Source organism: Arachis ipaensis, chromosome B8 (genome assembly GCF_059453495.1).
Source record: "Arachis ipaensis isolate K30076 ecotype BB chromosome B8, ASM5945349v1, whole genome shotgun sequence".
Classification (NCBI taxonomy): domain Eukaryota; kingdom Viridiplantae; phylum Streptophyta; class Magnoliopsida; order Fabales; family Fabaceae; genus Arachis; species Arachis ipaensis.
Window position 1 is genome coordinate 100,693,817 of NC_142443.1, and position 72,089 is coordinate 100,765,905.

A 72,089-nucleotide genomic window follows, 5' to 3' on the forward strand; every position below is an offset into this window, starting at 1 on the left:
AATTATGGTGATCCTGTTTCTTAGATACGGTATACTTCATATTACAAACTACTAGTTAAATGATTTGTTTTCATTTTGATAAACAAATTCCAATTTTTAACTGAGGTGCTGTTTTCTCCTAATGTTATTGTAGTTAATAAGGTGATAATAAAGGGGGTATGAGATGGGGAAAAATAGACAAATATTGAATTCTCATAGATCTCATGCTAGATGACATTTATTTTTTCTGCATTAATGCATTGTTTTGATAAAAGTTCTTTGGCATTTTTGAAAATTTCAGAAACTTGGAAATTTGGGACAGTATATAATAATAATAATAATTTGACGCTTTGTGTCTTTTTCTTATGGTAGAACTGTAAGGAGAGGATAGTTAAAAGTAACTAGTCATGGATAAATCTGAGCAGACTCAGCAGCAGCAGCAGCAACAACAACAACAACAACAGCATGTGATAGGTGTTGCAGCAAGTGCTAGCCAAATGGCTTATTCTTCTCACTACCCGACTGCTCCTATGATGGCATCTGGTACACCTGCTGTAGTTGTGCCTTCACCAACGCAGTCTCCAACCGCTTTTTCCAATTCCCCTCACCAACTTGCATACCAGCAAGCGCAACACTTCCATCACCAGCAACAGCAGCAACAGCAGCAGCAGCTTCAACTATTCTGGGCAAACCAAATGCAAGAAATTGAGCAAACAATTGACTTTAAGAACCACAGCCTCCCCCTTGCTCGCATTAAAAAGATCATGAAAGCCGATGAAGATGTCCGGATGATTTCAGCAGAAGCCCCAGTAATATTTGCAAAAGCATGTGAAATGTTCATTCTGGAGTTGACTTTGCGATCTTGGATCCACACCGAAGAGAACAAGAGGAGAACTCTGCAAAAGAATGATATAGCAGCTGCTATTTCGAGAAATGATGTTTTTGATTTCTTGGTTGATATCATTCCAAGAGATGAGTTGAAAGAGGAGGGACTCGGAATAGCAAAGGCTACTATTCCAATAGTGGGTTCTCCGGCTGATATGCCATATTATTATGTCTCTCCGCAGCACCCTGTAGGGCCTCCAGGGATGATAATGGGAAAGCCAGTTGATCAAGCAGCACTGTATTCTACACAGCAGCCTCGAGCTCCAATGGCGTTCATGCCATGGCCGCAGGCGCCCTCGCAACAGCAGCCACCCCAACAGGAACAAACAGACTCTTGAACATCGATATGACTATGGGCAATTCAATTAGGTTGGAAAGTAGGATGCATGTTTTGTTATTAGCAAATTAACTGAATGCCCCTTGGTAAGCCGTAGTTTAGTTTTCAATGCATTGAAAAATTGCCAAAGATTGATTGTTGGTTCTTGCACTTATCTGTGGTTGTATGAGCTCATACTTTGAGTTATCTCTATTGCTGTGTTTACTTTCATGTATTGTTTTCTGGTAGTTATATTAGTTTGCAGTTTCGCATAAAGCTTAGCTACTTATGAAGCTTGAAATTGTTAAACAGGTTCTTATTCTTATGTTGCGAATGGCAAGGTTGAATTCGGTACTCTATTAATAATTTTTTGGTTCACCTGTGTATTTGATATTGCTGAGACTTGAGAGCTAAAATAAACTCAAATCCTCTCTTGAAAACTTTAATAAGATTTCTTTGGTGATTTTACTGCTTTTTATGGGGTTAGTTTTTAAGAAAGTTAAAATGGGGACCCATTAAAATGATAAGAAGACAGTTTGTTATATTCACAGTTTGTTTTATTTTCACCCAGTTCAATTAAGAACTATGTTTAAGACAGAAAATATACTTCGCTCCTAGGGGAACAATGAAAATTTTGAACAACATAACAACCACCAATCAAATGAAAATACACTACACTCTCATTTAATGCTACTAATTAAATTTATTCTTTTAACCCTATTAATTCATATTGTTTACACATTGTTCAAAAATCTTATTGGTTACCTATACTTTTTCATAAATCTAAATCATCAAATCTAAATCATAGTTCTTAATTGAACAATAACAATAAGATACATGTTGTAGCAGACAAATCCCATTCATGAATAATTGAACAAACTACAAATTTATTTATTGCATCATTCTTCTTGCATGCACAACGGCTACTGACTATATCCGATATTATCACATCAGATTTAACCTTCTAATAACAACGAAAAATGAACAAGTACCTAAAATTGAAGAATCTAAAGGCATTTAAAGCCATGAATAATGAATAAATCCTGTTATCCAATTCCACAAAACACATGTTCAATCGATCAACGAATTGACCGAATCAGACAATGATCGAAAATCTCAATCTTGCTCAACACCGTTGAAGGCCCACTCGTTTTCGTTGCGTAACTTCTCTTCTTCCTCGGGAGTGTAATCATTCTCGATCCCGAAGAAATTCCTCACGAACTCAACGCTCTTGTTCTGGATGACATCCGCAACGGTTTGGTTGAGAAATTCGAGGAGATCCTTCACGTTGAGGTAGTTAGCGGCGAGGATCAGAGCCTTGAGTTCCTCGTTGCTCATCGATTTCGCGAACTCCGCGTCGTAGCGCGCCATTTCCTCGTCGGCTTTTTCGATACTGGAGCGGAAGCGGTGGTGGTTGTTGAGGTAGTCGAGGATTCTTGAGAGCTCGCGGGTGAAGACGTTGGGGAGTGGGATGGGGCTGGTGACGTCGTCGTCGGAATCGTCAATGAAGGCTTGGACCGTCTTGAGATCCTTCGCTATCGAGGATTTTACGTCGAAGAGGGTGCCTTCGACGGTCTTTAGGGTTATCATCCTCTCGGTGTCTGATATTCCAGACATTTTTGCAGAGAGCTAAAGAAAACAGAAGGAAGGAAAGAAAGAAAGATAGCAACCAAGAAAGAAAGAGAAAGCGAACGAACGAATGAATGGGACTCGGCCCCTCGGGAGATGGTTTGCTTTTATAGGGAAAGAATGGACGGGCCACAGCGGAAAGAATAAGAAAGCACGAGTAAGGGATAACGAATGAATAAATGGGACTGGGCGTTGACTTCTTTTTATTAATAACTGAAATAAATAACCACGGACTATACGTCAATTAAAATTTAAAAGTACTAACGAAATTGTCACAAAAAAAAAAAGTACTAACGAAATTAAAATATTATTTAAATTAAATTTTAATTTAATTTTTAATATTTTAAATATTTTATTTTTGTCCTCAAAAATGGTAAACAAATTTAATATAGTCCTGTCATTAAATTTGATATTAATAATAAATAAAATTGGAGACAATTCTAAATATAATGTTGTTAGGAGAGTAGGTATCTTATTATTATTTGAAATTTTTTTAAATGGTACATAATAATAATATTTATTGTCCTCGTTAAATGATTAAATTTGATTTTACAATAATTTTTTATTCAAATTTTAATACTTAACATTCAATTTAGGAATTTCATGTTAAATATTTATTAGAGTAATCAATTTTTAAATTTAAATAAGATTGGTGTTTTTCTTTTTAAATTGACTCTAAAAATATTATTTGTCTTTTTTTAGAATTAGCTTTAGTTTTTTTTATAACAATTACATTAATTAAAAGAACATTTCTGGTTATGAATATCAATAAGAGGCAACTTCTAATTATATTGGGAAGTGAATTTTTAAATAATTATTTAGTTTTATATGTAAAGAGAGAAATTTCAATTGAACTATCAAAGAAAATGTTACTTAATTTTTTTAAAATATAAAACCTAAAGAAATAGAATTTTAAATGATATGTTATTATTTAAATTATTATTTTATTGTTTTAATTTGTAAATTAGATATTTTAAAGATTAATCGCATTTTATCATAACAAAATATAATTATAACAATAATTATGCTACATGTTTATAAAAAATAATTACTTGTATAAAATACATATTTAAATATAAAATATATATTAAAAAAAGTGAAATATTGTATGTATTTATACATAAATACATAATAAATAATAAATAATTTAATAGTTGATTTTTTATATACATAATATTTTTATTATAAATATTATTGTTATGATATATAAGTTTTGCTCCACCAAAAAAAATATAAAATTTGTTCCTACTGTTAAAGTTTTTTGAATCCAAAATCACTAAATAAATAAGTGACATGAATATTAATAACATTATTAATTAAGTCATATTTTCTTTCATATGTTAGAAAAATATAATAAAAATCTTCTTGTAATTTTTTTTCTCAATTTTTTTGTACGAAACTTTAAATCCTAACAACCAATCATCAATGCTTTAAAATCAAAAGAAAAACTTTTATATTAGTAATCGTTGGTGGATTATTTTTACTCATATACTAAAATCGAATGATACTGACTCTTTGATATGTAAATTGTTTGAGTCAAATTTAATGGTGGAACAATATTAAACCCACTTAAAACTTTTTTGATAGTGAAATAAGACGTTTAAAACGTTACGGAATAAATTAGGATTCGACCCAAATGTTAAAAACAAAAATAATACTTTATCCTAATAAAAAAATTATTATTTTTTTTTAAATTTAGAAATAAAAAAATCGATGTACCTTTTTAATGAATATATTATCATGCAAACCTTTTTAATGAACTTGTTTTTATCAGAACCTAAATTGATTAAGACCTCTATTAACTACACCAAGTATCACAAAATCAGTTGGAAATATGAATTCTCCAACCTTTATTAACAAGTTTTCTACCACTCCATTGGAAATCTTGAGGGATCGAACAACCAGTTGTAATGACATCCTTATTGGTTTAACATTCTCAATGAGCATTTTTTTTAACATAAAAAGAGGCATCAAATTGATGCTTACACTTAGATCACAAAGTGCTCTTTCTATAAGCATATCACCAATGGTACATGGGATGAGAAAGCTTTCAGAGTCTTTAAGTTTTGGGAGTAGACCTCTTTGGATGATAGGACTACGTTCTTGTGTGAGAATCACTGTCTCTTTTTTCTTTCAACTTCTCTTCTTTGTAATAAGTTCCTTGAGGAATTTGGCATACAATGGCATTTGTTCCAAGGTTTCAACAAGTGGAATGTTGATTTAGAGTTTTCGAAAAATTTTCAAAAACTTAGAAAATTGCTTGTCTCTCATTTCCTTGTGCAACCTTTGTGGATAGGAAAGTTTAGGGACATAAGGTTTTGCCACTTCTTTCTCCTAGTGTGGCTGTGGTCCAGGGGCTATTTTTCTCTTCCTTAGAGACTTATGATTTATGCCTCCCCTCCTTGTCTTCTTCTTGCTCTTAGTTACCACCATTTCTTGTGTCTTTACCCACTATTTTCTCACTTCTGAGATGTGTGGCTTTACATTCTTCCTTAGAATTAGGAAGTGTGTCACCGGAAAAAGAATTTGTTGGCCTCTCAACAAGTTGTTTAGCCATCTGTTGTTGTATGAGCTTATTCTAAGCCATGATAGCACTAAGTGCGTCAAGCTCCATTACTCCCTTCTTCATGTTCACGTCTCTTTCAGATGAGTAGAAGTATTGGTTGTTGGCAACAATGTCTATGAGGTCCATTGCTTCCTCTAGAGTCTTCATATGAAGTGAGCCCCCTGCTGAATTATCTACTGAATTCCTTGAGGATATGTTGATGCCTTCATAGAAGATTTGCAGTTAAACCCAATTTGAGAATATGTTGGGTAGGCATTTTCTCAATAATGTCTTGAATCTTTCCCATACCTCGTAGAGTGATTCTCCCTCCTGTTGCTTAAATGTTTGAACCTCAGTTTTAAACTTCATGATCCTTTGAAGAGGAAAGAACTTAGTCAAGAATTTGTTGACTAAATCCTCCCACATAGCAATACTCTCCTTGGGGAAGTTTCCAGCCATTGGGATGCTCTATCTCCGTAGAGAAGGGAAACAAGAGTAGTCTATAGGCATCTTGTGGGACTCCATTTGTCTTGACTCTGTCACAGATTCTGAGAAAGGTGGATAAATATTGATTTGGATCTTCTTGAGCACCACCTCCGAATTGACAATTTTGTTGCACTAGGGTGACAAGTTGGGACTTGAGCTCAAAATTGTTGGCATATATATTAGGGTCAGGATACCACCACAATTACTAGGATTAGGATTGGTGTATAAACCCAACGTCCTTCTGATAGGTGAGTTATTAGCATTATGATTGCCAATTTCAACATTATGGTCATGATTAAACTCCTCAGCCATGCTGTGTTTTGAATTTTCTTCTTCAAACTCCTCAAGGACTGCTTTATCTCTTGCTTCTCTTTTTAACCTTCAAAGAGTCTTGTCTATGTCTGGATCGTTGATAAACCACTATTTTATGGTTTATCTTATGCTCAATTGAGTGGTTTATATCAATTCTTTACTCACTTATACATATAAATTGCATGGTTTTACATTTTCCTTCCTAATTTTGTTCTATAATTGGAAACTTGCTTCTCAAGCCTTTAAATTACCAAATATTAATTCTCTCTTATTACCATTCGATGCCATGATATGTGTGTTAAGTGTTTTCAGAGATTACAGGGCAGGAATGGCTTAGAAGATGGAAAGGAAGCACGGAAAAGTGGAAGGAATACAAGAAACTGAAGGAACTGCTAAAGCTGTCCAGCCTGACCTCTTGGTACTAAATCAACCATAACTTGAGTTACAGAGGTCCAAATGACGTGGTTCCAGTTGCGTTGAAAAGCTAACGTCCGGGGCTTCGCAATAATATATAATCTGTGATAGCTGCTCCGAAGCCAGGCAACGAGCACGCGTGGATCACGAGGACACGTGACCTGGTAAAAACCCAATCCATGCTAACGCGTAGACGACGCGTACGCGTGACTTTGTCGTGACCTGCACGTATCAAAAATCGCTGGGAGCAATTTCTGGGCTGTTTTTGACCCAGTTTTTGGCCCAGAAAATATAGATTAGAGGCTATAAAGTGGAGGAATGCATTCATTCATTGAGACAACTTTCAACATTCACAATTTTAGGTTTTAGATGTAGTTTTAAAGAGAGCTCTCTCTCTCTCTCTCAGGTTTTTAGGATTAGGATTCCTTTTAGCTTATGGTTATTTCTTCAATTCCAGGTTCAATGTTCCTTTAATTTATATTCTCTTCTACTTTTATTCATTCTATTACTTTAGTTTATTTATTTTTCCAAATTGGTTTATGGATTCCTATGTTTAATTTGATTCAATACAATTCGAGGTATTTCAGATTTAAGATTTCTTTCTTTTATTTATGTTACTACTGCTTCCAATTTAATGCATTTTTATTCGAGTAGATTTTCTCTACTTTTTGGCTTTGGTTAAGTAATTGGTGACACTTGAGTTATCAAACTCAGCAGTTGATTGAAAATTGGAATTCTTGCTGGTTGATTTGGATCCCTCTAAAGCTAGTCTTTCCATAGGAGTTGACTAGGACTTGAGGAATCAAATTGATTAGTCCACTTGACTTTCCTTTATTTAGTAAGGGTTAACTAAGTGGGAGCAATAAACAATTCTCATCACACCTGATAAGGATAACTAGGATGGGATTTCCAGTTCTCATACCTTACCAAGAGTTTTTCTAATTAATAATTTATTTTCTTCCAATTAATCATTCTTCCATTCAAGGCTTTTTGTTTTAATTACATAAAACCTCTTGTTAATTTTTATAACTTTAATTTATAATTATTTTTGTGCCCATTGCCCAAACTCCAAATTTTCCAGAAAACTCATAACCAATAATAAATACACCTCCCTGCAATTCCTTGAGAAGACGACCCGAGGTTTAAATACTTCGGTTATAAATTTTATTGGGTTTTGTTACTTGTGACAACCAAATTTTTGTACGAAAGGATTTTTTTTGGTTTAGAAGCTATACTTGCAACACAATTATTTTTATGAAATTCTTTACTAGCAAAACTCCTCTCGTCAAAATGGCGCCGTTGCCGGGGAATTGCAAATGTGTGCCTTATTATTGGTTACTGTAAATATTTTATTTTGCTTGTTTATTCGTTTTTATTTTTATTTTTAATTTTTATTAGTTACTATGAGTTCTCACCCCCGTCGCTTTGAGTTTGGTTCTAATGTTGTTGAAAGGAATGGAAACTATAACAGAAACATGCATCAAGGTCGAAACAATCACAGATGGAAGGAGCCACGAGGATCTGATCAACCCTTTCGGCAACAACACCTTCCAAGATACCATGAACAATGACCATCTTACAATGCATGCCAAGACAATAGTTATGGTGGACCCCTTCGTGACAAACCACCTCCACCAAATTACTATGGTCAAGAGCCATTCCGAGGTGCGTACCAAGATGATAGATATGGTGGACCCCCTTGTAGTTACCAGCAAGCTCCATCATATGCCAATGAACCACCTCCTCAATATAGCTTTGAACCACCATACTCACAAGCCACCTACAACCATTCACCACCATATGACCCTAACCCTAACCCACCCCAATTCCAATCCAATTATCCCCAAGAACCACCACTTCCATATGTACCATGTCCATATCCATCGACCTGAGAATCACAGGCTCACCTCAAGGAAACAGTAGATCAATTTCATGCAACCCTTCATCAACTGGAGCAAGCAATAAATCAATTACCTTCCAGATGTTCGGACACTCAAGGAACCCCATGGCTTTATGTGGAGAATCTAATGAAGAACGTAGCATGAAGGAGACACTAGAAACTCCGGTGGACAGTAAGGAGCATGACTTTGTACTGGAACAAGTAGAGGAAGCCGGAATTATTGAAGAGGAAGAAGTAGTCGAAGACTTAGGAAATGCGGAACGTCCATGGGAAAGCCCAGTCATAGAACCCTCTTCTAAGGAGTTTGAATTTGATGTTGAGGAGGGTGTACAACCTCCAAGGCATATCATGGTTGAAGACTTTGAAGGGGATGATCAAGATTGATGAATTCTTATCTACATTTGAATCCTCTTCCATTGGACTTGACATGGAAATTAAAGAAGAAGAAGCACAACCTCCCATGCCCTTGGTGAACAATGAAGAAGAGATCGAATTGAAAGAAAGCTACCAAGAGGAAGAGGTTGAAATTGAAGAAGTTTGCAAGGAGGTGGAAGTTGTCAAGGAAGAGCTCAAGGGAATGGAGCTGGAAATCACCTTGCCAAAGTTGTTGGAGACCTCTCTCTCAAAGCCATCACCATCCATCCCTTCATTCAAGTGGGTAAATCTCTCATCTCTAAGCTTAATTAGCTCACTTGAATATTCTTTGCTTGAGATGGATGGGCAACTTAGAGCTCTTTGTGGCTATAAGAGTAAGAGGGAGATGGTCAGTGGTTGGCAACACAATCCTAGGTTCATTGTGGTAGCAAGCTCACAGCTAAAGTATCATGATTGGAAGAATACTAAATTGTATGGGTCTAGGAAGCTGTTTGGATGTCTCAGTGAGAATTCCGACTGTTCACCACCCAAGTAGAAAAATGATGATCAACAAGAAGACGGGTGCAAAAGCAAGGTTTGGGACCCCGGAATCCAGTCTAGCAATCAACACTCTTGGGGCCTTGTCACTTGCTTTAACTTGCTTGAAGGCTTTATGCAACTAGTGTGGGATCCCTGAGGCCATTGGAATTACAAACATTGGTGGAGATTCCTAGATGAGTTCAAGCACAAGCCACCATAACAGGGAGCTCATCGAATGTCCAACTTAAGGACTTTAACTAAAAGTGCTAGGTGGGAGACAACCCACCATGGTATAATCGTTCTTTTTCAGTCTTAGTTTTATTTTATTTCGTTTTATTTTTAATTTTATTTTATTCTATTTTTCTTAGTGTTCATTTATAATATCCACATCAGCATCTGCATTTTGCATTCTACATACCGCATATATAAAAAAAAAGGCGCGTCCCACGTGTGCGCGTGCGACGCTAAACCTTACAGAGAGTTGCGCAGGAGCATGGCTGGAGGCGTGCCTTAGGCACAAACACGCCCATGCAAACGCGTTCCTGACGCGTCCGCGTCAATCGCAAAACCAGCCCTCTACGCGTACGCGTCATCCACGCGTACGCGTGACCCTACAAATCGGCGTAAAGAGGTGTCAGGCCGAAAGTTGTGCTAGCCTGGTGTGGGCACTGTGCCCAAGGCACAAAATCACCCACGCGTACGCGTCCCTGACGCGTGCGTGCCATTTTTAAATTCTGACCACTGATGCCAGGGCATCTTAGCCAGTTTCACTGACCTTTTCTTTACTGTTTTTAGGTTAGTTTCATGCATTTCTTTAGGAAATAAGCTAGTTTTGGGTAAATATTCACTTATGCCTTGACTCAAGCATACATTGTGCATTTTACATGATTTCATGAGGATTTTGCATAAGTTTAGTGACAATTATTATGTTGCATTACTCATGACTTGGACTAGAGCTTTGATGCACTTTGTTGCTTGATTTCAGGACCAAAAAGAAGCAAGAAAAGGGGAGGTAACTTGCAAGATTAATGAGAAAAGTGATTGCCAATAACACTCTCAAAAAAAAAGCCATCAATGCCCACGTTAGAGAGTCACGTTAACCAAGTTAACGTGAACTCTAACGTGGAGAAGAGAAGTTGAGCCAACGTTAGTGACACTCAACATTGTCACTAACGTTGGTAATTACTCATAAGTGGCCACGTTAGAAGCCACGTTAACCTAGTTAACGTGGCCTCTAATGTTAAAGGGGGGAAGAGAAGCCAACGTTAGTGACACTCAACATTGTCACTAACGTTGGCCTATGGTGCAAAGTACCACGTTAACTCCCACGTTAACTTGGTTAACGTGGGAACTAACGTAGAAGATGAAGAGTTGTCGACAACGTTAGTGACACTCAACATTGTCACTAACGTTGAAGCAACCACACAACCCCCAAGAGTCACGTTAACTTCCACGTTAACTTGGTTAACGTGGAATCTAACGATGAGAAATGAAGGATGAGCCAACGTTAGTGACACTCAACATTGTCACTAACGTTGGGATGGCTAAAAGATGGCCACGTTAGAAGCCACGTTAACCTAGTTAACGTGGACTCCAACGTGAGACCTAGGGGCACATTGGAACGTTAGTGACAATGTTAAATGTCACTAACGTTCTCGAAGGATGGCAAAGGCCACGTTAGAAGCCACGTTAACCTAGTTAACGTGAGCTTTAACGTGAAGCAAGAAGGGGGCACACTGAAACGTTAGTGACAATGTTGAGTGTCACTAACGTTCTCGAAGGTTGACAAGGCAACGTTAAAAGCCACGTTAACCTAGTTAACGTGGGTTTTAACGTGAGGCAAAAGGGGTGCATTGGAACGTTAGTGACAATGTTAAGTGTCACTAACGTTCCCGAACTTGGACTTTCACTAAATGATTAACACTCCTTACGCCCTGAGCTTAAGTCTCTGCCCACTCTGCACTTTCTCTCTGCAAGTAAAGCCAAGCCCAAATAAAGAAAGGAACTGCTTCAAACTCAAGATCCAAAGGCCCAAGACTTGAAGAGTGAACTAGAAGCTGAGAAGAGTAGTATATATAGGAGTAGCTTTGAATTGTAAAGGAGTTCTGGAGGCTGAAAAACCACTCTCTGTATTTTACTTTCTTTGCAGTTTCTAGTTTTAAGATGTATTCTCCATCTTTGTTTTCATTTTCAAGAGCTATGAACAACTAACCCCTTTCATTGGGTTAGGATCTCTGTTGTAATTTGATGGATCAATACTAATTTTCATTGTTCTTCTTCTATCTTTCCTCTTGATTTTACTTGAAAGCTTTCGATCTTCATCCAATTGAGTAGTTATCTTGGAAGAGAAGCTATTCAAACTTGGATCTCTTTTGAACCTTGGAAGAGGAATGAAGAGATCAAGCTAGAAATGCTTTCTCATGCTGGACCAAATTGGGTTTGGATAGGTATGTGACTGTAACCCTCTCAATACTTGGTTTGGGAAATGCATGTGGTATAATCAGTGACCATACTTCATCTCTTCTCATGAGCAATTGACCAAGGAATTGGCTATTGATGAAGATTTGAGAGATTGAATTGTAAGGAATTGCAATTCAATCACTTAAGATTGCCAAGGAGATCAATGAGTGCATTGATTGAGGAAGAGATGAATGTGAACTTGATCTGGAGAATTGCAACATCTCCTAAGCCCAATGAACTCTCCATCTCTAATCTTACCCATTCTCTTTAATTTCTGCGATTTACTTTTATGAGCAAATCCCCCTTTCCCATTTATAATTCTGCAATTTATTTTCAGTCATTTACTTCCAGTCCTTTAATTCTAGCATTTACTTTTCTGTTATTTACATTTCCGCCATTTTATTTTCTGCAACTCTCAACCCAATTTCTGGATTCGCTCAACTAGAACATTCTTCTAATTAAAGTTGCTTGATCAATCAATCCCTGTGGGATTCGACCTCACTCTATTGTGAGTTTTTACTTGACGACAACTTCGGTACACTTGTCGAAGGAAGATTTGTTGAGAGACAAGTTTTCCCCGCATTAAGTCTATGGCGCCGTTGCCGGGGATTGATTGTGCATCAACAATGATTAGATTGGAAGATCACTAGATTGAGCATTTTATTTTGTGAATTTTATTTTTCTGTTTGAGTGATTTACTTTTTGTTTTAGTTAAACTTCTTCCCTTCTCCCTCTACCCGTTTGTTTTTCTTTGTTATTTTCAATTCTGTTTGCTAACCCACTAACTGTTTGATATATTGCATCACCCACAACTAACAATAACTCTGACACAAATACTGTCTGCACCTGTTTTCTTTGCTTGTACTTGTTGGTTGTATGACAGGGAGAAGAAGCGGGGCTTCAACTTCCTTTGATTCTGAACCAGAGAGAACCTTCCTTAGACTAAGGAGGGAGGCAAAAGAAAAACGAGTAGTTGGTGCTGAAGAAGAGGAGGAACAGTTTGAGGAATACTTTGAACCAAACATGGAAGAAAACATGGAAAATCATCATGAAGAAGAGACTCACAACCATGGCAGAAGAGGTGGAGCAACTCATGCTGGGGAGGATAGAAGAGTTTTGGGCTCTTACATTAATCCAAACCCAGGCAATTGTGGAAGTAGCATCCAAAAGCCAACAATCCATGCCAACAACTTTGAACTTAAACCACAGCTCATCACCCTTGTTCAGAACAACTGTTCGTTTGGAGGAGGTGTTCAAGAAGATCCCAACCAACATTTGACCACCTTCCTGAGAATATGTGACACAGTGAAATCTAATGGTGTTCATCCTGACGCCTATAGATTGCTCTTATTTCCCTTCTCACTCAGAGACAAGGCAGCCAAGTGGCTGGAATCCTTCCCAAGGGAGAGCTTGACAACTTGGGAGGATGTGGTGAACAAATTTTTAGCAAGATTCTACCCTCCTCAACGAATCAATAGGCTGAAAGCTGAGGTTCAAACCTTCAGGCAATAGGATGGTGAGACTCTGTATGAAGCATGGGAGAGGTTCAAAGACTTAACAAGGAGGTGTCCACCTGACATGTTCAACGAATGGGTCCAGCTGCACATTTTCTATGAAGGGCTCTGAACCACTCATCAATTGATGACAGGCTCTCTAAGATTGAAGCCTTACTTGAAGGAATATGCCAAGAGATTCAAGAAAATAAGGTGTTCAAAGAGGAGGTGCGAGCCAATATTAAGAACCAGGGAGAAACCATTAGGAAGATGGAATTCCAGGTGGGATATTTAGCTGAGAAGATTCCCAAACCTACTGATAGCTTCCCAAGTGACACTGAGAAAAACCCCAAGGGAGAAGCAAACAAAGTAAGATGGGAAGATTGTAAAATGGTCACTACAAGTGATCAAGAGATTGAAGACAAGCAAGGCAAAGTGTGCAAACAACCTGAAGACAACTCAACAAAGGAGGAGGATAGAGATCATAAAGAACCAGAAATCTCACAATAAGAGCTGCTGAAGCTCTATGCACCATTCCCTCAACTGCTCAATGGTGCTGTGGGAAAAAGAATATACTCAAGGTTCCTAGACTTGTTTGCATCTCTGCATGTGAACATACCATTCATCAAGGCAATTCAACAAATGCCTACATTCATCAAGTATATGAAGGAACTTCTTCCCAGGAAAAGCTCACTCAAGGGAGGGCAGACTATAGTGATGAACAAGGAATGTAGTGCCCTTATTCAAGCTGAGTTGCCTACAAAAAGAAGAGACCCAGGAAGTTTTCATATCCCTTGTGCCATAGGTGAAAATATGTTCGACAGAGCACTATGCGATTTAGGGGCCAGCATCAACTTACTGCCCTTATCCCTGGTGAAGAGGCTGCAGATCAATGAGATAATGCCTACAGATGTCATTATCAGACTGGCTGACTGGTGCACGAAATTGTGATCTCCAGGATCAAACAAATCCTGGTAATGGCTCCAAAGCTTGGTGCTCTGATCTTAATTCATAATTGTCACAACTTCGATACAACTAACCAGCAAGTGCACTGGGTCGTCCAAGTAATACCTTACGTGAGTAAGGGTCGAATCCCACGGAGATTGTTGGTATGAAGCAAGCTATGGTCACCTTGTAAATCTCAGTCAGGCAGATATAAAGTGATAATGGTATTTTCGAATATTATATAATAAAATAGGGATAGAAATACTTATGTAAATCATTGGTAGGAATTTCAGATAAGCGAATGGAGATGCTTTTCGTTCCTCTGAACCTCTGCTTTCCTGCTATCTTCATCCAATCAGTCTTACTCCTTTCCATGGCTGGCTTTATGCAAGGGCATCACCGTTGTCAGTGGCTACATCCCCTCCTCTCAGTGAATAATATGCTCACGCACCCTGTCACGGCACGGCTATTCATCTGTCGGTTCCCGATCATGCTGGAATAGGATTCACCCTCCTTTTGCGTCTGTCACTAACGCCCAGCACTCGCGAGTTTGAAGCTCGTCACAGTCATTCAATCATTGAATCCTACTCAGAATACCACAGACAAGGTTTAGACCTTCCGGATTCTCTTGAATGCTGCCATCATTCTAGCTTACGCCACGAAGATTCTGGTTAGGAGATCTAAGAGATATTCATTCTAGCTTTATTTCATGTAGAACGGAGGTGTTTGTCAGGCACGTGTTCGTAGGGGAGATGGTGATGAGCGTCACACATAATCATCACCTTCATCACGTTCTTGGGTGCGAATGGATATCTTAGAAGAGAAATAAGAAGAATTGAATAGAAAACAGTAGTACTTTGCATTAATCTTTGAGGAACAGCAGAGCTCCACACCTTAATCTATGGAGTGTAGAAACTCTACCGTTGAAAATACATAAGTGAAGGTCCAGGCATGGCCGAGATGGCCAGCCCCCTAAAACGTGATCAATAGTCTCCTAAGATGAACAATAGATTAAAACTGAGACCAAAGATGCCTAATACAATAGTAAAAGGTCCTATTTATAATAAACTAGCTACTAGGGTTTACATGAGTAAGTAATTGATGCATAAATCCACTTTCGGGGCCCACTTGGTGTGTGTTTGGGCTGAGCTTAAGTGTAGCACGTGCAGAGGCCATTTTTGGAGTTGAACGCCACTTTCTGTGCCAGTTTGGGCGTTCAACTTTGGTTTTGGATCCTTTTCTGGCGCTGGACGCCAGATTTGGGCAGAAGGCTGGCGTTGAAGGCCAGTTTATGTCGTCAATTATTGGCCAAAGTATGGATTATTATATATTGCTGGAAAGCCCTGGATGTCTACTTTCCAACGCAATTGGAAGCGCGCCATTTCGAGTTCTGTAGCTCCAGAAAATTCACTTTGAGTGCAGGGAGGTCAGAATCCAACAGCATCAGCAGTCCTTCTTCAACCTTTGAATCTGATTTTTGCTCAAGTCCCTCAATTTCAGCTAGAAAATACCTGAAATCACAGAAAAATACACAAACTCATAGTAAAGTCCAGAAATGTGAATTTAACATAAAAACTAATGAAAACATCCCTAAAAGTAACTAGATCCTACTAAAAACATACTAAAAACAATGTCAAAAAGCGTATAAATTATCCGCTCATCACAACACCAAACTTAAATTGTTGCTTGTCCCCAAGCAACTGAAAATCAAATAGGATAAAAAGAAGAGAATATACTATAAATTCCAAACTATCAATGAAACATAGCTTCAATCATATGAGCGGGACTTATAGCTTTTTGCCTCTAGAATAGTTTTGGCATCTCACTTCATCCATTGAGGTTCAGAATGATTGGCATCTATAGGAACTTCAGATTTCGAATAGTGTTATTGACTCTCCTAGTTCAGTATGATGATTCTTGAACACAGCTTCTTTATGAGTCTTGGCCGTGGCCCTAAGCACTTTGTTTTCCAGTATTACCACCGGATACATAAATGCCACAGACACATAATTGGGTGAACCTTTTCAGATTGTGACTCAGCTTTGCTAAAGTCCCCAATTAGAGGTGTCCAGGGTTCTTAAGCACACTCTTCTTTTGCTTTGGACCTGGACTTTAACCGCTCAGTCTCAAGTTTTCACTTGACACCTACACGCCACAAGCACATGGTTAGGGACAGCTTGGTTTAGCCGCTTAGACCAGGATTTTATTCCTTTAGGCCCTCCTATCCACTGATGCTCAAAGCCTTGGGATCCTTTTTATTTGCTCTTGCCTTTTGGTTTTAAGGGTTATTGGCTTTTTCTGCTTGCTTTTTCTTTTTCTCTTTTTTTTTTCACCCATTTTTTTTTCTGCAAGCTTTGTTCTTTGCTGCTTTTTCTTGCTTCAAGAATCATTTTTATGATTTTTCAGATTATCAAATAACATGTCTCCTAGTCATCATTCTTTCAAGAGCCAACATATTTAACATTCTTAAACAACAACTTCAAAAGACATATGCACTGTTCAAGCATACATTCAGAAAACAAGAAGCATTGTCACCACATCAATATAATTAAACTAAGTTCAAGGATAAATTCGAAACTCATGTACTTCTTGTTCTTTTGAATTAAAACATTTTTCATTTAAGAGAGGTGATGGATTCATAGGACATTCATATCTTTAAGACAAAGTTACTAACTACTAATGATCATGTAATGAAGGCACAAACATAGATAAGCACATAATACAGATAACGAAAAACAGAGAAAGCAAGAACAAGGAATGAATCCACCTTAGTGATGGTGGCGTTTCCTTCTTGAGGAACCAATGATGTCCTTGAGCTCTTCTATGTCTCTTCCTTGTCCTTGTTGCTCCTCCCTCATTGCTTTTTGATCTTCTCTTATTTCATGAAGCATGATGGAGTGCTCTTGATGTTCCACCCTTAGTTGTCCCATATTGGAACTCAATTCTCCTAGGGAGGTGTTGATTTGCTCCCAATAATTTTGTGGAGGAAAGTGCATTTGAGGCATCTCCGGGATCTCATGGAAATGAGCTTCTTGCGCCTCTTGAGCTCCATGATTGGGCTCTCTTGCTTGCTCCATCTTTTTCTTAGTGATGGGCTTGTCCTCTTTAATGAGGATATCTCCCTCTATGTAAATTCCAGTTGAATTGCATAGGTGGCAAATGAGGTGAGGAAAGGCCAACCTTGCCATGGTGGAGGACTTGTCAGCCACCTTGTAGAGTTCTTGAGGTATAATCTCATGAACTTCCACCTCTTCTCCAATCATGATGCTATGGATCATGATGGCCCGGTCTATAGTAACTTCAGACCGGTTGCTAGTGGGAATGATTGAGCATTGAATAAACTCCAACCATCCTCTAGCTATAGGCTTGAGGTCCAATCTTCTTAGTTGAACCGGCTTGCCTTTGGAGTCAATCTTCCATTGAGCTCCTTCTACACATATGTCCATAAGGACTTGGTCTAACCTTTGATCAAAGTTGACTCTCCTTGTGTAGGGGCGTGCGTTCTCTTCCATGTATGGCAAGTTGAACGCCAACCTCACATTCTCCGGACTAAAATCTAAGTATTTCCCCCGAACCATTGTAACATAGTTCTTTGGATCCGGGTTCTTACTTTGATCATGGTTCTTGGTGATCCATGCATTGGCATAGAACTCTTGAACCATTAGGATGCCGACTTGTTGGATGGGATTTGTTAGAACTTCCCAACCTCTTCTTTGAATTTCATGTCGGATCTCCGGATACTCATTTCTTTTGAGTTTGAAAGGGACCTCAGGGATCACCTTCTTCTTGGCCACAACATCATAGAAGTGGTCTTGATGGGCTTTGGAGATGAATCTTTCCATCTCCCATGACTCGGATGTGGAAGCTTTTGTCTTCCCTTTCCCTCTTCTAGAGGATTCTCCGGTCTTGGGTGCCATCAATGGTAATGGAAAAACAAAAAAGCTATGCTTTTACCACACCAAACTTAGAATATTGCTCGCCCTCGAGCAATAAACAAAAGAATAGAAGAAGAAGAAGAAGAAATATGGAGAGGGAGAGGGAGATGTGGTTTCGGCCAAGAGGAGTGTAGAGGGGTGTGTTGTGTGAATTTGATGAAGAATGGAGGGCTTTATATAGGAAGGGAAGGGGGGGTTAAGGTTCGGCCATATGGGTGGGTTTGGGTGGGAAATTGGTTTTGAATTTTGAAGGTAGGTTGAGTTTATGAGGTAGGTTTATTGGGAAGAGTGGGTGGATGTGAGTGGTGAAGGTTTAGTGGGGAAGAGAGATTGAGGTGATTGGTGTGGGGTTTTTAGGGAAGAGTGTTTATGGGGTTGTGTGAAAGAGAGTGGTGAGAAGAAGTGAGTGGAGGTAGGTGGGGATCCTGTGGGGTCCACAGATCCTGAGGTGTTCAAAGAATTACATCCCTGCACCCCTTAGGCATGTAAAAATGCCTTTGTACCCAACTCTGGGCGTTCAGCGCCAGGTTGGTGGCCATTTTGTGCGTTCAACGCCCATCTGTGTGCCATTTCTGGCGTTGAACGCCAGAACCATGCCTGTTCTGGCGTTCAGCGCCCAGAAGCTGCCCATTTTGGGCGTTCAGCGCCAGAACCATGCTCTGTTCTGGCGCTGAACGCCAGACAGATGCTCCTCCAGGGTGTGATTTTTCTTCTGCTATTTTTTTTTTCCGTTTTCAATTTTTATATTTATTTTGTGACTCCACATGATCATGAACCTAAGAAAACATGAAAAACAATAAAAATAAGAATTAGATAAACATTGGGTTGCCTCCCAACAAGCGCTTTTTTAATGTCAATAGCTTGACAGTGGGCTCTCATGGAGCCTCACAGATGTGCAGAGCTTTGTTGAGACTCTCCAACACTAAACTTAGAGTTTGGATATGGGAGTTCAACACCAAACTTAGAGTTTGGTTGTGGCCTCCCAACACCAAACTTAGAGTTTGACTGTGGGGGCTCTGGTTGACTCTGCTTTGAGAGAAGCTTTTCAAGCTTCCTCTCCATGGTTGCAGAGGGAGATCCTTGAGTTTTGAATACAAGGGAGTTCTCATTCCATTGAAGGACTATTTCACCTCTGTCAACATCAATCACATCTCTTGCTGTGGCCAGGAAAGGTCTTCCTAGGATGATGGATTCATCCTCTTCCTTTCCAGTATCCAGGACTATGAAATCAGCAGGGATGTAAAGGCCCTCAACCTTTACTAACACGTCCTCTACTTGTCCATAAGCCTGTCTTCTTGAGCTGTCTGCCATCTCTAGTGAGATTTTAGCAGCTTGCACCCCATAGATTCCCAGTTTCTCTATTACAGAGAGGGGCATGAGGTTTATACCTGAACCAAGGTCACACAGAGCCTTAAAGATCATGGTGCCTATGGTACAGGGTATTATGAACTTTCCAGGATCCTGTCTCTTCTGAGGCAATGTCAGTTGATCCAGATCACTTAGTTCATTGATGAACAAGGGAGGTTCAACTTCCCAAGCATCAATGCCAAATAATTTGGCATTCAGCTTCATGATTGCACCAAGAAACTTGGCAGTTTGCTCTTCAGTAACATCCTCATTCTCTTCAGAAGAGGAATACTCATCAGAGCTCATGAAGGGCATAAGGAGGTTCAATGGAATCTCTATGGTCTCTAGATGAGCCTCAGAGTCCTTTGGTTCCTCAGAGGGAAGCCCCTTATTGATCACTGGACGTCCCAGGAGGTCTTCCTCCTTGGGATTCACGTCCTCTCCTCTCCTCACAGGTTCGGCCATGGCGCTTATGTCAATGGCCTTGCACTCTCCTTTTGGATTCTCTTCTGTATTGCTTGGGAGAGTACTAGGAGGGATTTCAGTGATCCTTTTACTCAGCTGGCCCACTTGTGCTTCCAGATTTCTAATGGAAGACCTTGTTTCATTCATGAAACTTACAGTTGCCTTAGATAGATCAGAGACTAGATTTGCTAAATTAGAAGCATTTTGTTCAGAGTTCTCTGTCTGTTGCTGAGTTGATGATGGAAAAGGTTTGCTATTGCTAAACCTGTTTCTTCCACCATTATTAAAGCCTTGTTGGGGCTTTTGATCCTTCCATGAGAAATTTGGATGATTTCTCCATGTTGAGTTATAGGTGTTTCCATAAGGTTCACCTAAGTAATTTACCTCTGCTATTGCAGGGTTCTCAGGATCATAAGCTTCTTCTTCAGAAGATGCCTCTTGAGTACTGTTGGATGCAGCTTGCATTCCATGCAGACTCTGAGAAATTATATTGACTTGCTGAGTCAATATTTTATTCTGAGCCAATATGGCATTCAGAGTATCAACCTCAAGAACTCCCTTCTTCATAGGCGTCCCATTACTCACAGGATTCCTTTCAGAAGTGTACATGAACTGGTTATTAGCAACCATGTCAATGAGTTCTTGAGCTTCTGCAGGCGTTTTCTTTAGGTGAATGGATCCACCTGCAGAAGTGTCCAGTGACATCTTTGATAGCTCAGAAAAACCATCATAGAATATATCCAGGATGGTCCATTCTGAAAGCATGTCAGAAAGACACTTTTTGGTCAACTGTTTGTATCTTTCCCAAGCTTCATAGAGGGATTCACCTTCTTTCTGTCTGAAGGTTTGAACATCAGCTCTAAGCTTGCTCAGCTTTTGAGGAGGAAAGTACTTGGCTAAGAAAGCCGTGACCAGCTTATCCCAAGAGTTCAGGCTGTCTTTGGGTTGAGAATCCAACCATAATCTAGCTCTGTCTCTTACAGCAAAAGGGAAAAGCATGAGCCTGTAGACTTCAGGATTTACTCCCTTAGTCTTAACAGTATCACATATCTGCAAGAATTCAGTTAAGAACTGAAAAGGATCTTCAGATGGAAGTCCATGAAACTTGCAGTTCTGCTGCATCAGAGAAACTAATTGAGGTTTCAGCTCAAAGTTGTTTGCTCCAATGGCAGGAATGGAGATGCTTCTTTCATGTAAATTGGAATTAGGTGCAGTAAAGTCACCAAGCATCTTCCTTACATTATCATTATTTTTGGCTGCCATCTCCTCTGCCTGTTCGAAAATTTCTGAAAGGTTATCTCTGGATTGTTGTATTTTAGCTTCTCTTAATTTTCTCTTCAGAGTCCTTTCAGGTTCTGGATCTGCTTCCACAAGAATGTTCTTGTCCTTGCTCCTGCTCATATGACAAAGAAGAAGGCACAGAAAAAATAATAATAATAATAGAGATCCTTTATACCACAGTATAGGGATCCCTTTGTGAGTGGAAGAAAAGAGGGAGAGACAAAGAATGTGATGTAAAGGAAGAAACACAATTGTACGGATGGAAGAGATGTGAGATGAGATGTTAGGATATGAATGAATAAATAGAATAGAATGGGGGAGGGATAATTTTCGAAAATTATTTTGAAAAAGAGTTAGTGATTTTTGAAAAATGGTTTTTGAAAAATGTTAGAAATTTTCGAAAAAGTTTTTTTTTTTAAATTTAAAAATAAAAATAATTAGTTAATAAAAAAGAAATTTTTGAAAAAGAGGGGAGATATTTTCGAAAATTAGAGAGAGAGAGAGTTAGTTAGGTAGTTTTGAAAAAGTTAAGAAACAAACAAAAAGTTAGTTAGTTAGTTGAAACAATTTTTGAAAAGATAAGAAGTTAGGAATTTAGAAAAGATATTTTGAAAAGATATTTTTGAAAAAGATAAGATAAGAAGATATTTTTGAAAAGATATGATTGAAATTAGTTTTGAAAAAGATTTGATTTTTAAAATCACAATTAATGACTTGATTCATAAGAAATCACAAGATATGATTCTAGAACTTAAAGTTTGAATCTTTCTTAACAAGCAAGTAACAAACTTCAAATTTTTGAATCAAAACATTAATTGATTATGTTATTTTCGAAAATTATGATATAAAATAAGAAAAAGGTTTTTGAAAATTATTTTGTTGGAATTTTCGAAAATAACTAAGAATTTTGAAAAAGATTTGATTTTTGAAAAAGATTTTGAAAAAGATAAGATTTTCAAATTGAAAATTTGATTTGACTCATGAGAAACAACTTGATTTTAAAAATTTTTGAAAAAGTCAATCCAAATTTTCGAATTTGATGAGAGAAAAAGGGAAAGATATTTTTTTGATTTTTGAAATTTTTTTTGAAAAACATGAAAAATATGCAATGCATGAAATTTTTAGATCAAAACAATGAATGCATGCAAGAATGCTATGAATGTCAAGATGAACACCAAGAACACTTTGAATGTCATGGTGAACATCAAGAACATATTTTTGAAAAATTTTTAATGCAAAGAAAACATGCAAGACACCAAACTTAGAATTCTTTAATGCTTACGCACTAAGAATTCAAGAATGCATATGAAAAACAACATACAACACAAAACAAAAAATCATCAAGATCAAACAAGAGGACTTACCAAGAACAACTTGAAGATCATGAAGAACACTATGAATGCATGAAATTTTCGAAAAATGCAAGATGCATATGCAAGTGACACCAAACTTATGATATGACTCAAGACTCAAACAAGAACACAAAAATATTTTTTATTTTTATGCTTTTCTAATTTTTTTGGATTTTTTCGAAAATTATATGAAAAAGAAAAAAATAAGGATTCCAAAATTTTTAATATGAATTCCAGGAATCTTGCATTCTTAGTCTAAAGCTTCAGTCCAGGAATTAGACATGGCTCACTAGCCAGCCAAGCTTTCAAAGAAAGCTCCAGTCCAAAACACTAGACATGGCCGATGGCCAGCCAAGCTTCAGCAGGTGATCATGGATCAGCAGCAGGTGGATGAGCAACAACTAAGTTGCTCTTGATAACAAATTGCAAGCCTCAGTCCAAATGAATTTAGACATGGCTTTACAGCCAGCCAGGCTTCACATGCTTCATGAAACACTAGAATTCATTCTTAAAAATTTTGAATAAAATTTTTGAAAACATTTTTATTTTTTTTTCAAAAACAGATGAGAAAATTTTAGAAATATTTTTGAAAATATTTTTGAAAAGAAAACGAAAAGAAAATTACCTAATCTGAGCAACAAGATGAACCGTCAGTTGTCCAAACTCAAACAATCCCCGGCAACGGCGCCAAAAACTTGGTGCACGAAATTGTGATCTCCAGGCTCAAACAAATCCTGGTAATGGCTCCAAAGCTTGGTGCTCTGATCTTAATTCATAATTGTCACAACTTCGATACAACTAACCAGCAAGTGCACTGGGTCGTCCAAGTAATACCTTACGTGAGTAAGGGTCGAATCCCACGGAGATTGTTGGTATGATGCAAGCTATGGTCACCTTGTAAATCTCAGTCAGGCAGATATAAAGTGATAATGGTGTTTTCGAATATTATATAATAAAATAGGGATAGAAATACTTATGTAAATCATTGGTAGGAATTTCAGATAAGCGAATGGAGATGCTTTTCGTTCCTCTGAACCTCTGCTTTCCTGCTATCTTCATCCAATCAGTCTTACTCCTTTCAATGGCTGGCTTTATGCAAGGGCATCACCGTTGTCAGTGGCTACATCCCCTCCTCTCAGTGAATAATATGCTCACGCACCCTGTCACGGCACGGCTATTCATCTGTCGGTTCCCGATCATGCTGGAATAGGATTCACCCTCCTTTTGCGTCTGTCACTAACGCCCAGCACTCGCGAGTTTGAAGCTCGTCACAGTCATTCAATCATTGAATCCTACTCAGAATACCACAGACAAGGTTTAGACCTTCCGGATTCTCTTGAATGCCGCCATCATTCTAGCTTACGCCACGAAGATTCTGGTTAGGAGATCTAAGAGATATTCATTCTAGCTTTATTTCATGTAGAACGGAGGTGTTTGTCAGGCACGTGTTCGTAGGGGAGATGGTGATGAGCGTCACACATAATCATCACCTTCATCACGTTCTTGGGTGCGAATGGATATCTTAGAAGAGAAATAAGAAGAATTGAATAGAAAACAGTAGTACTTTGCATTAATCTTTGAGGAACAGCAGAGCTCCACACCTTAATCTATGGAGTGTAGAAACTCTACCGTTGAAAATACATAAGTGAAGGTCCAGGCATGGCCGAGATAGCCAGCCCCCTAAAACGTGATCAATAGTCTCCTAAGATGAACAATAGATTAAAACTGAGACCAAAGATGCCTAATACAATAGTAAAAGGTCCTATTTATAATAAACTAGCTACTAGGGTTTACATGAGTAAGTAATTGATGCATAAATCCACTTTCGGGGCCCACTTGGTGTGTGTTTGGGCTGAGCTTAAGTGTAGCACGTGTAGAGGCCATTTGTGGAGTTGAACCCCACTTTCTGTGCCAGTTTGGGCGTTCAACTCTGGTTTTGGATCCTTTTCTGGCGCTGGACGCCAGATTTGGGCAGAAGGCTGGCGTTGAACGCCAGTTTACGTCGTCAATTCTTAGCTAAAGTATGGACTATTATATATTGCTGGAAAGCCCTGGATGTCTACTTTCCAACGCAATTGGAAGCGCGCCATTTCGAGTTCTGTAGCTCCAGAAAATCAACTTTGAGTGCAGGGAGGTCAGAATCCAACAGCATCAGCAGTCCTTCTTCAACCTCTGAATCTGATTTTTGCTCAAGTCCCTCAATTTCAGCCAGAAAATACCTGAAATCACAGAAAAACACACAAACTCATAGTAAAGTCCAGAAATGTGAATTTAACATAAAAACTAATGAAAACATCCCTAAAAGTAACTAGATCCTACTAAAAACATACTAAAAACAATGTCAAAAAGCGTATAAATTATCCGCTCATCACTGACAAAACTCAAAAGCAAGCAATAGGAGTGGTGGAAAATGTGTTGCTAAAGGTTGGGAAGTACTTTCTCCTAACAGACTTTGTCATTCTGGACATGGAAGAAAGTCACACTCACCCAATCATATTGGGAAGACCATTTCTAGCTACGGCTAGAGCACTTATCGATGTAGAAAAAGGGGAGCTAATATTGAGAATCCATGATGAACGACTCAGCTTCAATATTTTCAAACTCTCACAAGAAACAGATCGAGAGGACAAGGAACTAAGCACAAATGATAATGAGACACTGAAGGAGGAAACAAGCACTGAAGCACAGCCAGTTCATTCTGAGATCCTCTTAACTGACAAACAAGGAAAATAACAATTGCCACAGCTCAAGGAAAAGTTGGAGGAACCTAAACCTCTAGAGACAGGTGAAGACAGCACCACTGCTCCCTTAGAAAAAGAGGTCACCAAGGGGAAGGCAACCTCAAAAGAAACAATGAAGAAGGTACCGAGAGGGTGGAAGAACAAGAAGATCCCCACGGAAGACTTCTCTCCAGGAGATAGAGTTGTCTCAGCCTACTTCCCGGATATTCCCCCTAATCTCCCTACTGTGCCATCTCAATTACCCAAGGTCTTCACTATCAACAGAGTTCTTTCCCTGGAACATGTGGAGATTATTGATCCAACCAATGGATACAAATCCACAGCAAGAGGGGAGGACTTTAAGCACTACCAACCACCATGATGAAGGAAAAACGTCAAGCTAGTGACGCTAAAGAAGCGCTCCATGGGAGGCAACCCATGTTTTATATGCTTTCAGATGATAATGAATAAGTCAATCTTTATGAGCTTCAATCCAAACTTAGCAAACAATTGGTGAAAATCTTCTTATGCAGAATATAGTGAGGAACAAGTTTGGTGTTCAAAGCAAACCAAGTTGCATGCTAGTCTTGGGAGCTTTGAACACAAAACCTTCATCACAGTGCTTCAAACTAAGTTTGGTGTCACCCCATGGTGCCACCAAAATGCATATAAGGAACCACCAATAGTTAGTTAGTTAGTTGAAATTCATAAACAAACAATCAAATCCTTTCTTTCATTTTATTCTAGCCGTAGAATTTTAATTTTCTTTATATTAATTCCCCTATTTCAAATCTTTATAGGAAAGGAAAAGAAGCATAAAAAGGGATTGATTGGACAATTAAATGGGGGAGATTTCGCCACTTAATGAAGAGCACTACACACATGTCTCAAGAGGAAACGCATGGGGAAACGCTGCCATGCAACATTGGAGAAAGAAAGCCCTTGAAGACTAAACCAATCACTCTCATTAAAGTGATGATCCTTGTCTTTCCTTCATATACAACCCCATCTGTCCATCTAGTAAACATTCATGCAATCCACACCCTTCACTCACTCATGATTTTCTTATATAAGTGAACCCTAGTGCATGCTCACTCCTCACTTCCAAATCCCCACTCTCCACACTTCTATTGGCACGCTAAACTCTTCATCACAAATTACTTTAACCAACCCACTCTTCATCTATCCGAAGCCCCAAACCCCTTCAAACAACAATTCATTCATGGCATCTTCAAGTTCTAAGAGAAGGGAGGGGAAGGAACCCATGGAAGAACACCCATATGATGAGAAGAGATTTAGAAGCTTGCATCATGCATTGCAATACGGGTGGATGGTTGATAAGGAAATCATTTATGAGCTGGGATTTCAAGTTAAGAAGACTGAATGCCCCGAAATCACAGAGAAGGTAGAAAGGAGAAGATGGGAGCTCCTCACTGACCCGGTCACTAAGGTGAATGCAAATCTCATAAGAGAATTTTATGCAAATGCAGTCAGGTATGATAAGAAAGATGAGTCATATACAAGCTTTGTAAGAGGAACAATGGTGGATTTTGGTCCCATGAGTGTAATGAGGGCATTGAAGCTACGGTCTATACCATTTGAAGAAGAAAGTTACCACTCAAGATTGGACAACAACCCCAATTATGACCAGCTTTTACTAGACCTTTGTGTACCAGGAGCTGACTGGGAAAGGGGTGCAGGAAATAAACCAAAGTTCATTAAGAGAACAGATCTCACTCCTGAAGCTAAGGGGTAGTTCGAGCTAGTGAGGAGGTCTATTCTCCCAGCTGCAAACAACTCGGAGGTGAATCTCGAGAGAGCAACAATGTTGCATTGTATACTCAAGGGAGGAGAAATCAAAGTTCACGAGATCATAGCTCAAGGAATTAGAAAGATGGCAGAGAAAAGCAACTCAAGAGGAACATTAGGTTACCCCAGCACTATTTACCGAATATGCAAGAAAGCTAGGGTGGTTTTTGAAGATGAGGACCCCGTTTGGATAAAGGAAGGCATTCCAATAACGGTCCGAAGGATGAATGCTGTAGCACTCCCCCTGCCTCAACGGAAGCAAAGAAAGAGGACAACCCCTCCAGTAGTTGAAGGACAAGTCTTAGAGGGACAAGCACCACAGACCTTGGACATGCACCAATTACAGGAAGCCATTGATGGCTTATCTAGACAATATTTGGAAAGCCAAGGAGCATAGAAAGAGCTTCAACTACAGATGATGGGGTAGCAAGATGAGTGGCAAAGGCAAATGATGGAACAGCAACTAAGCCAAGGACAACAATGGGGAGAAGCATTCAACAGGATAGAACAAAGGCAAAACGAGCAACAAGAATCCATCCAGAAGCTAATCCACATCCAAGCACATCAAGGGGCACACATACATGAGATGCATCGAAGACAAATGGAACAGGCAGAACTATTGGACGAGCAAAGGGCATTCGCAGAAGGAGTTTACATGAGTCAAACAGGACATCAGATAAATACTCAAGCCAGGCTCGGCTACTTAGTGAGACAGCTGCCAATATTGCATCCAGGAATAGCCAAGCATGATGAAATGAAGGATGAATTAGCACGAAAGGAAAGACAAAGGGTGGAAGAGAGTCATGAGTCAGTGAGGAAGGCACTTGAGGATTGGAAGCAAGCAAGATTGGCACGGATGCGAGGAAATGCAAGAGGAAACAAGGAGGACAAGCAAGGAAAAGAGCGTGCACACCCACAACAGTAAAAGGTGGTGAAGTTCCTTCTTTGTTCCATCTTTCTCTGTGTTTTAAATAAGGAAGATCTTGTATGAAACAGAACTTGCTTCCATGTTATGTTTAAACCTTTTTCAAATCATTTTATTTTTAGTTTTTGGTATTGAAGAGAGTCTATGTGCACTGGTCTTTATGTCACTGCATCATTACTTCCCTTTCTTGTAAGCTTGTCCCTTTAAATCAAATAAAAAGAGAATGATTATAGTTGTAAAAGACCAGAGTGGAGTTGATATTGTGGAAGTGCATTCATGAATCTTTGGGGTAGTCATAAGTTAGCTAAGTTGGTTCAACCACAAGGCTAGGAGGACAACTATCTATCCTAAATACTTTGCTTTGGATACACTCATGAGACTAAGTTAATAACAAGATCCTGATAAGAGAAAAGGGAAAGAACAATGGAAGTGAAAAACAAAAGAAAAAGAGTAAGCAATAAGGCTAGGCATCAATGGTTTTAATCTTGAGGCAAGTGTCTGTGGTGCTCCTGTGTGAGGGATCTACTTGGATGAATAAGCTCTTAGGGGTGCCTTATCACTTGGTAACTTGGGTTAACTAACCCGGGATTATCAGCTGAAAGTCCACTATCAAGAGTAACCCTCACTACAGAACACTTAGTAACCCAAAGAGGTGCTGGACACCAAGGTCTCAAGAAAAGAAAATAAATAAACTAAATGCCTGTAGTGTGTATGTTTGGGGGAGAGACTTGAGGGAGTAAGTCCTTAGGGGTGCTTCAACACCTAGCACCTTGAACCAACTGGTTTGGGAGTGTTGGCTGAAAGCTTATCTTAAAGAGTTGCCCCCTTACAGAGCACTTAGCCTAAATAACACAAATAACCCTTGAAATAACAATAAAAGGATCAATGAATAAAAGTCTCATGAGACATAAACAAAGTAAGTGTTTAGGGACATGATAAAGGTCTGAAAGCCAGTAATGGAATGAACCTAAGTTGCTATGCATGAAACCACCATAAAATCAGTAATATGACTTCCACAAGAATGACTCATTCCTCTGGATATTCCATTCATCATTTTCTTGTTCCAGTACTTGCTTAGGGACAAGCAAGCTTTAAGTTTGGTGTTGTGATGCTAGGGCATCTTGGCCAGTTTCACTGACCTTTTCTTTACTGTTTTTAGGTTAGTTTCATGCATTTCTTTAGGAAATAAGCTAGTTTTGGGTAAATATTCACTTATGCCTTGACTCAAGCATACATTGTGCATTTTACATGATTTCATGAGGATTTTGCATAAGTTTAGTGACAATTATTATGTTGCATTACTCATGACTTGGACTAGAGCTTTGATGCACTTTGTTGCTTGATTTCAGGACCAAAAAGAAGCAAGAAAAGGGGAGGTAACTTGCAAGATTAATGAGAAAAGTGATTGCCAATAACACTCTCAAAAAAAAAAGCCATCAATGCCCACGTTAGAGAGTCACGTTAACCAAGTTAACGTGAACTCTAACGTGGAGAAGAGAAGTTGAGCCAACGTTAGTGACACTCAACATTGTCACTAACGTTGGCAATTACTCATAAGTGGCCACGTTAGAAGCCACGTTAACCTAGTTAACGTGGCCTCTAACGTTAAAGGGGGGAAGAGAAGCCAACGTTAGTGACACTCAACATTGTCACTAACGTTGGCCTATGGTGCAAAGTACCACGTTAACTTGGTTAACGTGGGAACTAACATAGAAGATGACGAGTTGTCGACAACGTTAGTGACACTCAACATTGTCACTAACGTTGAAGCAACCACACAACCCCCAAGAGTCACGTTAACTTCCATGTTAACTTGGTTAACGTGGAAGCTAACGATGAGAAATGAAGGGTGAGCCAACGTTAGTGACACTCAACATTGTCACTAACGTTGGGATGGCTAAAAGATGGCCACGTTAGAAGCCACGTTAACCTAGTTAACGTGGACTCCAACGTGAGACCTAGGGGCACATTGGAACGTTAGTGACAATGTTGAATGTCACTAACGTTCTCAAAGGATGGCAAAGGCCACGTTAGAAGCCACGTTAACCTAGTTAACGTGAGCTTTAACGTGAAGCAAGAAGGGGCATACTGAAACGTTAGTGACAATGTTGAGTGTCACTAACGTTCTCGAAGGTTGACAAGGCAACGTTAAAAGCCACGTTAACCTAGTTAACGTGGGTTTTAACGTGAGGCAAAAGGGGTGCATTGGAACGTTAGTGACAATGTTAAGTGTCACTAACGTTCCCGAACTTGGACTTTCACTAAATGATTAACACTCCTTACGCCCTGAGCTTAAGTCTCTGCCCACTCTGCACTTTCTCTCTACAAGTAAAGCCAAGCCCAAATAAAGAAAGGAACTGCTTCAAACTCAAGATCCAAAGGCCCAAGACTTGAAGAGTGAACTAGAAGCTGAGAAGAGTAGTATATATAGGAGTAGCTTTGAATTGTAAAGGAGTTCTGGAGGCTGAAAAACCACTCTCTGTATTTTACTTTCTTTGCAATTTCTAGTTTTAGGATGTATTCTCCATCTTTGTTTTCATTTTCAAGAGCTATGAACAACTAACCCCTTTCATTGGGTTAGGGAGCTCTGTTGTAATCTGATGGATCAATACTAATTTTCATTGTTCTTCTTCTATCTTTCCTCTTGATTTTACTTGAAAGCTTTCGATCTTCATCCAATTGAGTAGTTATCTTGGAAGAGAAGCTATTCAAACTTGGATCTCTTTTGAACCTTGGAAGAGGAATGAAGAGATCAAGCTAGAAATGCTTTCTCATGCTGGACCAAATTGGGTTTGGATGGGTATGTGACTGTAACCCTCTCAATACTTGGTTTGGGAAATGCATGTGGTATAATCAGTGACCATACTTCATCTCTTCTCATGAGCAATTGACCAAGGAATTGGCTATTGATCAAGATTTGAGAGATTGAATTGCAAGGAATTGCAATTCAATCACTTAAGATTGCCAAGGAGATCAATGAATGCATTGATTGAGGAAGAGATGAATGTGAACTTGATCCGGAGAATTGCAACATCTCCTAAGCCCAATGAACTCCCCATCTCTAATCTTACCCATTCTCTTTAATTTCTGCGATTTACTTTTATGAGCAAATCCCCCATTCCCATTTATAATTCTGCAATTTATTTTCAGTCATTTACTTCCAGTCCTTTAATTCTAGCATTTACTTTTCTGTTATTTACATTCCCGCCATTTTATTTTCTGCAACTCTCAACCCAATTTCTGGATTCGCTCAACTAGAACATTCTTCTAATTAAAGTTGCTTGATCAATCAATCCCTGTGGGATTCGACCTCACTCTATTGTGAGTTTTTACTTGACGACAACTTCGGTACACTTGCCGAAGGAAGATTTGTTGATAGACAAGTTTTCCCCGCATCAACCACCCACGCGTATGCGTGGGCGACGCTTACGCGTCACATGGTTTATGCAGATTTCACGCGCACGCGTGCCCTGCGCGCGCGCGTCACGTCCCGTTTTTAATTTCCCTCCCTTTTATTCTATATTCTCTCCGTCTTTCTTCCTCCTCTCTTACTTTCTTCCTCTTCATCCCTTTAACCTCTCATCCCTCTTCACTTTCATTCTATTTTATTTAATTTATTTGCATACTTTCATCCATTGCATTTTAATTTTGCGCATATTTTTATTTTCTTTTCTAAGTCTATTATTTTTTCAATGGTGTTAAATTTTCTTATTCAATTGTTACATCTTTTCTGGTATTATTTTGGTGCTTAGTGACTTATTTTTCACTGTTGGGTAATATTATTTAAGTCAATGTTGATCTTTTCTGATACTTGTATTCCTTTTACATTGACATGAGCTTATACTATCTTGCATTACCCACACTCTCTTCCTCTTTGTTGCAATTTTTACACTATTGATATGCCGTTTGCTTCTACTGTCTTCTCTCTTGCATGTTGTAGCTACCATGTAATTGAGACCCTCATTATTTGGCATTAACCAACCCATGTTTTATTTGTTTTCTATCTTTGTTTTTGGGTTACTTTTCTTTCCTTTTTTTCTTTCAGGATGGCCACTAGGAAGGAAACCAGAAGACGTTTACATGGGAGAGACACACAAGTTCCTACGCACATTCTTTGGAGAAGAGCATCGGTTGGAGCAATCCGCCCACTTGCGCATCTCAGCATGCACCGAGGACGATGCAATCTTTAAGTGTGGGGAGGTCGATACCGATCTCCATGAGTTAGTTATTTTCTTCTCAACACCAATATATTACTTTATTTGTTAGTTCATTGTTGCATTTGCATGTTTAATTATATGTTTGTTTGGTTTTATCCATTTAGTTTCCACTTGGTTAAAGTAATGAATTTCTTTTCAAGATGCTATTTTATAATATTTCACTAATTTAAATTGAAAAAAAAAATTTGTGTTAAAACTTGTTTGAAGATTATAAATTGGAACATGAATTATAGCTAAAAAACACACAACCTATGAGATTTGAGCTTAATTACATGGTTACATTATTTAACCATAATATTTTATTCTTGTGTGTTTCCTTCTCTATAATTGCAGACTTTACTTTGTTCTATTCTATATGTCCACTATTTAGTGTATTTACATGCTTGCATATGATTGAGGCTATTACTTGTTTTTACTCACTTATCCCAAACAGCCTACCCTTTTATGTCACCCTTGTTAGCCACCTTGAGCCTTTTTATCCCCTTGTTCTATATTTTACCACATCACTAGCTTTAAGCAGAAAAATAAATTAAATACCCCAATTGAATATTTGGTTAGCTTAAGATAGTGTGTTAACTAAGTGTGGGAAAACTGTAGGTACTTGGGTTAATGAAAGTGTATAGTGTTTAAATGATAAAATATTGGGAATTCGGGTACCTACTCATGTGAAACCAGAAAAATTAAATATCCATGTGCATTGATATGTTATGGTTTACTTTTATATATAAAAAAAACACAAAAAAAAACAAAAAAAAATAAAAAAATAAAAAAATAAAAAAATATATTTCTAGCATAAATAAATAAATAAGTAATTAAATAAGGGGACAAAATTACCCCAATGTTAAGTTAATGAAAAATCAATGCATATGTAATAAAATTAAAGAAAAATTGATACATGAGTATGTAATGCAAAAGTGGGAATTTTGGGTAGTTAGGCATGATTTTAGAAGTACATAGAGTGTGTGTATAGGTGAAGAGCTTAGGTTAATTAAAGATTCATATTATAGCTCACTTGGCCATACATATATCCTCACCCTTACCTTAGCCCCATTACAACCCTGAAAAGACCTCATGATATTTGCATTGGTACATTAAATTTTTGTTGATTGGTTAAATGAAGAACAAAGTTTAGAAAGCATGACTAGAGAAGAGTAGAGTGAATTAACCCTAGACACTTGAGAGATTAGAGTGCATATACACTACCAGTGAGGGTTCAATGCTTGATTCTATGTTCCTTGCTTTCATGAGCTATCTTCTTACAAGATTACTTGTCTCTTATTTATGATTTGAATTAGTGGAATCCATCTTATATTTGTTCTTGGAGAATTTATTTACTTTCAACCAAGTAAGTAGAAACATTTTGCATATAGTTGCATTCATATAGATAGGTTGCATTTCATACATTCTACCTTTACTCCTTTATAGCTTCTCTTGAGTTTAGCATTGATGAGCGGATAATTTATACGCTTTTTGACATTGTTTTTAGCATGTTTTTAGTAGGATCTAGTTACTTTTAGGGATGTTTTCATTAGTTTTTATGTTAAATTCACATTTCTGGACTTTACTATGAGTTTGTGTATTTTTCTGTGATTTCAGGTATTTTCTGGCTGAAATTGAGGGACTTGAGCAAAAATCATATTCAGAGGTTGAAGAAGGACTACTGATGCTGTTGGATTCTGACCTCCCTGCATTCAAAGTGGATTTTCTGGAGCTACAGAACTCGAAATGGCGCGCTTCCAATTGCGTTGGAAAGTAGACATCCAGGGCTTTCCAGAAATATATAATAGTCTATACTTTGGCCAAGAATAGATGACGCAAACTGGCGTTCAACGCCAGCTCTCTGCCCAATTCTGGAGTTCAGCGCCAGAAATGGATAAAAAACCAGAGTTGAACGCCAGAAATGGATCAAAACCTGGCGTTCAACTCCACAAATGGCCTCTGCACGTGGAAAGTTAAGGCTCAGCCCAAGCACACACCAAGTGGGCCCCGGAAGTGGATTTATGCATCAATTACTTACTTATGTAAACCCTAGTGACTAGTTTATTATAAATAGGACCTTTTACTATTGTATTAGACATCCTGGATTGTATTTTGATCCTGTGATCACGCTTGAGGGCTGGCCTCTCGGCCATGCCTGGACTTTCACTTATGTATTTTTAACGGTAGAGTTTCTACACTCCATAGATTAAGGTGTGGAGCTCTGCTGTTCCTCAAAGATTAATGCAAAGTACTACTATTTTCTATTCAATTCATCTTATTTCGCTTCTAAGATATTCATTCGTACTTCAATCTGAATGTGATGAACGTGACAATCATCATCATTCCCTATGAATGCGTGCCTGACAACCACTTCCGTTCTACCTTAGACTAAATGAGTATCTCTTAGATCTCCTAACCAGAATCTTCGTGGCGTAAGCTAGAATGATGGCGGCATTCAAGAGAATCCGGAAGGTCTAAACCTTGTCTGTGGTATTCCGAGTAGGATTCAATGAATGAATGACTGTGACGAGCTCCAAACTCGCAATTGCGGGGCGTTAGTGACAGACGCAAAAGGATAGTAAATCCTATTCCAGCATGATCGAGAACCGACAGATGAATAGCCGTGCCGTGACAGGGTGCATTGATCATTTTCACTGAGAGGATAAGATGAAGCCATTGACAAGGGTGATGCCTCCAGACGATTAGCCGTGCCGTGACAGGGCATTGGATCATTTTCCTGAGAGATGACCGAAAGTAGCCGTTGACAATGGTGATGTATCACATAAAGCCAGCCATGGAAAGGAGTAAGACTGACTGGATGAAGATAGCAGGAAAGCAGGGGTTCAGAAGAACGAAAAAGCATCTCCATTCGCTTATCTGAAATTCCTACCAATGATTGACATAAGTACCTCTATCCCTATTCTATTATATTATTTTCGAAAACCCATTACTGTTTGATATCCGCCTGACTGAGATTTACAAGGTGACCATAGCTTGCTTCATACCGACAATCTCCGTGGGATTCGACCCTTACTCACGTAAGGTATTACTTGGACGACCCAGTGCACTTGCTGGTTAGTTATGCGAAGTTGTGAAGATATGTTTAGACCATGGTCCTGTGCATCCGTTTTTGGTGCCATTGCCAGGGAATCAATTTTGAACAACAATTCACAACCTGAGTAGCAATTTCGCATACCAAGTTTTTGGCGCCGTTGCCGGGGATTGTTCGAGTTTGGACAACTGACGGTTCATCTTGTTGCTCAAATTAGGTAATTTTCTTTTTGTTTTGTTTTCAAAAAAATTTTTTTTTTTCAAAAATCTTTCAAAATTTTCTTCTTTGTTTTCGAAAAATTTTTTAAAATAAAACTGTTTTCAAAAATATATTTTTCTTCAAAATTTTTAAGAATGAATTCTAGTGTTTCATGAAGCATGTTGAAGCCTGGCTGGCTGTAAAGCCATATCCAAACTCCTTTGGGATTGGTCTTCAACTAATCACCTCAGTGGAGCCATGCCCAATCCTTCTGGATAGGGTATGTCAGGCGTGTCATGTCTGAGTTACATACTAAAGCTTGGCTGGCTATTAAGCCATGCCTGACCCTTTGATTGGAGCTTTAGAGCATAAGATTCCTGGAATTCATATTAAAAAATTTTGGAATCCTTATTTTTCTTTTTCAAAATAATTTTTCGAAAAATATAAAATAAAAAAATCCAAAAAAAATTAGAAAATCATAAAAATAAAAAATATTTCATGTTTCTTGTTTGAGTCTTGAGTCATGTTATAAGTTTGGTGTCAATTGCATGTGCATCTTGCATTTTTCGAAAATTTCATGCATTCATAGTGTTCTTCATGATCTTCAAGTTGTTCTTGGTAAGTCTTCTTGTTTGATCTTGATGATTTTTTGTTTTGTGTTGTTTAGTGTTTTTCATATGCATTCTTGAATCCTTAGTGTCTAAGCATTAAAGAATTCTAAGTTTGGTGTCTTGCATGTTTTCTTTGCATTAAAAATTTTTCAAAATTGTGTTCTTGATGTTCATCATGATCTTTATAGTGTTCTTGGTGTTCATCTTGACACTCATAGCATTCTTGCATGCATTCACTGTTTTGATCTAAAAAATTCATGCATTGCATAATTTTCATGTTTTTCTCTCTCATCATAAAAATTCAAAAATCAAAAAAATATCTTTCCCTTTTTCTCTCATCAAATTCGAAAATTGGATTGACTTTTTCAAAAAAATTTTAAAATCAAGTTGTTTCTTATGAGTCAAATCAAATTTTCAATTTGAAAATCTTATCTTTTTCAAAATCCTTTTCAAAAATCAAATCTTTTTCAAATTTCTTAGTTATTTTCGAAAATTCTAAAAAATATTTTTCAAAAATCTTTTTCTTATTTTTATATCAAATTTTCGAAAATAACATAATCAATTAATGTTTTGGTTCAAAAATTTCATGTTTGTTACTTACTTGTTAAGAAAGATTCAAACTTTAAGTTCTAGAATCATATCTTGTGATTTCTTATGAATCAAGTCATTAATTGTGATTTTAAAAATCAAATCTTTTTCAAAAACTAATTTCTATCATATCTTTTCAAAAATATCTTCTCATCATATCTTTTTCAAAAATTTGATTTCAAAATATCTTTTCTAACTTCCTAACTTCCTATCTTTTCAAAATTGATTTTCAAAATTTGTTTCAACTAACTAACTAACTTTTTGTTTGTTTCTTACCCTTTTCAAAACCACCTAACTAACTCTCTCTCTCTTTAATTTTCAAAAATATTCCCCCCTTTTTCAAAATTTCTTTTTAATTAACTAATTAATTTAAATTGTGATTTTTATTTTCGAAAAAAACCACTAACCTTTTTCAAAAACTATTTTCAAAAATCACTAACTCTTTTTCAAAAATTATTTTCAAAATTTCCCCTCTCTCATCTTATTCTATTTATTTATTCATCTACTAACATCTCTCCCTCACCCACCAAAAATCCGAACCCTCTCTCTCTCTTTCTGAGTTCAGATTTTTCTCTTCTTCTTTTCTTCTACTAACAATAAGGAACCTCTTTACTGTGACATAGATGATTCCTCTTCTTTTCTTTTTCTCTCTTCTTTCTTATGAGCAGGGATAGAGAAAAAGGCATTCTTGTTGAAGCTGATCCAGAACCTAAAAAGACTCTGAAGAGAAAATTAAGAGAAGCTAAATTACAACAATCCAGAGACAACTTGATTGAAAATTTCGAACAAGTAAAGGAGATGGCAGCCGAACCCAACAACAATGCAAGGAGAATGCTTGGTGACTTTACTGCACCAAATTCCAATTTACATGGAAGAAGCATCTCCATTCCTGCCATTGGAGCAAACAACTTTGAGCTGAAACCTCAATTAGTTTCTCTGATGCAGCAGAACTGCAAGTTTCATGGACTTCCATCTGAAGATCCTTTTCAGTTCTTAACTGAATTCTTGCAGATATGTGATACTGTTAAGACTAATGGAGTAGATCCTGAAGTCTACAGGCTCATGCTTTTCCCTTTTACTGTAAGAGACAGAGCTAGAGTATGGTTGGACTCTCAACCTAAGGATAGTCTGAACTCTTGGGATAAGCTGGTCAAGGCCTTCCTAGCCAAGTTCTTTCCTCCTCAAAAGCTGAGTAAGCTTAGAGTGGATGTTCAAACCTTCAGACAAAAAGAAGGTGAATCCCTCTATGAAGCTTGGGAGAGATACAAAGGACTGACCAAAAAGTGTCCTTCTGACATGCTTTCAGAATGGACCATCCTGGATATATTCTATGATGGTCTGTCTGAGTTATCTAAGATGTCATTGGATACCTCTGCAGGTGGATCCATTCACCTGAAGAAAACGCCTGCAGAAGCTCAAGAACTCATTGACATGGTTGCAAATAACCAATTCATGTACACTTCTGAAAGGAATCCTGTGAATAATGGGACGCCTATGAAGAAGGGAGTTCTTGAAATTGATACTCTGAATGCCATATTGGCTCAGAACAAAATATTGACTCAGCAAGTCAATATGATTTCCCAGAGTCTGAATGGAATGCAAGCTGCATCCAACAACACTCAAGAGGCATCTTCTGAAGAAGAAGCTTATGATCCTGAGAACCCTGCAATAGCAGAGGTGAATTACTTAGGTGAACCTTATGGAAACACCTATAACTCATCATGGAGAAATCATCCAAATTTCTTATAGAAGGATCAAAAGCCTCAACAAGGCTTTAATAATGGTGGAAGAAACAGGTTTAGCAATAGCAAGCCTTTTCCATCATCTACTCAGCAACAGACAGAGAATTCTGAGCAGAATCCATCTAGCTTAGCAAACTTAGTCTCTGATCTATCTAAGGCCACTGTAAGTTTCATGAATGAAACAAGGTCTTCCATTAGAAATTTGGAAGCACAAGTGAGCCAGCTGAGTAAAAGGATCACTGAAATCCCTCCTAGTACTCTCCCAAGCAATACAGAAGAGAATCCAAAAGGAGAGTGCAAGGCCATTGACATAAGCACCATGGCCGAACCTGTAAGGGAAGGAGAGGACGTGAATCCCAAGGAGGAAGACCTCCTGGGACGTCCAGTGACCAATAAGGAGCTTCCCTCTGAGGAACCAAAGGACTCTGAGGCTCATCTAGAGACCATAGAGATTCCATTGAACCTCCTTATGCCCTTCATAAGCTCTGATGAGTATTCCTCTTCTGAAGAGAATGAGGATGTTACTGAAGAGCAAGCTGCCAAGTTCCTTGGTGCAATCATAAAGGTGAATGCCAAATTATTTGGTATTGATAACTGGGAAGTTGAACCTCCCTTGTTCATCAATGAACTAAGTGATCTGGATCAACTGACATTACCTCAGAAGAAACAGGATCCTGGAAAGTTCATAATATCTTGTACCATAGGCACCATGATCTTTAAGGCTCTGTGTGACCTTGGTTCAGGAATAAACCTCATGCCCCTCTCTGTAATAGAGAAACTGGGAATCTATGGGGTGCAAGCTGCTAAAATCTCATTAGAGATGGCAGACAATTTAAGAAAATAGGCTTATGGACAAGTAGAGGACGTGTTAGTAAAGGTTGAGGGCCTTTACATCCCTGCTGATTTCATAGTCCTGGACATTGGAAAGGAAGAGGATGAATCCATTATCCTAGGAAGACCTTTCCTGGCCACAGCAAGAGCTGCGATTGATGTTGACAGAGGAGAATTAGTCCTCCAAATGAATGAGGACTCCCTTGTGTTTAAAACTCAAGGATCTCTCTCTGCAACCATGGAGAGGAAGCATGAAAAGCTTCTCTCAAAGCAGAGTCAACCAAAGCCCCCACAGTCAAACTCTAAGTTTGGTGTTGGGAGGCCACAACCAAATTCTAAGTTTAGTGTTGAACTCCCATATCCAAGCTCTAAGTTTGGTGTTGGGGAGTCTCAACAAAGCTCTGCACACCTGTGAGGCTCCATGAAGAGCCCACTGTCAAGCTATTGATATTAAAGAAGCGCTTGTTGGGAGGCAACCCAATGTTTATTTATCTAATTTTTATTTTCATTGTTTTTCATGTCTTTATAGGTTCATGATCATGTGGAGTCAAAAAATAAATAGAAAAATTGAAAACAGAATCAAAAACAGCAGAAGAAAAATCACACCCTGGAGGAAGCATCTACCTGGCGTTCAACGCCAGAACAGAGCATGGTTCTGGCGCTGAACACCCAAAATGGGCAACATCCTGGCGCTGAACGCCCAGAACAAGCATGGTTCTGGCGTTCAACGCCAGAAATGGCAACAAATGGGCGTTGAACGCCCAAAATGGGCACCAACCTGGCGCTGAACGCCCAGAGTTGTGTGCAAGGGCATTTTACATGCCTAATTTGGTGCAAGGTTGTAAATCCTTGAACACCTCAGGATCTGTGGACCCCACAGGATCATCTCAGGATCTGTGGATCCCACAGGATCATCTCAGGATCTATGGACCCCGCAGGATCCCCACCCACCTCACCCTCTCTCTCTCTCCATTCATGATCATCCCTTCTGCTTTCCATTCACCACTCACATTCATACACACCACCCTCTCTTCTCTTCTTGGCCGAAACACACCTCCCCCTCTTCTCCACATTTTCTTCTTCTTCTTCTATTATTCTTTCTTCTATTGCTCGAGGGCGAGCAACATTCTAAGTTTGGTGTGGTAAAAGCATAAGCTTTTTGTTTTTCCATTACCATTGATGGCAGCTAAACCTCTAAAAGAGGGGAAGGGAAGACAAAGGCTTCCACCTCCGAGTCATGGGAGATGGAAAGATTCAGCTCAAGGGTCTATAGCTCAGTAGTAGAGCATGTGGCTGCAAATCAAGAGATCCCTGAGATACCTCAGGGGATGCACTTCCCTCCACATAAGTATTAGGAGCAAATCAACACCTCCCTAGGAGAATTAAGTTCCAACATGGGACTATTAAGGGTGGAACATCAAGAGCACTCCATCATCCTTCATGAAATTAAAGAAGATCAAAAAGCAATGAGGGAGGAGCAACAAAGACAAGGAAGAGACATAGAAGAGCTCAAGGACATCATTGGTTCCTCAAGAAGGAAACGCCACCATCACTAAGGTGGATTCATTCCTTGTTCTTATTTCTTCTGTTTTTTGTTTTCTATGTTATGTGCTTATCTATGTTTGTGTCTTTATTACATGATCATTAGTAGTTAGTAACTCTGTCTTAAAGTTATGAATGTCCTATGAATCCATCACCTCTCTTAAATGAAAAATGTTTTAATTCAAAAGAACAAGAAGTACATGAGTTTCGAATTTATCCTTGAACTTAGTTTAATTATATTGATGTGGTGACAAGGCTTCTTGTTTTCTGAATGTATGCTTGAACAGTGCATATGTCTTTTTAAGTTGTTGTTTAAGAATGTTAAATATGTTGGTTCTTGAAAGAATGATGACTAGGAGACATGTTATTTGATAATCTGAAAAATCATAAAAATGATTCTTGAAGCAAGAAAAAGCAGCAAAGAACAAAGCTTACAGAAAAAAAAATAGGCAAAAAAAAATAGAAAGAAAAAGAAAAAGCAAGCAGAAAAAGCCAAAGCTCTTAAAACCAAGAGGCAAGAGCAAAAAGCCAATAACCCTTAAAACCAAAAGGTAAGGGTAAATAAAAAGGATCCCAAGGCTTTGAGCATCAGTGGATAGGAGGGCCTAAAGGAATAAAATCCTGGTCTAAGCGGCTAAACCAAGCTGTCCCTAACCATGTGCTTGTGGCGTGTAGGTGTCAAGTGAAAACTTGAGACTGAGTGGTTAAAGTCAAGGTCCAAAGCAAAAAAAAAAAGAGTGTGCTTAAGAACCCTGGACACCTCTAATTGGGGACTTTAGCAAAGCTGAGTCACAATTTGAAAAGGTTCACCCAGTTATGTGTCTGTGGCATTTATGTATCCGGTGGTAATACTGGAAAATAAAGTGCTTAGGGCCACGGCCAAGACTTATAAAGAAGCTGTGTTCAAGAATCATCATACTGAACTAGGAGAACCAATAACACTATCTAAACTCTGAGTTCCTATAGATGCCAATCATTCTGAACCTCAATGGATAAAGTGAGATGCCAAAACTATTCAAGAGGCAAAAAGCTACAAGTCCCGCTCATATGATTGAAGCTATATTTCATTGATAGTCTGGAATTTATAGTATATTCTCTTCTTTTTATCCTATTTGATTTTCAGTTGCTTGGGGACAAGCAACAATTTAAGTTTGGTGTTGTGATGAGCGGATAATTTATACGCTTTTTGACATTGTTTTTAGCATGTTTTTAGTAGGATCTAGTTACTTTTAGGGATGTTTTCATTAGTTTTTATGCTAAATTCACATTTCTGAACTTTACTATGAGTTTGTGTATTTTTCTGTGATTTCAGGTATTTTCTGGCTGAAATTGAGGGACTTGAGCAAAAATCATATTCAGAGGTTGAAGAAGGACTGCTGATGCTGTTCGATTCTGACCTCCCTGCACTCAAAGTGGATTTTCTGTAGCTACAGAACTCGAAATGGCGCGCTTCCAATTGCGTTGGAAAGTAGACATCCAGGGCTTTCCAGCAATATATAATAGTCTATACTTTGGCCAAGAATAGATGACGCAAACTGGCGTTCAACGCCAGCTCTCTGCCCAATTCTGGAGTTCAGCGCCAGAAATGGATAAAAAACCAGAGTTGAACGCCAGAAATGGATCAAAACCTGGCGTTCAACTCCACAAATGGCCTCTGCACGTGGAAAGTTAAGGCTCAGCCCAAGCACACACCAAGTGGGCCCCGGAAGTGGATTTATGCATCAATTACTTACTTATGTAAACCCTAGTGACTAGTTTATTATAAATAGGACCTTTTACTATTGTATTAGACATCCTGGATTGTATTTTGATCCTGTGATCACGCTTGAGGGCTGGCCTCTCGGCCATGCCTGGACTTTCACTTATGTATTTTTAACGGTAGAGTTTCTACACTCCATAGATTAAGGTGTGGAGCTCTGCTGTTCCTCAAAGATTAATGCAAAGTACTACTATTTTCTATTCAATTCACCTTATTTCGCTTCTAAGATATTCATTCGTACTTCAATCTGAATGTGATGAACGTGACAATCATCATCATTCCCTATGAACGCGTGCCTGACAACCACTTCCGTTCTACCTTAGACTAAATGAGTATCTCTTAGATCTCCTAACCAGAATCTTCGTGGCGTAAGCTAGAATGATGGCGGCATTCAAGAGAATCCGGAAGGTCTAAACCTTGTCTGTGGTATTCCGAGTAGGATTCAATGAATGAATGACTGTGACGAGCTCCAAACTCGCAATTGCGGGGCGTTAGTGACAGACGCAAAAGGATAGTAAATCCTATTCCAGCATGATCGAGAACCGACAGATGAATAGCCGTGCCGTGACAGGGTGCATTGATCATTTTCACTGAGAGGATAAGATGAAGCCATTGACAAGGGTGATGCCTCCAGACGATTAGCAGTGCCGTGACAGGGCATTGGATCATTTTCCTGAGAGATGACCGAAAGTAGCCGTTGACAATGGTGATGTATCACATAAAGCCAGCCATGGAAAGGAGTAAGACTGACTGGATGAAGATAGCAGGAAAGCAGGGGTTCAGAAGAACGAAAAAGCATCTCCATTCGCTTATCTGAAATTCCTACCAATGATTGACATAAGTACCTCTATCCCTATTCTATTATATTATTTTCGAAAACCCATTACTGTTTGATATCCGCCTGACTGAGATTTACAAGGTGACCATAGCTTGCTTCATACCGACAATCTCCGTGGGATTCGACCCTTACTCACGTAAGGTATTACTTGGACGACCCAGTGCACTTGCTGGTTAGTTATGCGAAGTTGTGAAGATATGTTTAGACCATGGTCCTGTGCATCCGTTTTTGGTGCCATTGCCAGGGAATCAATTTTGAACAACAATTCACAACCTGAGTAGCAATTTCGCATACCAAGTTTTTGGCGCCGTTGCCGGGGATTGTTCGAGTTTGGACAACTGACGGTTCATCTTGTTGCTCAAATTAGGTAATTTTCTTTTTGTTTTGTTTTCAAAAAATTTTTTTTTTTTCAAAAATCTTTCAAAATTTTCTTCTTTGTTTTCGAAAAATTTTTTAAAATAAAACTGTTTTCAAAAATATATTTTTCTTCAAAATTTTTAAGAATGAATTCTAGTGTTTCATGAAGCATGTTGAAGCCTGGCTGGCTGTAAAGCCATATCCAAACTCCTTTGGGATTGGTCTTCAACTAATCACCTCAGTGGAGCCATGCCCAATCCTTCTGGATAGGGTATGTCAGGCGTGTCATGTCTGAGTTACATACTAAAGCTTGGCTGGCTATTAAGCCATGCCTGACCCTTTGATTGGAGCTTTAGAGCATAAGATTCCTGGAATTCATATTAAAAAATTTTGGAATCCTTATTTTTCTTTTTCAAAATAATTTTTCGAAAAATATAAAATAAAAAAATCCAAAAAAAATTAGAAAATCATAAAAATAAAAAATATTTCATGTTTCTTGTTTGAGTCTTGAGTCATGTTATAAGTTTGGTGTCAATTGCATGTGCATCTTGCATTTTTCGAAAATTTCATGCATTCATAGTGTTCTTCATGATCTTCAAGTTGTTCTTGGTAAGTCTTCTTGTTTGATCTTGATGATTTTTTGTTTTGTGTTGTTTAGTGTTTTTCATATGCATTCTTGAATCCTTAGTGTCTAAGCATTAAAGAATTCTAAGTTTGGTGTCTTGCATGTTTTCTTTGCATTAAAAATTTTTCAAAATTGTGTTCTTGATGTTCATCATGATCTTTATAGTGTTCTTGGTGTTCATCTTGACACTCATAGCATTCTTGCATGCATTCACTGTTTTGATCTAAAAAATTCATGCATTGCATAATTTTCATGTTTTTCTCTCTCATCATAAAAATTCAAAAATCAAAAAAATATCTTTCCCTTTTTCTCTCATCAAATTCGAAAATTGGATTGACTTTTTCAAAAAAATTTTAAAATCAAGTTGTTTCTTATGAGTCAAATCAAATTTTCAATTTGAAAATCTTATCTTTTTCAAAATCCTTTTCAAAAATCAAATCTTTTTCAAATTTCTTAGTTATTTTCGAAAATTCTAAAAAATATTTTTCAAAAATCTTTTTCTTATTTTTATATCAAATTTTCGAAAATAACATAATCAATTAATGTTTTGGTTCAAAAATTTCATGTTTGTTACTTACTTGTTAAGAAAGATTCAAACTTTAAGTTCTAGAATCATATCTTGTGATTTCTTATGAATCAAGTCATTAATTGTGATTTTAAAAATCAAATCTTTTTCAAAAACTAATTTCTATCATATCTTTTCAAAAATATCTTCTCATCATATCTTTTTCAAAAATTTGATTTCAAAATATCTTTTCTAACTTCCTAACTTCCTATCTTTTCAAAATTGATTTTCAAAATTTGTTTCAACTAACTAACTAACTTTTTGTTTGTTTCTTACCTTTTTCAAAACCACCTAACTAACTCTCTCTCTCTCTCTAATTTTCAAAAATATTCCCCCCTTTTTCAAAATTTCTTTTTAATTAACTAATTAATTTAAATTGTGATTTTTATTTTCGAAAAAAACCACTAACCTTTTTCAAAAACTATTTTCAAAAATCACTAACTCTTTTTCAAAAATTATTTTCAAAATTTCCCCTCTCTCATCTTATTCTATTTATTTATTCATCTACTAACATCTCTCCCTCACCCACCAAAAATCCGAACCCTCTCTCTCTCTTTCTGAGTTCAGATTTTTCTCTTCTTCTTTTCTTCTACTAACAATAAGGAACCTCTTTACTGTGACATAGATGATTCCTTTTCTTTTCTTTTTCTCTCTTCTTTCTTATGAGCAGGGATAGAGAAAAAGGCATTCTTGTTGAAGCTGATCCAGAACCTAAAAAGACTCTGAAGAGAAAATTAAGAGAAGCTAAATTACAACAATCCAGAGACAACTTGATTGAAAATTTCGAACAAGTAAAGGAGATGGCAGCCGAACCCAACAACAATGCAAGGAGAATGCTTGGTGACTTTACTGCACCAAATTCCAATTTACATGGAAGAAGCATCTCCATTCCTGCCATTGGAGCAAACAACTTTGAGCTGAAACCTCAATTAGTTTCTCTGATGCAGCAGAACTGCAAGTTTCATGGACTTCCATCTGAAGATCCTTTTCAGTTCTTAACTGAATTCTTGCAGATATGTGATACTGTTAAGACTAATGGAGTAGATCCTGAAGTCTACAGGCTCATGCTTTTCCCTTTTACTGTAAGAGACAGAGCTAGAGTATGGTTGGACTCTCAACCTAAGGATAGTCTGAACTCTTGGGATAAGCTGGTCAAGGCCTTCCTAGCCAAGTTCTTTCCTCCTCAAAAGCTGAGTAAGCTTAGAGTGGATGTTCAAACCTTCAGACAAAAAGAAGGTGAATCCCTCTATGAAGCTTGGGAGAGATACAAAGGACTGACCAAAAAGTGTCCTTCTGACATGCTTTCAGAATGGACCATCCTGGATATATTCTATGATGGTCTGTCTGAGTTATCTAAGATGTCATTGGATACCTCTGCAGGTGGATCCATTCACCTGAAGAAAACGCCTGCAGAAGCTCAAGAACTCATTGACATGGTTGCAAATAACCAATTCATGTACACTTCTGAAAGGAATCCTGTGAATAATGGGACGCCTATGAAGAAGGGAGTTCTTGAAATTGATACTCTGAATGCCATATTGGCTCAGAACAAAATATTGACTCAGCAAGTCAATATGATTTCCCAGAGTCTGAATGGAATGCAAGCTGCATCCAACAACACTCAAGAGGCATCTTCTGAAGAAGAAGCTTATGATCCTGAGAACCCTGCAATAGCAGAGGTGAATTACTTAGGTGAACCTTATGGAAACACCTATAACTCATCATGGAGAAATCATCCAAATTTCTTATAGAAGGATCAAAAGCCTCAACAAGGCTTTAATAATGGTGGAAGAAACAGGTTTAGCAATAGCAAGCCTTTTCCATCATCTACTCAGCAACAGACAGAGAATTCTGAGCAGAATCCATCTAGCTTAGCAAACTTAGTCTCTGATCTATCTAAGGCCACTGTAAGTTTCATGAATGAAACAAGGTCTTCCATTAGAAATTTGGAAGCACAAGTGAGCCAGCTGAGTAAAAGGATCACTGAAATCCCTCCTAGTACTCTCCCAAGCAATACAGAAGAGAATCCAAAAGGAGAGTGCAAGGCCATTGACATAAGCACCATGGCCGAACCTGTAAGGGAAGGAGAGGACGTGAATCCCAAGGAGGAAGACCTCCTGGGACGTCCAGTGACCAATAAGGAGCTTCCCTCTGAGGAACCAAAGGACTCTGAGGCTCATCTAGAGACCATAGAGATTCCATTGAACCTCCTTATGCCCTTCATGAGCTCTGATGAGTATTCCTCTTCTGAAGAGAATGAGGATGTTACTGAAGAGCAAGCTGCCAAGTTCCTTGGTGCAATCATGAAGGTGAATGCCAAATTATTTGGTATTGATAACTGGGAAGTTGAACCTCCCTTGTTCATCAATGAACTAAGTGATCTGGATCAACTGACATTACCTCAGAAGAAACAGGATCCTGGAAAGTTCATAATATCTTGTACCATAGGCACCATGATCTTTAAGGCTCTGTGTGACCTTGGTTCAGGAATAAACCTCATGCCCCTCTCTATAATAGAGAAACTGGGAATCTATGGGGTGCAAGCTGCTAAAATCTCATTAGAGATGGCATACAATTTAAGAAAATAGGCTTATGGACAAGTAGAGGACGTGTTAGTAAAGGTTGAGGGCCTTTACATCCCTGCTGATTTCATAGTCCTGGACACTGGAAAGGAAGAGGATGAATCCATTATCCTAGGAAGACCTTTCCTGGCCACAGCAAGAGCTGTGATTGATGTTGACAGAGGAGAATTAGTCCTCCAAATGAATGAGGACTCCCTTGTGTTTAAAACTCAAGGATCTCTCTCTGCAACCATGGAGAGGAAGCATGAAAAGCTTCTCTCAAAGCAGAGTCAACCAAAGCCCCCACAGTCAAACTCTAAGTTTGGTGTTGGGAGGCCACAACCAAATTCTAAGTTTAGTGTTGAACTCCCATATCCAAGCTCTAAGTTTGGTGTTGGGGAGTCTCAACAAAGCTCTGCACACCTGTGAGGCTCCATGAAGAGCCCACTGTCAAGCTATTGATATTAAAGAAGCGCTTGTTGGGAGGCAACCCAATGTTTATTTATCTAATTTTTATTTTCATTGTTTTTCATGTCTTTATAGGTTCATGATCATGTGGAGTCAAAAAATAAATAGAAAAATTGAAAACAGAATCAAAAACAGCAGAAGAAAAATCACACCCTGGAGGAAGCATCTACCTGGCGTTCAACGCCAGAACAGAGCATGGTTCTGGCGCTGAACACCCAAAATGGGCAACATCCTGGCGCTGAACGCCCAGAACAAGCATGGTTCTGGCGTTCAACGCCAGAAATGGCAACAAATGGGCGTTGAACGCCCAAAATGGGCACCAACCTGGCGCTGAACGCCCAGAGTTGTGTGCAAGGGCATTTTACATGCCTAATTTGGTGCAAGGTTGTAAATCCTTGAACACCTCAGGATCTGTGGACCCCACAGGATCATCTCAGGATCTGTGGATCCCACAGGATCATCTCAGGATCTATGGACCCCGCAGGATCCCCACCCACCTCACCCTCTCTCTCTCTCCATTCATGATCATCCCTTCTGCTTTCCATTCACCACTCACATTCATACACACCACCCTCTCTTCTCTTCTTGGCCGAAACACACCTCCCCCTCTTCTCCACATTTTCTTCTTCTTCTTCTATTATTCTTTCTTCTATTGCTCGAGGGCGAGCAACATTCTAAGTTTGGTGTGGTAAAAGCATAAGCTTTTTGTTTTTCCATTACCATTGATGGCAGCTAAACCTCTAAAAGAGGGGAAGGGAAGACAAAGGCTTCCACCTCCGAGTCATGGGAGATGGAAAGATTCAGCTCAAGGGTCTATAGCTCAGTAGTAGAGCATGTGGCTGCAAATCAAGAGATCCCTGAGATACCTCAGGGGATGCACTTCCCTCCACATAAGTATTAAGAGCAAATCAACACCTCCCTAGGAGAATTAAGTTCCAACATGGGACTATTAAGGGTGGAACATCAAGAGCACTCCATCATCCTTCATGAAATTAAAGAAGATCAAAAAGCAATGAGGGAGGAGCAACAAAGACAAGGAAGAGACATAGAAGAGCTCAAGGACATCATTGGTTCCTCAAGAAGGAAACGCCACCATCACTAAGGTGGATTCATTCCTTGTTCTTATTTCTTCTGTTTTTTGTTTTCTATGTTATGTGCTTATCTATGTTTGTGTCTTTATTACATGATCATTAGTAGTTAGTAACTCTGTCTTAAAGTTATGAATGTCCTATGAATCCATCACCTCTCTTAAATGAAAAATGTTTTAATTCAAAAGAACAAGAAGTACATGAGTTTCGAATTTATCCTTGAACTTAGTTTAATTATATTGATGTGGTGACAAGGCTTCTTGTTTTCTGAATGTATGCTTGAACAGTGCATATGTCTTTTTAAGTTGTTGTTTAAGAATGTTAAATATGTTGGTTCTTGAAAGAATGATGACTAGGAGACATGTTATTTGATAATCTGAAAAATCATAAAAATGATTCTTGAAGCAAGAAAAAGCAGCAAAGAACAAAGCTTACAGAAAAAAAAATAGGCAAAAAAAAAATAGAAAGAAAAAGAAAAAGCAAGCAGAAAAAGCCAAAGCTCTTAAAACCAAGAGGCAAGAGCAAAAAGCCAATAACCCTTAAAACCAAAAGGTAAGGGTAAATAAAAAGGATCCCAAGGCTTTGAGCATCAGTGGATAGGAGGGCCTAAAGGAATAAAATCCTGGTCTAAGCGGCTAAACCAAGCTGTCCCTAACCATGTGCTTGTGGCGTGTAGGTGTCAAGTGAAAACTTGAGACTGAGCGGTTAAAGTCAATGTCCAAAGCAAAAAAAAAAAGAGTGTGCTTAAGAACCCTGGACACCTCTAATTGGGGACTTTAGCAAAGCTGAGTCACAATTTGAAAAGGTTCACCCAGTTATGTGTCTGTGGCATTTATGTATCCGGTGGTAATACTGGAAAATAAAGTGCTTAGGGCCACGGCCAAGACTCATAAAGAAGCTGTGTTCAAGAATCATCATACTGAACTAGGAGAACCAATAACACTATCTAAACTCTGAGTTCCTATAGATGCCAATCATTCTGAACCTCAATGGATAAAGTGAGATGCCAAAACTATTCAAGAGGCAAAAAGCTACAAGTCCCGCTCATATGATTGAAGCTATATTTCATTGATAGTCTGGAATTTATAGTATATTCTCTTCTTTTTATCCTATTTGATTTTCAGTTGCTTGGGGACAAGCAACAATTTAAGTTTGGTGTTGTGATGAGCGGATAATTTATACGCTTTTTGACATTGTTTTTAGCATGTTTTTAGTAGGATCTAGTTACTTTTAGGGATGTTTTCATTAGTTTTTATGCTAAATTCACATTTCTGAACTTTACTATGAGTTTGTGTATTTTTCTGTGATTTCAGGTATTTTCTGGCTGAAATTGAGGGACTTGAGCAAAAATCATATTCAGAGGTTGAAGAAGGACTGCTGATGCTGTTCGATTCTGACCTCCCTGCACTCAAAGTGGATTTTCTGTAGCTACAGAACTCGAAATGGCGCGCTTCCAATTGCGTTGGAAAGTAGACATCCAGGGATTTCCATCAATATATAATAGTCCATACTTTGGCCAAGAATAGACGACGCAAACTGGCGTTCAATGCCAGCTCTCTACCCAATTCTGGAGTTCAGCGCCAGAAATGGATCAAAAACCAGAGTTGAACGCCAGAAATGGATCAAAACCTGGCGTTCAACTCCACAAATGGCCTCTGCACGTGGAAAGTTAAGGCTCAGCCCAAGCACACACCAAGTGGGCCCCGGAAGTGGATTTATGCATCAATTACTTACTTATGTAAACCCTAGTGACTAGTTTATTATAAATAGGACCTTTTACTATTGTATTAGACATCCTGGATTGTATTTTGATCCTGTGATCACGCTTGAGGGCTGGCCTCTCGGCCATGCCTGGACTTTCACTTATGTATTTTTAACGGTAGAGTTTCTACACTCCATAGATTAAGGTGTGGAGCTCTGCTGTTCCTCAAAGATTAATGCAAAGTACTACTATTTTCTATTCAATTCATCTTATTTCGCTTCTAAGATATTCATTCGTACTTCAATTTGAATGTGATGAACGTGACAATCATCATCATTCCCTATGAACGCGTGCCTGACAACCACTTCCGTTCTACCTTAGACTGAATGAGTATCTCTTAGATCTCCTAACCAGAATCTTCGTGGCATAAGCTAGAATGATGGCGGCATTCAAGAGAATCCGGAAGGTCTAAACCTTGTCTGTGGTATTCCGAGTAGGATTCAATGAATGAATGACTGTGACGAGCTCCAAACTCGCGATTGCAGGGCGTTAGTGACAGACGCAAAAGGATAGTAAATCCTATTCCAGCATGATCGAGAACCGACAGATGAATAGCCGTGCTGTGACAGGGTGCGTTGATCATTTTCACTGAGAGGATAAGATGAAGCCATTGACAAGGGTGATGCCTCCAGACGATTAGCCGTGCCGTGACAGGGCATTGGATCATTTTCCCGAGAGATGACCGAAAGTAGCCGTTGACAATGGTGATGTATCACATAAAGCCAGCCATGGAAAGGAGTAAGACTGACTGGATGAAGATAGCAGGAAAGCAGAGGTTCAGAGGAACGAAAATGCATCTCCATTCGCTTATCTGAAATTCCTACCAATGATTTACATAAGTACCTCTATCCCTATTCTATTATATTATTTTCGAAAACCCATTACTGTTTGATATCCGCTTGACTGAGATTTACAAGGTGACCATAGCTTGCTTCATACCGACAATCTCCGTGGGATTTGACCCTTACTCACGTAAGGTATTACTTGGACAACCCAGTGCACTTGCTGGTTAGTTATGCGAAGTTGTGAAGATATGTTTAGACCATGGTCCTGTGCATCCGTTTTTGGTGCCATTGCCAGGGAATCAATTTCGAACAACAATTCACAACCTGAGTAGCAATTTCGCATACCAAGCATGAGGACATGCTAATGTTTAAGTGTGGGGAGATTAATAAACCACTATTTTATGGTTTATCTTATGCTCAATTGAGTGGTTTATATCAATTCTTTACTCACTTATACATATAAATTGCATGGTTTTACATTATTGGAAACTTGCTTCCCAATCCTTTAAATTACCAAATATTAATTCTCTCTTATTACCATTCGATGCCGTGATATGTGTGTTAAGTATTTTCAGAGATTACAGGGCAGGAATGACTTAGAAGATGGAAAGGAAGCACGCAAAAGTGGAAGGAATATAAGAAACTGAAGGAACTGCTAAAGCTGTCCAGCCTGACCTCTTGGTACTAAATCGACCATAACTTGAGCTACAAAGGTTCAAATGACGCGGTTCTAGTTGCGTTGGAAAGTTAACGTCCGGGGCTTCGCAACGATATATAATTTACTATAGCTTCCCTGAAGACAGATGACGCGCACGTGTGGATCACGCGGACATGTGACCTGGCAAAAACCCAATCCATGCTAACACGTGGACGTGTACGCGTGACTTTGCCGCAACCTGTACATATCAGAAATTGCTGGGAGCGATTTCTGGGCTGTTTTTGACCCAGTTTTCGACCCAGAAAACACAGATTAGAGACTATAAAGTGGAAGAATGCATTCATTCATTGAGACAACTTTTAACATTCACAATTTTAGGTTTTAGATGTAGTTTTAGAGAGAGAGAGGCTCTCTCCTGTCTCTTAGGTTTTTAGGATTAGGATTCTTTTTAGCTTATGGTTATTTCTTCAATTCCAGATTCAATGTTCCTTTAATTTATATTCTCTTCTACTTTTATGCATTCTATTACTTTAGTTTGTTTATTTTCCCAAATTGGTTTATGGATTCCTATGTTTAATTTGATTCAATACAATTCGAAGTATTTCAGATTTAAGATTTCTCTCTTTTATTTATGTTACTGCTGCTTCCAATTTAAGGCATTTTTATTCGATTAGATTTTCTCCCCTTTTTGGCTTTGGTTAAGTAATTGGTGACACTTGAGTTATCAAACTCAGCAGTTGATTGAAAATTGGAATTCTTGCTGGTTGATTTGGATCCCTCTAAAGCTAGTCTTTCCATAGGAGTTGACTAGGACTTGAGAAATCAAATTGATTAGTCCACTTGACTTTCCTTTATTTAGTAAGGGTTAACTAAGTGGGAGCAATAAATAATTCTCATCACACTTGATAAGGATAACTAGGATGGAATTTCCAGTTCTCATACCTTGCTAAGAGTTTTTCTAATTAATAATTTATTTTCTTCCAATTAATCATTCTTTCATTCAAGGATTTTTATTTTAATTACATAAAATCTCTTGTTAATTTTTATTACTTTAATTTACAATTATTTTTGTGCCCATTGCCCAAACTCCAAATTTCCCAGAAAACTCATAACCAATAATAAATACACCTCCCTGCAATTCCTTGAGAAGATGACCCGAGGTTTAAATACTTCTGTTATAAATTTTATTGGATTTTATTACGTGTGACAACCAAATTTTTGTACGAAAGGATTTTTGTTGGTTTAGAAGCTATACTTGCAACGCAATTATTTTTATGAAATTCTTTACTAGAAAAAGTCCTCTCGTCAATCGTAAGAAGTTGATTCACCTCTACAACCTCGCATATACACAATCAACTAAAAGAACAAGGTGGAAAAGGTCACTCTATCATAGAGTGTAGTTAGAGTTAAGTGATGCAAAGTATCAAACAATTAGTATGCTAAAACTAAGATGAATATATATAAATGGTGTAGAGTGTCCGGATGAAGCCAAGATAAAGGAAACTCATAGGGGGGCGTCAGGGTCAAAGAGAGGAGTGTCAATCTGATGCTGGAAGGGATGGTCTCATAACACGTACAGTCGTACTCGAGGTTTGGCGGCTACTATGTAAAAACTATGATGCACCGGGTCCTCGTAGATATAGGGGTGATCTAACTCATAGAATAGGATCCCTATATCCATCTGAAGGGGAAGGCAAAGGAGTAAAAACTAAAAAGTCCTTAGTAGGGTCGGAGTAGTTAGTTAAGTCTGTTTTAATATTATACCCAGTCAACAGCAACAACCAATAAACACAACAAAGCATAATAACTAAAGAATATAGAAAATCAAGCACACCACGTACACAATCACAAAAAACAAAGTTCACAGGAAATATGCACAAACAATTATGATGAATGTCTATTCCTAGTGCAGGTAATGAGCTCATCTGTCGATTTCTACCCGCTCCCGACACTACCTGGTACTAGTCCTGGATATAGCTTTCCAGTTGGCATTAACCTCTGTAAGTGACCTCGCCTTATAGGTGTGGCTCGTCTTAGCCATTGAATGCCGAACATAATCTCTGTAAGCAACCTTGCCTTATAGGTGCAGCTCTCTATAGTTGTTCTATGTCATGACAACCCTCGGTGAGGAAACCACCTTACAGGTGCGACCATATCTTTGCTTCCAGTAGTAGACAGTCAACTCAACTCGTATTTAGCTTCAAACATTTATTTTTTCTCATGTCCTCTTTATTTTTTTATTTTCTTTTTTTTTCTTTTCTTTCTTCAGTTTTTTACTTTATAAATCTCAAAATATCAAATCATGTTCGCACTATTCTCTCGCCTTTCCCTAAGTGTCTTATGAAAAGAGAATTATAAAATTCTTAATATAACTATGTGCTTCTAATTCTTTTAGAAACTCTTATTATTTTATTTTTCTTTCTTATTTAATAAAAATGTTGGTTTTAATAAAAATAAATAAATAAAATGTATACTAATTAAATTGGTATAAATAAAATAATATTAAGGGAGTATTAATATTTAATATTTCTATTTTGATATACCAGAAACTAGTTTTATTAAAGCTTTATTCTTAAACTTTTAGAAATTATACTTTCTCAAGCTTTTAAGTATTTTATTTTTGACCCAACATTTTTAGAAAATTACTAATTAACTCTCATATATATTAATATTTATAAAAATAAACCAAAATTTTATAAAATATCCATTCACCCCTAAACACTTACTTTTTAATCAAAATACACCTAAACTTATTTATTTATAAAGTCAACCTCAATTTTTATCGAAATACAATTTTATTCTCAAAATAATAATGTTATGTTAGTCACAAACATAGCTCTTAAAACCCAAAAATCCTTTTTTATAATCTGTTAAAAAATATATATAATTTTTAATCCATTTTCAAGCTTTACGGTTATTGATTTATTACAGTTTTTCCATTAATCTCTTGGTCATCAAACCTCATCCATTCCTATCAATAATTCTATTCCGATCCTAACAATCCCAAAATCATCAAAACAATCAAAGCTGGGCTGTTCCTCATGGCCGAACCAACAATCACAAGCAATAACAATAATTCAACAAATTTTAACATAAACTTAATCAAACTCAACCAATAATCAATTAAACCAACAATCACTTATCACATTAATGTTTAATCAGTGCAAAATTATCAAACTATACCTTCGTATGAAATCACAACAACCGAAACTCCAGAGAAAGCTCTTGAACGAGAAATTGAAGATGAAAACTTCGAAAATCAGCTACTTCCTCCAACTCCTCAATTTGGCCGAGCCATGCAAAGGGAACAGCGGCTTCTCCGTCAACTTCTCCCAAACAAAAGTGACGTTAACATGAAGATGAAGAAGATACAAATACTTTAATCGGTTAAAATTTTTTATAGAAGTTACGAATCTAAAAAATTTGAGATTAGAAGTTCATGGGGTTCACGGTTTCTCTCTCTCTCTGCTCCCTTCTCTTTTTCTCAAAGGTTCGGTTCCAAGAGAGAAGATGAAGATTGGTGATGATTAATGATAATGATGGCGAGCTGTCACAAGGGGCGCGTTTTCAAGTTATAAATATCTTAAACGGATAATTATGAAAACTATATATATATATATATATATATATATATATATATATATATGAACACAAATAATAATATATATGAGTTACTAATATAAATGACATTAGTAACTTAATGATAAATAGCATATGATGGAATATTAGCAACTCTAAGTTCATCAAAAAGTACCGATATTTACTTATATCGGCAGATATCAAACTTGATAAGGATAATAATAAAAATAATATTTTTATCTAAACTTATTATAACTATGGAATATAAAATAAATAAATAACATAATAATAAAATTATGTTATCATTTATTTTATTTACAAAGCTCGAAAACGATTAAATAAAATTAATTACTGAAAAATTAAAACGTCATTTAGTTACGAAAAATTAAGATATTACAGTGCTCATGAAAGATGATGATGGAACAACATGATCATGGTCCTTGTTGTGTTTGAGGATACTATGTTATGTTTTTGTTAAGAGTGAAGGAAGTGGAAATGGTGGATATTATGGTGGTTAGTGTTTCCATTGTTGCAACTTCAATTCTTGTGCTTACAAATTGCATAACATCCTCAAAAATTCGTTAGAAGTTACATGATTGGGAATCGGTAATCGTGGGATTGTTAAACGGTCAAATGTTTAGATTTGGAACACATGTGCTGGTTTTGGTGGGAAGTCATTTAAAATAGGATTATGGTTTATGAATTGGGAACTAATTTGATCTAATGTTATAAATTTATGATGTTAGTAGTCAACTGAGATTGATAAATATATCTTATGGTGTTATTTAATATGCCACATCAATAAATTCTGATGTTGTCAGCTATAAAACTAGGGGGATGCTCTGATAAAGATGCATAAAATGCATTTTTGTAAAGACACTTATGTGTCGTCATTTTATTGGACGTTTTAATGAATCGGTTTTTTTTAACTAACCAGAATAAAACCCATTTTTTATCATCCCGGTTTGGTTAGACTCATAAACTGTTCCACAAAATACCAGTCAAAAAACTGGTCAAAAAACTGGTCAAACCAACGTTTAACCGGTAAACCGTCAGAACTGGCCGGTTTTTTAAAGGTTTTTCGGTTCATTGTATCCTCCAAAATGGCGCCGTTCCATAGTTTATAAAAAAACAAAAAAAAAAAAAACAAAAAACCCTAGCCACCCAAGACCTGCAGCCCACCCCACTCCCACTCCCTCTTCCTCTCCCTCGTCCCCTCCTCTCTGAAACTGAAGAAATTGAAATTGAAAGAAAAAAAACCCTAGCCACCCACAGCCACCTAACCCGTGGCCACCGCAGCCCCCACAGCCCCGCATCGTTGTCATCGCCGAACCCTTCTCTCCCTTCTCTCTCTATCGCCTTCTTTGTCTCTCTGTTGCCGGTCCTCGCCGTGGGTCGTCATCGTCGCTTCTCCTCTCCTCGCTGTGGCTTGGCGTCGCCGCTTCTCCACTCCTTGTCGTGGGTCATCATTGCTTCTCCCTTTCTCCCCAGCGTCGTTTCTGCTTCTCCCATCCTCGTTGTTTATGCGTCTCTTCTCCACACCGTGCCTCGCCGTTATTGCTTCTCTTTTCCGTGTGGTGTCTCCCAATCGCAGTTTATCTCCGGCCAAAATTTTCAAATTTTCAACCCTCATGTCTCAAGTCTCAGACTAACTCTCTCTGACTCTATTCATCTGAAATCTGAAGTTTATTATGAATATACATATGTATTATTGATGATTCTGAGTTTTGAGATATTAATTTTTGAATTTTTATTTGATTTCTGTGTTGATGAGTTATAAATTCAATTGTTTAATTTATTAATTCTGCTGAGATTGATTTTTAAATCCAATCTGTTGTACTTGTTATTTTGGTGAATTGTTTTGCTGTTATTGATTTAAAATAAAAACATTGCCACAATTATATCTTGTGTTGTTTATGATGATTTATTCTAATTTTGGATTGGTGATTCTGGTTGCTGATTTTCAATCCAATCTGTTGTACTTGTTATTTTGGTGAATTGTTTTACTGTTATTGATTCAAAATAAAAGCATTGCCACAATTCTATCTTGTGTTGTTTATGCTGATTTATTCTGATTTTGGATTGGTGATTCTGGTTGCTGATTTTCAATCCAATCTGTTGTACTTGTTATTTTGGTGAATTTTTTTGCTATTGTTGATTCAAAATAAAAGCATTGCCACAATTCTATCTTGTGTTGTTTATGCTGATTTATTCTGATTTTGGATTGGTGACTGTGGTTGCTGATTTTCTGATTCTGAATTGTTGATGGTGTTATGGTGCATGCTTCATTGCATTGTGCTGGATGGCTGAAATTTTTTTAATTTTGAGATGTTTATGGTTGATTCTGACTGCTTTGCTTATGCTGGAATTTTTTATTTATACTTTTTTACTATATTTTGTTGTTGATTATTTGTGAATTTTTAATAATAAAAAATTATGAAAAATTATATATTTCTATTTATCTTCTTAGGCATTATTAGTACATGAAAATTTCAAATTTCAACTCAAGATATGGTCCATGGTCTAAGACTTAACATAATGGGAATCTTTTTTGCTTTGGCTCTCTATCCGTATGTATCATTATTATTCACTAGTCACTACAAAGTACAAACCAATTTATTTCTATCTATGCAACTATCTCTCTAACCCTACACTCTCATTTAACTTTGCTTTTGGTTCCATTCTACCATGAAAAACGTATACAGAGAGAGTGAGTTCACAATAACTCCACTTTCAAGTCCCAACCATTATACAAGAAAGAAACAACAATTATTTTTAGTTATATCTATAAATAAAATTAAATAATCAAAGGTTATGCTTTCTTCTTTTGAAATCCCCCAAGAGATTCCCCTTCTCTTTTCAACTGCTAAGGTCACTTAGCACTAAATAAATTAAAGATGCAATTTCCTTCCCCTTCTGCTTTTTTGGATAGTAGTGGATACATACAATACTATACTTAAATAAATAAATAAAACAAGATAAGGTTGAATCGTTGAACATGAATGTGATGAACAGAATGCAAGCTAAGTCTTTATTGATCTAGAGTACTTAGTGTTTAGAAGTGAGAAGATATTTTTGAGAATGAATTCAAAATTACTAAACATATATATCTTGACAGATATTCGATTTGACAAAGAAGATTAGATTTGTTTAAGTTAAAACAATCACACGCGCAACTTGCCAATGCCCCCTATCTTGTTCTTAATAAAGAAAATATATATTTTAGGTAAGTTTGTTTGATTATTTTAAAAAGACAAATTTTAGTTAAATACATTTTTTAAGCATCACCCTTCCTTCACTAGCTTAGCTTGCATATTCTTTGCATTTGATAGGATCAAGTATTTTTGCTACTTCATTTTCTGATTATTTTTTATTTCACATCTAATGGATCGGAGCAAAGAATTATCACAATGAGTAATAGTAAGTCACTTTTAAAGGTTTTAATTAATTAATACTAATAGCTTTTAATTGAAAATTGTTATTTATTGCCCTTTGTTTCATCTCATTAGGGTGCAATGGATGTTGACTCGGAACCACTCAGTTCACAAGACAACATAGAAGATTGCATGATGACTGGTGTGAAAGAAAATGTTAACTGCACTTGTGATTGCGGTGTCAGCAGTAGTAAGTGTGTGTCTGTGATGGCTGATGATATAACCAGACCTTTGAAACATCAGATGCAGCTTATAATTTGTATGTACGTTATGCGAGGTGTCTCGGATTTGGAGTTTTCAAGGGTGATACAGCACATGGAAGAGATGGAACATAGTGCAGAAGGAGGTTTTTTTGCAGCAAGGAAGGAAAGAGGGCCGAGAAATACATATCTAGTTCAAGTAGGAAAAGGGAGCATAGAGCGCTGACTCACACTGGTTGTGAAGTCATGCTTGCGGTGTATTTTGACACCAAAACTTTGACTTGGAGGGTTAAAAAATTAGTCGAGAACCACAACCACGATCTTGTCCCACAATGCTTGGTACACCTAATTCCAAACCGCCGAAGGTTGACTGAGGTACAAAAAGTTCAGGCAAATACCATGCATGATCATGGTCTTCCAACCTCTAAAATAATAGGATTAATGGTAGGCCAAGCCGATGGTTATGCCAATGTCGGGTTCACAAAGAAGGACCTAGATAATCACTTTCAAAGAACTCGCCGTGCAAAGCTCATTGGTGGGGATTCCAATGCGACGATTAGCTATCTACTTGGGAAAGCCGATGTCGACCCAATGGCCATGGCAAGGTACAGTGCTACTGATGAAGGTTGGATGGCAAATTTATTTTGGGCAGACGAAATCTGTAGTTCCAATTATTAGTGCTTTGGAGATGTGCTTGCATTCGATACAACCTACCGGAAGAATAAGTACAGAAGGCCGTTGGTAATCTTCTCAGGTTGTAACCATCACCGCTAAACATGTATGTTTGGCTTTGCCTTGGTAGAGGACGAACGAACAGCAACATATACGTGGCTATTGCAAAACTTTCTAGAAGTCATGCTGAATAAGTCTCCCAGTGTTGTGGTCACAGACGGTGACGAAGCAATAAAGGCAGTGATTCGAGACATCTTTCCAGCTGCAAATCACCGATTATGTGGTTGGCACATTCAGAAGAATGTAATGGCAAACATAAAAAACAAAAATTTTTCCAATGACTTCTGAAGATTTTGTATGCTCCATGGCATTCGGATGAATTTGAAGAATATTGGGAGAATATGATAAAAAAAATATGGGTTGGTGAAATATGAATGGGTTCTAAATGAATATGAGAAGAGGAAAAGTTGGACAAGCGCTTACTTGAGGGATAAATTCTGTACTGGATTTAGAACAACATCAAGGTGTAAGGCGATAAACAACTTCATCAAGATGTTTATTTGCATTTGCCAAAGTCTTCTAGAGTTGGTCCAAAATCTTGAACATGCTCTTAGGGACTATAGAAACAATGAATTAGTTTCTCAATTTAAGATGCTATATGGGGAGCCCGTTCTAACTACTGGGCTAGAAGCATTGGAGCTTTCTGCTGCCAATTTTTACACAAGGGAGATTCTTAGAGAAGTAAAAAGGAGATTTAAGGAGTGGTCGCATTAGATGTAATAAATGAGGAAAACATATCAACTACTGTTGCGTTAAAAGTTAAGGAGTGTGACAGGAGACAACATATAAATAACGTACTTTATGATCGCAATACTGAGCATATGGAGTGTGAATGTAGTCAGTGGAGTAGTGAAGGCATTCCTTGTAGCCACATGTTTTGTGCAATGAAAATGGTAGGTTTACAGAAGTTGCCAGATAGTCTTCTTTTGAAAAGATGGTCGAAGGATACCAAGAAGTATCTAGATGAAAGTTCTGCTGGAGGCACTACGCAAGACAGAGAAAGAGAATTTTTAATGCGCTATGGCGCATTGTCAGTGGCAGCTACGTGGATGGTATTCTTAGGAGCTTAAGATGGTCCTTCTTTCCATGACACTATGAATGAAGTCTGTCATTGGACCCAAACACTAGAACAAAAATCTGGCTTGAAAAGACAAACAAGAGATTCTCCCACGCCAAACTTTGTTGGTGACCCTTCAGTGGTCAAGACAAAAGGAGCACCCAAGGGAAAAAAGGATAGGGGTAAACGGAGATGCACTAAATGCAACAGTGCTGGTCTTGTAAAGAATAAATGTCCTGTGAGGAATGACGGTGACGATTTGGGTGATAAGACTGGTAGTGGCACGCAAGCTAGCTTTGCTACTGAAGAGGTCAGTAAGATACAATATTGCATTAGTGGTTACTTGAATTAAAATAAACTGGTAACCTCTATGTTGTAGTTATACTTGATAGCAATTTTGACTCCATGTATTATTTTTTCATAGGAGCTTCCCAAGGACCCTATGGCTTCTCAAGAGACATTAGTAGTGCCAAATACAGAAGTAAATGCATTTGTGCAGCAAGAATGTGGGCTAGGTGATTCAGGATTGATTAATAGCCATGAAACTCCCATCCCACTGTATGGAAGTCATCAGTGCCTATTACAGGTATAAATAATAAGAGATGAATAATTGCATTATTGAAACTTAGTGTTTTGGTAAGTTTTAAACTATTTGAAATCAAATTATGATTCGCTGAAGTCCTTTTTATTTCTCTCAAATTTGTTTGTGCTGTGGAGAACAGGTTGTACAACAAGGACATTATTCGAAGTTCAATGGGATGCAGTAGCATGTACTTGTATATACTCATGAGAGTATAGTTTAAGATGTTATTTAAATTCTTGGATTTCAAATAGTAGTGCTTTGAGGTTGATATAAATTTTTTATAATTAAATTTTTAGATATTTATCATAACTTGTCATCGTTACACTCAGCTAAAATGTGCAGAAGGATTCAATAATTTTTATTTATATAGTTAAAATTATTGTTGATTCTTATTCATGCTATAATTCAAAAGGGTCTCTTCTTGGTTCTTATTCATGCTAAAATGCATGCTAAAATTCTGTTTGATTTACGAAATGCATGGAAAAATTATTATAACTATAATATACCTTCCATGGTTGATGTCTCAACAAGTATCAATCTGTGTGCTAAAGGAAAAGATGATTTGGAACCTGTGTTATCTTCCTGAGAAAAAGAGAGTATTGGAGTAGCAAATGATAAATGCATATTTTTTTTGTCTGAGTAATATATTAGGAAATAGGATGATACTATCTTATTGCGTCGTTCCTAGGCTTGCAAGCTGAATTTGTTGCATTAGATGTTATACTGCTAAACTGTGGCATTAAAGCAGTCAATAGTAGCTGATATCGGTTTAGTTACTCTAGTAATAGAGGGAGTTAGTGATACTTAAGAGAGCCATAGCAAAATATTTTTATCAGTGAGGTCTTTGCAAATGCACCTTTCTTCATCTCAGCAGAGGTTGTCGGTGCTTTGGATGCAAGGTAAATATATTAAAGATTGCACTCATGTATGATTTCCTCTATTTTGATGTTAATTTTCAAGTTTTTCATTTTCAGCAAAAATGATGACTACAAAGAGATAACTGTTCCAGCTGGAGAAACTTATAAGGTATATTTACAAGTCCTGGAAAATATCTTCATTTCTATTTTTCCCTTAATTGTGACAGCTGCTTATTTTCTTTTTGCATCTGATCATCTTTTTGAAATGTAGGAATTAAAATTATATTGATACATATGTGAGTAGGTGAAAAAACTGCATAATTATCTGGTTGTGATCTAATTAAATTCATTTGCGCTTTAAAAGGTTGCATTTGAGGGGGACCTATAAAATTATAAACAACTGAAACAAAGTGATGAATATAAAACTATATTTGGCCATGTCAATATTTGTAGTATTCATTGGAGATAAGGAAAGGACAGTGATGAAAGACTAATGCAATCAATACTATCAATACGTAGACAAAAGAAAATAAAGAAATCTTAGACAAGAGTAATGCAAATCTACTAAAAGCACAAAAATCCTAAAATGATCAGAGTTGCCATTATCATGGGTAGCTATCGACTAAGATGCTAGAAAGAAAAGGAAATCATGTGACTGACTTTGTGATTCAATTCAATTTTTCTTTTCCACAAAAACATGTGGCATCTCCTTTTTTTTCTTTCGAGTTCAAATTTTAAAATTTAAAATCCATATCATGTTACTGGACAGTTTCAGTTGAATCAATTGGACTTGTCTTTTCTTAGGTTTTGCTCTCAATAGACTCTGTAAACTCGTACATTGCTTTGGATTTTTACTAGTACAAGGAAATATAAACATGGTATTGCTACAGTACAACATTTTTTATTTGAAGAATTCATGATATTTTCCTTGCATTCGTATGAGGTGAAATTTCTGTTTTTTGTGGTTTATTGTCAGGATATTTGATTTAGTTTCGAGTTTTTAAGTCCTTCATGGTGGTTGATTGTTTTGGCACAGCTGATGTTACCGTACCGCCGCTACAAGTCTAATGGGTGGAAGCTCTAAGCTGATATGGGACAACACGTACTCAACCTTTTTTAAAAAGGTATGCAAATTTTGCTGCACTCATTTCATGTTGTTACACTTTTTTAATCTGATAATTTTTATTGCACTAAACGGGAATTTTGTTATGCGCATTATATGAGATGCAGGTAGTGCGATACAAGGTAGATTGTATACCACCAGTCACAAAGCCCGTGGAATCTTACTGAATCAAGGGAAGGTTATTCATTTTAATCTTGCTGTAAACAAAAATTTCCATTTCCGTTATATTCACTGCTGGATTAATAGGCATTAATATGTCTATTAATCCTCTTTTTATCTATTAAACGTGTGTAATAGTAACAACAGTGAGATTAATGAAGATGATAATTATTTTATATTTTTAATTAAAAGATCTTGGATCTAAGTTTTAGAAATAGTAAAAAATCTCGCTAACTCCCATTATATATATAGATGTGGAGGGTAAGGAAATATCTGCACACAATTTCTTTATTATTTAAAGCGGCATATTTTATTTGCTTATATTATGTGTATATCTTGTGATCGTATATGAAGATTGATCAAGAGAATTTATAGTTTAGAATTTAGGTTTTGTTTAGTTTCTGTTCCAGGATAATAGACCCAAGGACAATATTGGAAGATATAAATCAAATCTCTCTCTTTTGATTTTTGCTATAATGAATAGAGTTTAAAAAGTGCGTAAGTCTCATGTTTAGTTTAAACGACAAAACAAATGACTAAAATAAATTCTTTTTGGTTAAAAAGAAAAAATAAAAAATCCAAATTTTTAATAGGTTTTTTTTTTCCTTTTTGCTCATCTTATGTAGATTTTTTTTGAGGATCAACAAAGGTCAATTCTATATATTTTGGTAATTAAAGTTTTAATACTATGTCATAATATATTTTGTTTCAAAAGTTCAAATTTATAGATAAAAGTACATGAGTTGTCAAAAATGTTTATTTATATACTCACTGAGTCTGAAATGTTGCTGCAAATTGCAACATATATTAGTCGGCAAAAAATGTGGATATGTTCAACTCTTAATCTGGCAAATCTCTTGTAAATTTTCATAAATAAAAATAACATCTATGAAAAAAGTTTATGAAGTTGTATCCTCATTACAGGAACTAGGTAACATGCGAAAACAACTCATAAAAAATGCATTCCTTATTTGATATTTTATAATGAACCTGTCAATTGCATATTCTTTTTTGTGCAATGCTTGTAACTCTTATGCTAACTAAAACACCCCTGGCCTGCTGATGGGAACAACAATTTGTACATCATAGGAAACAGGGGTGATTGGCTGCTATATAGCTAGCTTTTATGACCCTTATATTGAGTAGAACATACAATTAAATGCAAACCGTTGATAAAATTCAACAATCACTCACAAAGGGCAAAGTTTGAATATGAAACAGCACGTACATCAATTAACTGAAATAAATCATTATCAATAGAAAGATCCACATATATTTGAATAGTCCAAAAGAAATAAGTGCAAGATATAAAGATAGCTTGTATTTCAAAGAAAATTAAAATGATCTAATTCAATCCATAACTACTAATAACAAGCAACTAAAATCCTAAGTTTGCAGGACAAACTGCTGCATCTTTTTATTCCAATCAGTGACAACAAGCTCCACTATGATATCCTGCTTCGAGTTATTAAAGTCATTCACCAAATCCATAGTCAGGCACATCCTTGTGTAATCATTGACAACCTAACAGACAGTAACAATGATATCACATAATGGAATAAACATAACTTTATTATCGAGGCTCCAAAAGCGATTGAGGTGCATCCATTGAGCGACCCAAATACCACAGTCATTCCTTTGCCACAATTCAATGCACATATTAAGGAAGCAATATAACAAAAGAACAAACAGCCAGAAAATCGAATTTATACTTTGAAAAATGGTATATTTAAACTTACAATTTGGCAGATTGTTGTGGGACAGCTGGCTCATTGAATTTATACTTAGAAAATTGAATGTTTCTAAAGGAAAGTGTTTCACCGAAGTTCTTGTTGGATAAAAAATTTTCAAGGTAATTTAACACATTGTTAATGACACTCTTACGCTCTGTCATTAATGTGCACTTTTTGAAAGAGTCCAGATATCTCACGGTCTCGTTAAGTAAATCAACCACTATGAGAAACCAATGGCCATTGAGGTAAACTGGTACAAAAATCTACAACAACATTTGAAAAATAACCTTAACTAAAAACAGCCATGAAATATTATTATACGAATTAATTGAAAGTTTGATAAAATTAACGAACCTTGTGTAAACTGGCAAGGTCTCCCATGAAGTTATCCTTGATCACTACTACATTCTGAACATTTGGTAACATTTATTGCTTAACATTTGTAAAAGTGTTAGTGATTATTATAAAATTATATATAAGGTAACATTTATAATGAAATGTTAGTAAATATATATAATTTTTTTAAAAAACTTCAAAAATGTTAGCTATTCCTATAACACTCTCTGCAAATCAAATCAGAGACCTAACCTAACGGCTGGGATGGAAGAAAGATCGGGAGCTTGCTAGCGCTCTCAATCTCACTCCAAATTTTGTTCTTCTTCGCACTCTCTCGCTCTCAATCTCACTGGCGCTCTCAATCATGCTCCTCCGCTCTTTGAATCTCTCTCTCATTTTAACAACTTCTAAGGTTGGGTTTGTTATTCTCTGTTTTGAGGTGAGTCTAATGGAGAAGAAGAAGAACCTCCTTTCGTGTTCTTTCTTCTCTTACTGATTTTGATCCAGATCTGAATCATGCATATGTAATTTGTAAAATCCAAAAAATTAATAAATGATTAGATAATAAATTAATTATTAATTAAATAAATTAGAAAATGGAATTTTATTGTTTAGCGGGGTAGAACTAATTAAAATAAGAATTTTGACACTAATTTCAAAGAATTTGACTCAAAATTGGGCCGATACAAACTGGGCCCGTATTGGGCCCAAAGCTCAAACCAATGAGGTTTTAATGAAGGGAAACAACCCTTCCTTCCCCATTTTCAACACAGAACACGCTGCATGCAATGGAGGAAGGGGGAAGAACAAATCCTTGTTCTTGAAATTTCAATCCAACGTAACTTTTGATCCAAAGCTTTGATTGACGAGCCGTCAGCGGCCACGCGTTCGTCTCAAAATTCTCTAGAAATTCCACTAATCAATTTGGTAAGAAATTCACTTTTTCTTACCCAAATACTTCCTCTTCAGTTTTGAATTTAAGGGAATTTTGGTATTAAGGATTTTGTGATTTTGGTATCTTAGGACCAAATTAACTTGTGGATTTTGTTGGGTTTGACTCACTTGAGTTATGGGCAATGTAAGAATCCTAACCCTCTTGTGAAATTGTGAGATTTTGAGTTTAGGGATTAACTATAGTGATATATGTGGTTTAGATGGAATTTTGTTGGTGAAAAATCAAATTGGAGGTCAAACTTGTGAAATTGAAGCTTTGGATCAATTTTTGGAAGATAGGATTCATTGGTGAGGGGCGGTGGTTGATAGCTTGTGTTGCAAGGAATGCTTGAGGTGTTCCGAGTTTATCGGAAAATCGACCAAGGTATGGTTTTGATTTTTCGTATATAATATGTAATGTGTCGTGAAAATTTAGGCTAGTTAACCCATAGGATAAGTTGAATTGATTGTTGGTTATTGAATAAAATTGTCTATTGGGTTATGTTGAGGATAATTGTTAAATTGGTGTTATGGAATTGGTTAAGTGGATTATGAGGTGTTGAATGTTGAGTTGTCTGTGAGAATATGTTGTTTGTGATAATTGATGAGGATATTAAATAATGATAATGATAATAGGATGACTTGTGAATTGTGTTGCATTGGTTTATGATATGTATATGAATGAATGATTTATAATGAAATTATTTTAAGCTTTGACCTGGCAAGGTTCATGGTAGTTTACCGCTTGCCTAGTGTCGAGATGTGTGTGGGGTTCGTGGTGGTTTACCACCCACATATTTTTAAATGAAATGCTTTGTGGGATTCGTGGTGGTGTACCGCCCATGTGTGTGTGTTGTTTTTCAAATGAAGATCTTGTGAGGTTCGTGGTGGTGTACCGCTCGCAATGGTGGGGTTCGTGGTGGTGTACCGCCTATCAGTTTTCAAGAGGATGATATTTGGGTTAGCTACCGAGTGTGTCGGGTTCTGGAAAAGTAACCGACACGTGAGCTCACGGTCAGTAGGACAGGCATGCATCATGTTACATTTGTTTGCTTTGTTTGGGTGTGCATACTTGTTTTGGTTTGCCTATCTGATCAATTTTGTATAACTGGTAACTGTGATACTTGCTGTAACTGTTCTTTAAATATGTTTGCCTTGTATTTGCCTGTGCTTGTGATTGTCTTTCTATTTTGAGTACTTTGGTGGTGGACTGATAATAATGATGATTTATTTTGAACCGGGCCGAAGGATGGGTTGAGTTTATTTGGGCCGGAGGCTGGGCTGGTTTGATTTGGGCCATAAGCCGTGACTGGTTGGATCAATGGTAAGGATTGGTTAATAATGATTTATGAGTAAGTGGTAAAATGTATAAAATGTTATGTTAGGTTAATGTGAAAGCAAGGGATAGAGATATATTGTTATTTGGGTACCTTAGAGAGTTTTACCAAATTTATGGTTCAGTTTACTCCTTTAAGTTTTATAATTTGAGTGTCGAAGTTCTAGGATTGCCTTTGGCTTTTCCGGGACCTTATTTATTATATATGTGGGCACCTTAACCATATTGAGAACCCCCGGTTCTCATCCCATACAATATTGTTATTTTTCAGATATAGGTTGAGAAGCACCACTCTATATTCTGGAGATTCTGATGAAGTGAAGAACTCTTGGGACTCAGGGGCGTATTTTGTTTTTATTTATATCTATATATAGACTCTCCACCTTGTATTTTAAGTTGTCCCTCTTAGAGGTTGACTCGGAAAAATAGGTTGTCATTTTTCTACTTTACGTCATTTTGGGATTCTCATGTCTATATGTATATATATTTATATGCTCTGCCCAGTTTTAACTTCGCGAGCTGGGTCAGGAGCCTTCTTATCTGTATCTTGAAACTCTCTTATTCTACTTTGTTACGTTGTCTCTTCGTGAGTGTTGCACTTTTTGTTTTGATTTCCTTCAAAGGCTCCTAGTTATAAACTCTTTCAAACTATATTATATATATAATTTTATTTTTAGAGGTCATAATACCTCACCACCTCAGTCTTATGACTTAAGCATAAGATAAAGTGTGGTAGGGTGTTACATAATTTCTCGCATCTGGTTCATCCTCTTGTCGCCTGCATTGTCGTTGCACCGTCCTCTTCTCGCCTAAGCCATCGTCTTCTCCCTGCACAATCGTCTTCTCGGCGGTTCCATCGCTTGCTCGTCCCACGGCTTAGTGAGTTTCAGTTCAGTTATCTTCTTTCTTCTTCAATCTTCTTTAACCTTTACTTGATAATTAATATGTAATTAGTGTGATGTATAATTATTAGTTAATTTAGGTTTTCAATTGGTTATTTAGTAGTTAGGTTTTGAATTTAGGTTTTAATTAAGTTGTTTATTTGAATTAAGGTATAAATGAGTTTAATTACCCTGACTTTTTAATTATTATTCATTCTATTTTTCCATTTGACTATAACAATTCTAGTATTTAATTACACAAAAATGTTTGCTGGTGATGATAAACAAGTTAAATGTTGGAATCTTTAATAGAATAAGGTGTTTGTCGCAAGAGGCATGGAGGTTCATTTGGACAAGGCTTAGCTGCTGTTACTGTTGTTGGCTAAACAAATGCTAAATTTTCCACTGCTAAATTTTTTATTGAAGAAAATTACTCCATCATCTGAATAAAAATTACTCCATCATCGGTGAAGAACCCCATGCCTACTATCACTATGGCTGTTATGTGGTACCATTGCGTTCGAGTTGAATCAAGGGCCTCAAGAACTTCTAACCCCATGGTTAATGATAGTACTACCTAATTAGCTTGCTGTTATTTGTGGCCTTTTATTTGCAATCATATATGTATGCCTCTTCTCGGTATTTATATATGTTCATTAATTTAGTTACATACATAGTTAAAAATTGAAGTTACTGAAAAATAATTAATTAATCAGACAGCATAGCTATGGCTAATAATGGGCATTGAATCCTATATATCTACCATGCTTAGGTGATGTCAACAAGAACACTTGGGATGGCTATGTTTTATATGGATATTCTCCTTGCAATGATCAACAAAGCAAGAAGGATTATGATTATTTATTGCTTTCTTTTTAAAAATTTATAAAAGAACTAAATTATTATTGTGTACAAAGTGAATGAGCATGTGGTCCTGGCATTGTTATAACATTTTATTTTTAGCTGCTTCAGAATATTTACAGTACCATCAAAATCAATTAAATGTGTGTGAAAACCTTGATACACAAAATCTATGTGTTTTTGTATTTTGGGGTAACACAAAAATGTGTCAGCTGTGTGCAATGCTTATGAGTTATGATATGGAATAATTTAAATTTAAAGGTGTTAGTCGCAATAAGGTGTTATGTAGTATTAAATCTCATTCATCACTGCTAAATTTTCCATATTCTGTGTTTGGCTGACTTGAGAATGTACCAAAATAAAAAATGCAGGGGACCCGGCTTGGAAGTGCAGATCCTAAGGGATGTTTCAGTGAGTACTTCTCATTGTCTGAATTGATATTGGAATCAAATTTTTGAAGTTCAAGTTGCTTCAGTCGGCACTTGTTACTATTATATTATTAGAATGGAAAATCTATAAAGTTCTTTAATTTAAAGTTTGAATAGTTTATTCTTCCCGTCTAAAATTTTAATTTATGAAGTATGATAAAGTTATCACCTCCTATTGTATTCATCAATTTATCGGTGCTTGATGTGTGAAAAAAAATGTTTCCTAAAATATTTCTTTTTTACTTTATTGTAGGTTAGTTAATGCTTAAAATTTTCACATGATTAGTTGATGTTTATCCCCTTTATTTCCTGAGAAGATCTTTTTAACTAGAAATTCTGAAGTCATAGGAGATCCGGATCTTCCAGACTATTAAACTTTGAGCAGAGAACACTAACTCACTTTAAAATCAATATAGATTCCTTGGTTTACGTTAGTTGAATTTTGCACATGGGTGGGTTATAATTATACACAACATAATATTTACATATTTAAGTAGAAGGCAGCTGAATATTTCTGATTCTAGGACCACTAACATTTTTCTTTGAAATTTGGATAAGGCTTTGTTTATCTTTTCATTTACGAATTTATTATTTTCATTTTATTTTATTTTAACAAAATAATATTCATCTTTTTCTAATTTGTAATTGGACTGGAGGAAGCTTTTTCACTCTTGTTCCCTCCTAATATGAGCACATCTCCTTCCTTGTAAATGACTTTGAAAAGGATCCAACGCTATCTAATATTGTTCTGCTATTTATGCTTTGAATGTAATAATACATGTTTATTATTTTCTACTTAATACTGCTTGTTCTGCTTGAATGATTACTATATCAAATTGGTATGCATGCTAATACCGCTTTCATGAAAAAATATTACAATTATTAGTTTAGATAGGAGATTCTTCTATTTCTTTTTTCATGCATCAACTATAAACTATATATCTTTGAGCTTTGGCCTTGAGATTTTATCTTACGTACTTTCTATAATTGTTATAGTGTTATGGCAAACAAGAAAGACAAAGCTTTAAGGTCAAGCATCTCAATGAGAAATATTATCTATGAACAAGAAGAGCAAATTGGATTAGGTCTTCGTCAATCCTGATTAATATCAACTGTGAAGAAAAGTAAAGGATTGAAAGGTAGTTCTATGGTTAATATCATGGTGAGATAAAGGATACTGCATCAAGCCTTTCTCAAACACCTTTAGTACCATATGCCAATGATGACAGTAAGTGTGCCTTTATTCCATGTAATTTGAAAGAAATAAAACAATGACTTTTTTATTTCCTACTTGTGTATGTGTATTTCATTCTTGAATTTGATAATACCTTAATATTATTGGCTTATTTTTAAAAAAAAGAAAAAAAAAACAAAAACAACAAGTTAGGAAACTGAGATATTTTTTTACTTTTGTCACAGTTAATCTATTCCCTTTCAAATGACTTTTGCTTTTAATACTTGATAACAAGACTAGTTTTAGCATCATCCCAAACTAATGATGATGATGATAGTAAGTAATTATGTTTTATGTTTAGTTTA

General features: G+C 37.1%; 2 protein-coding genes, 4 non-coding genes and 1 pseudogene across 6 annotated transcripts in view; 3 read left to right on the forward strand and 4 right to left on the reverse strand.

Moving 5' to 3' along the window:
- Window positions 1-1,566, forward strand: part of NF-YC2 (nuclear factor Y, subunit C2) — a 3,041-nt gene extending 1,475 nt beyond the window's left edge. Inside the window, exon 2 of the mRNA XM_016315974.3 lies at window positions 352-1,566. Within this exon, the coding sequence (XP_016171460.1) occupies window positions 387-1,202 (816 nt within the window). The 5' untranslated portion in view covers window positions 352-386 and the 3' untranslated portion in view covers window positions 1,203-1,566. The remainder of the gene's footprint in view (window positions 1-351) is intronic.
- Window positions 1,567-2,009: 443 nt separating this feature from the next.
- Window positions 2,010-2,942, reverse strand: LOC107611842 (SKP1-like protein 13). The gene has a single exon (XM_016313733.3). It carries the CDS (start codon window positions 2,795-2,797, stop codon window positions 2,297-2,299), a length of 501 nt encoding a protein of 166 aa, XP_016169219.1. The 5' UTR covers window positions 2,798-2,942; the 3' UTR covers window positions 2,010-2,296.
- A 10,354-nt stretch (window positions 2,943-13,296) lies between these two features.
- On the reverse strand, window positions 13,297-13,400 carry LOC148549014 (small nucleolar RNA R71). Its single transcript, XR_015898083.1, has one exon. It is a non-coding gene; the product is annotated as a small nucleolar RNA R71 (small nucleolar RNA).
- A 7,364-nt stretch (window positions 13,401-20,764) lies between these two features.
- Window positions 20,765-20,872, forward strand: LOC148549015 (small nucleolar RNA R71). The gene has a single exon (XR_015898341.1). It is a non-coding gene; the product is annotated as a small nucleolar RNA R71 (small nucleolar RNA).
- A 17,059-nt stretch (window positions 20,873-37,931) lies between these two features.
- Window positions 37,932-38,039, reverse strand: LOC148549016 (small nucleolar RNA R71). Its single transcript, XR_015898956.1, has one exon. It is a non-coding gene; the product is annotated as a small nucleolar RNA R71 (small nucleolar RNA).
- An 8,153-nt stretch (window positions 38,040-46,192) lies between these two features.
- On the reverse strand, window positions 46,193-46,300 carry LOC148549017 (small nucleolar RNA R71). Its single transcript, XR_015898957.1, has one exon. It is a non-coding gene; the product is annotated as a small nucleolar RNA R71 (small nucleolar RNA).
- Window positions 46,301-59,412: 13,112 nt separating this feature from the next.
- On the forward strand, window positions 59,413-64,050 carry LOC110265964 (protein FAR1-RELATED SEQUENCE 5-like; annotated as a pseudogene).
- The last annotated feature ends 8,039 nt before the right edge of the window (window positions 64,051-72,089 follow it).

Coding starts and splice junctions, on each gene's coding strand:
- LOC107611842 (XM_016313733.3), bottom strand. CDS start 2,797: ATGTCTGGAATATCAGACACCGAGAGGATGATAACCCTAAAGACCGTC.